Genomic DNA, 72,089 nt, shown 5'->3' with positions numbered 1-72,089 from the left:
TACCTCCATCACTGCACTGTAAACACTTGAAACCACTTTTATCACACTGTTTACACCGTAAATGCATTCTGGTATTTATGTATTTATGCACATTTTATTTCGTATCTGTACTTCTAACTTTTTTTTATCTAATGTTTTATTCTGTATAATTGTTAAATGTTGTAATTTGTTTGTTGCCTGCAGTGCCAACAGAGCACAGCACATTCTGAATACATTTAAATGTATTTGGTGGATAAAGTTGACCCTCAATCCTTGATAAGATCCGAGTTTTAATCTGCAGCTTGATAAGTTTACCATTAAAGTATACTTTGTCCATTATGTGCCGTGCTGTAAGATGTGGGTGATCTTTAAAGGATGCTTAGACATCGTTTAACCGAAGTATGAGGCTTCGAGGGATAATACTGAATAAAGATTCACAGCACTACAAAGCAATTCCCCACGTACAGACATGCATTCTCTGAAGTTCAATTAATGAATGATTTTGAATCATTAATGAATCATGTGTGTTGGTTACTTAGAAGTACAATGTGGAACAGGCCCTTCTGGTCCGAAAGGCCACAGTGCTCTGCAACTCACCTATTTAACACCATCCTAATCACTGGGCAATTTACAATGATCAATTACCCTACTAGACAGGTTTTTGAACTGTGCTCAGGGGGAGGACATGCAAACCCCTTTCGTATGGCACTGGAATTGAACTCTGAACTCCAGAATGCCCTGGGTTGCAATAGCATCACACTAACTGCTTTGCTACCGCGGTGACGTCTCAGGAGAGTGGGACTAGTTGTTTCATTGTCACTTTAACTTCGATATCGATATGTGTTAACTACAGGGCCGTGCACAATCCTGGTTTGATGGAGACAGACGTGGGAAGCACGGAGGAACACCTGGAGAAACTTCTGAAATGCCTGTTTCGCTGCCACTGCTACTGTGCGATCGAGAATCTCCGGAGACGAAGGCCCCAAATCCTCGGCTTTGCCTATTGCCTGTTGCTGGGACTGGGGTCGAAGTGCTCGGCAGAGATGCTGCTCGGTGCTCGGTGTCGGAGAGCTGGTCGGAGGCTCAAAGTTTTCGGACGGACTCGGAGTTGGACTGTGGTTGGATGCCCCCAGGATGCTGCATCGGCAAATTGGCGGCGCTGGAGGTTTACCGTCTGCGTGAGATGATGGGACTTTCAAGAGACTTTGAGACTTGTACCGTGCCATGGTCTGTTCTTATCAAATTACAGTATTTCTTTGCACTGTTGTAACTATATGTTATAATTATGTGGTTTTTGTCAGCTTTTCAGTCGGTTTGTCGTGTGTTTCTGTGATATCATTCTGGAGGAACGTTGTATCATTTCTTAATGCGTGCATTACTAAATGACAATAAAAGAGGACTGTGTGTCCTCATAATCTAATCTAATCTAATTGAGAACTTGGACCAAGATCTACTGAGGTGTTGTAACTTTGTAACTCTGCACTCCCCTCTCCACCTCAGCTCTCGTTTTAAGACAGCTTTTGTATTCTATGTGCATTGCAAATTCAAAATTCCATTTGTTTTTATGATAGGTAATGGTCACAGCTTCATCTCTCCTCTGGGGTGGGAGTTAATTGACTCCAAGGGAACAAGTTCTGAAATCAAAATAACGAGTGCCATTGCATCAAATTACCTGGTTACAAGGGGGAAGTATGTATTAAAGCAAGCTTCCCCTCCTTAAAAAAACTTTTTAAAAATTAATAAAGAATTGAGATTAACTACACCATTCTTTTCCAGTCAACTTCTAGGGATTTTCTTTTGGGATTTAATTTTTGTTCATTTTCTGCTGTGTAATAATTTTTCTTTTCTAATCTTTAATTCAGTTCTTTTCTCTCTAGGCTGCTTTAAATGTTAGCTTGTCCTGCAGTTTTATGAACTAATTGTGGGTGGGGAAAAAAGATATTTTTCGAACCAGACTGAACAACAAAACAAACGCTAATTATAATCTCTAGGGTGGTACTTCCTTTCTTTAGTAATATCTGCAATTATCTTTAACCATACTGGAATATCCTCCCAGAAAGAAACACAAGACTTGCCTATCATAAACGTTGATCAAGACATTCCAAAGCATTTGATATCCAATGTATAATTCCTGTTGTACTGCTAGAAATTTTGCAATTAATTTGCACCCATATCTATTAAATAGCCAGACAATCTGTTTTAGTGATTGCAGTGAAAACACAGAGAGGAGGAGGTACAGGAGAGAGTTAAATCAGATTCCTCTTTGGTGTATGCTAATATGTGTAGCACAAAATGGAAGTTACAATGGTTTTAGTCTGGTATGTAGGAATGTTCTAACAAAGCACAAGGGAACCAGTCCACAGACATGTTTTGAAAAGTTAAGTGAGCACCCAAGCTGCAGTCTGCAATAGATAACGGTGAAAAGCAAGTTTGTTTGGGGAAGTGTTGGAGCACAGGATCTTGAGGGGGTATAAGAAGGGGCAATTTCTTTGTGTAAGTGGGAATCTTAATTTAGGCTGGGTCATGATAAAGAGAGACAGACACAGACAGAGAGACAGAGAGAGAGGGAGACAGAGAGACAGACAGAGACAGAGACAGAGAGAGAGAAACAGAGAGAGAGAGAGAGAGAGAGAGAGAAAGAGAGAGAGAGAGAGAAAGAATGGAAAAGCTTGTTGGGGCCCTGTGGTTTCCTCCCAGCAGTATATTGTTTTCGTTTGTTGGGTATTTTATTCTTTACATCATAATTTATAGGCATCACAGTAGCGTAATGGTTAGCACAACACTTTACAGTACTAGCAACCCTGGTTCAATTCCCGTCGCTACCCGTAAGGAGTTTGTACGTTCTCCCCGTGACCACGTGGGTTTCAACTGGGGGCTCTGGTGTCTTCCCACAGTCCAAAGACATACTGGTTAGTAGTTTAATTGGTCGTTGTAAATTGTCCTGGGATTAGGCTGGGGTAAAATCAGGAGATTGATGGGCGGTGCAGCTCAAAGGGACGTAAGGGCCTATTCCATGATGTAGCTCAATAAATAAATAAATAAGTGACTCTAATAACAGTAATTTCTTATAACCTTTATGGATACCTCTTGCTGCTGAATCAGAAAATAGCAAAGAATAAATCTTAAACTATTTTCATGACAGTGAGAGGGCTAGTACAGCGTTGATGGGCTGAATAGGCTTGTTCTATGCTACAACAGTTCTGTGATTCTTGAATCAATGAGGCAGCACCAGCTGCTAATAGAATATAAAAGCTGTAGGAAATCTGGAGGAAGGTTAATTCTTCCTTGTCAGCGTTAATGCTGCCTTAGAATCCCAGCGTGGCAACAGCACAGAACAATGGCATTTGACCCTGCCAGCTGCTGGTAGAAAGGGGATACTGAACAGCCAAAACACACAACCACTAATCACAGCCACGACTTACTCTTGCCTACACTGCACCTGAATACATAGATCCTGGATCGGACTACAGCCACCTGAGGACCCACCAATGGACAATCCCTCAGGAAAACATCACGCTCAACTCCAGTGATCGCAGTCTATCAACACTCTTCCCCTGTTCCTTCTCCCACAGCCCTGCAAGTTATTCTCTCCTGCCGATCCAATTCCCTCTCTAAAGGGAACAATTAATTCTGACATTAATTCTGTTACCACCAGTCTTGCTGCATGACCTACAGATGTCTCAGCATTTACTTATTTCGACTATCAATGACTTTGACATTAACTTTTATGTTTATTGGCCATTTAAGGGTGATTTTCTGGGCACTGTAAAGATCTGGCGAATCCGTGTGTAGGTTCAGGAATAATCGGCCGTTGCTTCACTATGCTGGCTCCCAGACGGAGCACTCCCTTGCTATTTCTTTGAAAACCGCAGCTCTATTTTTTAATGTATCATTCACTCAAGATAAAGGATATTACTCTCATGAAATTAAACAGCACTTCTACCCAATATCAGCAAAGAATGATATATGGAAGTAAAATTTCCTTGATTTCTCGGGGTTAGCAGCCTGATGACATGTCAAAACTTCACAACCTTTTAAGAAAGTAGAGGCGCTGCTGTGCTTTCTCTGTAATGGCACTTACCTGCCAGACACAGGACAGATCCTCTGAAAAGGTAACACTGAGGAATTTAAATATGCCGACTCCCTCCACCTCTGGTCCCCGGACACAGCCCAGTCCATCACAGGTAAAGCCCTTCCCACCACTGAGCACGCCTACAAGGAGCGCTGATGCAAGAAAGCAGCGTCCATCAACAAGGACCCCACCATCCAGGCCGCGCTCTCTTCTCACCAAAGCCATCAGGGAGAAGGTACAGGAGCCTTAAGTCTCACGTCACCAGGTTCAGGAACAGTTATCGCCTTCCACCCATCAGGTTCTTGAACCAGTGTGTATAAAGTCACTCACCTGAACACTGAACTGTTTCTACAATCCATGGACTCACTTTCAAGGATTCTACAACTCCTGTTCTTCATATTTATTTATGTATATCTGTATGTGCATCGCCCTGGTTCATATTTTTTGCTGTTATTCTGTATGTTCTCTCTTCACCTCCTCTCGAACAAAAGCCCCAAGTCCAACCTTAGTGTCCCTCACCAGAGAAACCTCCCCTTAATCCGACCATCCTAATTGGATGGCACACATTTCTCCTCATCGCTTATCTTCAACAATAACCCAAACATAAGCTGGGAACAAGCAGCTCTCACAGAACAGCAGAAAATGAAATACATACAGCATAACAGTAAAAAATATGAACCAAGGCAATACATATGTATTATTATTATTATCATTCTTCTTCTTATTATTATTATTTTGGGTTTTTTTTGTGTTTATACAATTTGTTGCCTTCTGTACTTTGGTTATTTGTCCACGCAGACACGAGGAAATCTGCAGATGCTGGAATTTCAAGCAACACACATCAAAAAATGCTGGTGAACGCAGCAGGCCGGGCAGCATCTATAGGAAGAGGTACAGTCGACGTTTCGGGCCGAGACCCTTCGTCAGGACTAACTGAGATTCTTTCAGTTACTCCTGACGAAAGGTCTCGGCCCAAAACGTCGACTGTACCTCTTCCTAGAGATGCTGCCCGGCCTGCTGCGTTCACCAGCATTTTTTGCGTGGGTTATTTGTCCATCTTTGTTTGTGTGCAGTTTTTCATTGATTCCATTGTGTTTCTTTAAATTTACTGTGAATGCCCACAAAAAAATGAATCTCAGGGTTGTATACATGACATATATGTACTTTGATAATAAATTTACTTTGAACTTTTAAATCCAATCTCAGATCACCATAGATTAACTGCTGGAAGATTATGTACCTACTGTGCAAGTCATACTATGGATTTTCCTAGGTGAGCTATGAACTTGATGCTGAACTAGGAGTGAATTCTGCTGGGAGCCCAGTACCCAGTGAATTAGTAAAGCAAAGTTCAAAGTAAATTTATTATCAAAGTATATATATGTCACTATAATTAACCCTGAGATTCATTTTTGTAGGCATACTCAATAAATGCATAACAGAATCAATGAGAGACCGCACCAACTTGGACATTCAACCAGTTTACGAAAGATAACAAATTGTGCAAAAACAAAAAGAAAGAAATAATAATAAGTAAATAAATAAGCAAGCAATAAATATCGAGAACATGAGATGGAGAGTCCCGGAAAGTGAGTCCATAGGTTGTGGGAACATTTCAATGATGGGGCAAGTGAAGTTGAGTGAAGTTATCCCATAAGACCAGGTTCAAGAGCCTGATGTTATAATTTATTATCGAAGTAACTATGTGTCAATACCCTGAGATTAATTTTCTTGCAGGCATTTATAGCAGAACAGAGAAATACAATAGAATCAATGAAAAACTACACAAAAACAGATAATCAATGTGCACAAGAAGACAAACTGTGCAAATTGAAGTAAAAGCTAATAAGCAAGTAAATAAATAATACTGAGAACATGAATGAGAGTCTTAGAGAAGTACAGCATAGAAGCAGACCATTCAGTCCATTTAGTCCATGCTGAAACCTTTAAAAATCTGCCTACTCCCATCGACCTGCACGAGGACCATATCCCTACCATCCATATACCCATCTAACTTCTCTTTATGTTGAAATCGAGCTTGCATCCACCACTTGTGCTGGCAGCTCATTCCACACTCTGAAGACCCGCTGAGTGAAGAAGTTTCCCCCCATGTTCCCCTTAAACTTTTCGCCTTTCACCTTCAAGTAATACAGTTTGAACATATTTAATCTTTCTTTATAGCTCAGATTCTCCAAGCCCTTCCCTGTACTCTTTCAACCTTGCTAACGTCTTTCCTGTAGGTAGGTGACCAAAACTGCTCACAATACTCCAAATTTGGCCTCACCAATGTCTTATACAACTTCAACATAACATCCCATCTGCTGTACTCAGTACACTGATTTATGAAGGCCAAGGTGCCAAAAGCTTTCTTTATGAGGTACAGCTTCTATCCCTATTGAATAGTTCCCTCGTACAATAAAATGGACACTTGACCTCACAATTGACATTGTTATGATCTGGCACCTTATTGTCTATTGTCTACCTGCACTGCACTTTCTATGAAGCTGTTACACTTTATTGTTTCACCTCAATGCACTGTGTAATGAATTGGTCTGTAAGAACAGTATGCTTTTCACCGTATCGCTGTGACCGATTCCAGTTGCCGAGGTATTTCATACTGGCAGAGTGAAGGTAGTTTGTTCTGATGGCCTGCCAACTTTTGACCAAAGGATATTGTGCTCTCTTTTCATTTACTTTTACTTAGAGGTACAGTTCGGTAATGAGCCTTAGTGAACTCCCCACCCCGCCCCCGCCGTGCAATTACACCCGTGTGACCAATTAACCTACTAACCTGCACGACTTTGGAACATGGGAGGAGATCGGGGACCCCAGAGGAAGCCCACACAGTCACAGGGAGCAGATACAAACTCCTTACAGACAGCAGAGTAATAGTGTTACTGGCGGAGTAATAGTAATACCCTACTGGGTCTTTACAGCATCCAAACCATCTCGACACAGATTAAAAAATTAGAACTCAATATAATTAACATATAAAGCCAGACAATAGTAAGAGCATAACAATTACGAACATAGATGAACCATATAATCTGCTTCACCATTCAACAAGGGCTCTGGCTGGTTTTATTCTGGCCTCATTTCCACTGTCCTGCCCGAAACCCTATGATCAGTGATTCCCTTGTATAGTAAAACAGTCACTGAAAACATCTTGATGCCAATTACAACATCTGTCTACATTTATCATAATTATTACCAGATTTCCACTTGGACTACAGTGTGTGCTCACTGCAAGATCATTCCGGAATTTTTCACATCACTCAAAATTTACAGGCCTGCCTTATAAACTCCAACCCATTAACTGAGATTACACCAAATATAGCAGAAAGCGAATCAGGTTTACTATCACTGGCAGATGTCATGAAGTTTGTTGTTTTGGGGCAGCGGCACAAAGCAATACTTTAAAAAATCTATAAATGACAATAAGAAATATGCAGTATACACACACACACACACACACACACACACACACATATATATATGTACATACAGTAAATATATGTGTCACTTTAGTATCACTTTATGTACATACAATCAATCTGTGGATATAAGCCAATCTTATGTATTAATATTTATTGTGTTTTTAAATTATTTCTATAATTGTGTTCTTTATCTTAGTGTGTTTTTTTATTATATTGCATTGGATCCAGAGTAACAATTATTTCATTCTCGCTGGAAATGACATTAAACAATCTTGAACCTTATATATATATATATATATATATATGTGTTGGTTCATTGTTTTTTCAGAAATCTGATGGTGGAGAGGAGGAAGCTGTTCCTAAGACATTGAGTGTGTGTCTTCAGGCTCCTGTACTGTGCACCCTGGTGGTGGATGTTCTTAATGATGGATGTCACCGTTTTGCGATGTCCTCGATGGCGGGGAGGCTAGTACCCTTGATGGAGCAGGCCGAACTTGCAACCTTCTGCAGTTTTTTTCCGATCTTGTAAATGGCACCTCCATACCAGATGTTGATGCGACCAGTTAGAACGCTCTCCACGGTACATCTGTGGAAATTTGCTGGAGCCTTTGGTGACGCACAAAATCTCCTCAAGCTCCGAAAGGAATATAGCCAGTGATGTGCCTTCTTTTTAATTGCATCAGTGTTTTGGGTCCATGATAGATCTGATGAAGATCTACTTTTCCTGACAGCTTAAGAGTGAGAAAACAATTCTGACTGAGGTTAGAGATGGAATCGAATGCACTTCAACTCTGGCAGAGTTTGCAGGCCATTACTTCCTAAAAAGCAAAACTTAATATCCTGAATAGCTGTGATGTTTCACTTCCAGATGAGCTCAGCGCCTTTTATGCATGCTTTCAAAGGGAAAATAAAACTACTCTGCAGCATCTGGTGACACTGTGAGCTCTCTCTCGGAGGCCATCGTCAGAACATCTTTCAGGAGGGTGAACCCTTACAAAGCATCAAGCCCTGATGGTATACCTGGCAGGCCACTGGAAAGCTGTGCCCACCAACTGAGGGAGTATTCAAGAACACCTTCAAGGGGGAGGAGAAGATGGCGGTGCGACGAAGTGTGCGTGGCCACTCCGAATGATATCATATTTGTGAACTAGGATGCCGTGCACAATCCTGATTTGATGGAGACAGCAGTGGGAAGCACGGAGGAACATCTGGAATAACTTCTGAAATGCCTGCTTCGCTGCCGCTGCTACTGTGCGATTGAGAATCTCCGGAGACAAAGGCCCCAAATCCTCGGCTTTGCCTATTGCCTGTTGCCGGGGCCGGGGTCGAAGCGCTCGGCAGAGATGGTGCTCGGTGCTCGGCGTCGGAGAGCTGATCGGAGGCTCGAAGTTTTCGGACGACCCAGAGTCGGTCTGTGGTTGGGTGCTTCCAGGATGCTGCATCGGCAAGTTTGCGATGCTGGAAGCTCACGGCAGGGAAAGTTTCTCCTTTCTACCGACCGGGTAAGATGATGGGACTTTCGAGAGACTTTGAGACTTTTTTTACCGTGCCCATGGTCTGTTCTTCATCAAATTACGGTATTGCTTTGCACTGTTGTAACTATACGTTATAATTATGTGGTTTTTGTCAATTTTTTTAGTCTTAGTTTGTCTTGTGTTTCTGTGATATCATTCTGGAGGAACAAATTGTATCATTTCTTAATGCATGCATTACTAAATGACAATAAAAGAGGACTGTGTGTCCTCATAATCTAATCTAATTTAATCTCTCACTGCTGCAGTGGGAGGTTGCCACCTGCTTCCAAAGGGTGAAAATCATACCAATGCCCAGGGCAGCGTGAAATGCCCTCAACAGTTACCACCCAGGGCACTCAGATCTATCGTGACGAAGTGATTTGAGAGGTTGGTCACGGCTAGAAACAACTCCCCTTGACTCACTGCAATTTGCCTATCGTCACAATAGGTCTACAGCAGGTGCAATCTCATTGGTTCTCCTCTGGCGGAAGGAAGAGATAGCAGCGCGCCGCGTGTGCGCAGCCCTCTGGTGAAAATGATATCGTATCCATTAAATGGGGGCCGTGGACAATTCTGATTTGATGGAGACAGACGTGAAAGCACAGAGGAACATCTGGAGAAATTTCTGAAATGCAAGTTCGCTGCTGTTGTTACTGCGCGATCGAGAATCTTCCGGAGGGAAGGCCTCAAAATCCCTAGCTTTGCCTGCTGTTGGCAACCCAGATTGAGGTTGAATCGTTCGGATAGAGATGGCGCTCAGTACTCGGTGTCGGAGAGCTGATCGGAGGGTCGAAATTTTCGGACGACTCAGAGTCGGACTGTGGTCAGGCATGGCAAGGAGAGTTTTCTTCCTTCTCCCATCTGCGTGAGATGTGGGACATTTGAGAGACCTTGAACTTTTTACTGTGCTCATGGACTGTTCTTCATCAAGTTATGGTATTGTTGCACTGTTGTAACTATATGTTATAATTATGTGGTTTTGTTAGATTTTCAGTCTTGGTCTGTCCTGTGTTTTGTGATATCACACTGGAGGAAATATTGTATCATTTCTTAATGCATGCATTACTAAATGACAATAAAAGAGGACTGCGTGTCCTCATAATCTAATCTGCCTTGGATTATCTGAATAATAGCAGTATCTATGTCAGGCTGCTCTTTATGGTTGTGTTCAACACAATCATAGCCTTCTTCACTGGGGGACCCAGTCAATGTGGATTGAGAAAACATCACCTCCTCACTAACAATCAAGGATGCACGCTTAGCCCACCACTCTATTGTCTCTACACCCATGATTGTGTGGCTAGGCAAAGCTCAAATACCATCTACAAATTTACTGAAACATAACTATTATATGCAACATTTCAGACGGTGATGAGGAGGCGTACAGGACCGAGCGAGATCAGCTGGTTGAATGGTGTTGTGACTACAACCTTGCACTCAATGTCAGTTAGGCCGAGGAATTGATAGTACACTTCAGGAAGGGGAAGTCGAGGGAACACATGGCGACCCTCAGCAAGACATCAGCAGTGGAAAGTGTGAGCAGTTTCAAATTCCTGGGTATTAGCATCTCAGAGGCTCTCTCCTAGGCCCAACATATTGATGCAGTTACAAGAAAGCGTAACAGCGGATGTGTTTCATTAGGAGTTTGAGGAGATGTGGTATGTCACCAAAGACCACACACAAATTTCTACAGATGTACTGTGGAGAGTATTCTAACTGGTTGCATCACGATATGATATTGGGGGGGGGGTTACTGCACAGGATCGGATAAAAGGTGCAGAAAGATGTAAACATAGTCAACTCCATCATTTGCACTAGCCTCCCCATCACCCAGGATATCCGTCATTAGGGACTCCCATCACCCAGGACATGCCCTCTTCTCATTGCTACCGTCAGGGAGGGGGTACAGAAGCCTGAAGGCACACACTCAGTGATTCAGGAACAGCTTCTTCCCCTCTGCCATCCGATTTCTGAATGAACATTGAACCTGTGAACACTACCTCACTTTCAAAATATATATTATTTCTGTTTTTTGCACCATACATATACTGTAATTTCTTTGTTTGTTTGTTTGTTTATTTATTTATTTATTTCTTCTTCTTCTTCTTCTATAGTATGTATGGTATTGAACTGCTGCTACTAAGTTAACAAATTTCACAACATGTGCTGGTGATAATAAACCTGATTCTGATTGTGAATCACTTTAAATAGCTGTATATACAATCAGCTTTTTAATTATTATTGTATTCTTTATCTTATTGTTTTTTTTGTGCTTCATTGGATTCAGAGTAACAATTATTTCGTTCTCCTTTACACTTCTGTACTGGAAATGACTTCAAGAAATCCTGAACTTGAAACATCAACTGTTTGTCCAATTCCATAGATGCTGCCTGCCCTGCTGAGTTCCTCCAGCATTTTCTGTGTGTTTTATTAGGAGTTTGAGGAGATGTGGTAGGTCACCAACGACCACTCGCAAATTTCTACAGATGTACTGTGGAGAGCATTCTAGCTGGCTGCATCACCATATGATATGGGGGGGGGGAGGTCATTGCACAGAATCAGAAAAAAGATGCACAAGGACGTAAACATCGTCAACTCCGTCATTTGCATTAGCCTCCTCAGCATCCAGGATATCCGTCATTAAGGATCAGATTTCTGAATGGAAAATGAATCCATGAACATTTACTCAGCACTTTCCCCTCTTTTTTGCTCTACTTATTTAATTTAAATATATATATTTCTTATTGTAATTTACAGGTTTTATTATTATGTATTGCAATGCACCACTGCTGCATAACAACAAATTTCACAACAGATGCCAGTGATGTTAAACCTGACCTGATTCTCATCTCAGCGGGAAATGCTGGAAATCAAAAGTAAAGTCAGAAAATTCTGTGAATACTCAACAGTCAGGCAGCATCTGTGCATAAAGGAACAAACAGCATTTCAATTGTTTTACATTTTCTTATACCAATAGAGTCAATGAGGTTAGCTGTTAGTGCTTGTACAAAGTTAACCCTGTTACCCTGTGGATGCCGACTGAACTGATGGGTATTTCCAGCATTTTCTGAGCATTTTATTTCATAAAGGAAAAGCCACCGCGGCCCCTTCATCTTCAATTCCGTACAGACGAGCACTGCCCTCTGTGGCAGAATGGTCCAGGTAAACTCAGATCGAAATTGGCGGGGAAAAGGCTTGTGTTGAGCAAGAATGAAAACTCCGATCCGTTGGGCTGAATGTTCGGGTCGACATAAATCAATTTTATGCCTGAAGCTTCCTTGACAACTCACCCTCGCGACTGGAGAAAGTTACAGAGCAGTTGATACCCCGAGGGATATGAAAATGAGAGAGTGAAATGTCCGCGCCATTTCCATGAAGAATCTTTAAGCTGTCACCAAATACTCTGTAAGGGGAAGGCATATAGTACAGGAGCAAATCGCTCCGGGTGGGGGGCGCAATTCCTGAGCAAGGCGTGTGACAGAAACCCATCCGCTTCCCCGTAAACCCGGCATTGGGCAAGGTGTACGTCACGTCACGCTGATGTCAGTGCACAGACTCAGCCGGGGATCGGCGAGTTCGAGAGCTCCGGCCAGTGTGTGGATGTGCCTCCTCTGCGGAGCTTCCCTTCCCAGTGTTTCTGCGTGCACAGTGTTCTGCAGCGGGTAGACAGAAGTGAGTGTACTGGCAGTGAACACTGCATCGTAAGTGCAAGCAAATTGACTTTTTTTTTGTTCGGAAGCAAGCCTTGCTTAATAAGTTTTGCTTTAGGGGTTGGGTCCCGTGAAGGGGACCGGCCATGGTCTGGGATCTGTGTATGAGGGCGGTGAAGGGGAATACGTGTCCCGGACACCGGCTGCGCACCCGGGACCCGTGTGTAACAAAAAAAAATACACGGTGGAGTAACTCAGTGGGTCAGGCAGCATCTACTGGGCGCGCCTCCAGCACGTCCACTGAAAACGTGAAGGACTGCAAAACTTAATAGCTTCTAAGATAAATCTGCGAATGATATTCACGGTTCCGCCGGAGTTGGGAGGTTGGGAAGTGAATGGCCTCTCGTAAGCACGAGTCTGCGTCCGTGCGGGGAGTTTTCAAGCGAAGGCTTTGTGTCGTGGAAGCTGCCTACTTTCAACTGCTGTTGTCTGCCCATTGATGCTACCTCGGGCTCTCCTGGAACCGTGCCCGAGCTCCCTCTCCAAGCAAAGATTTTGAATCGTCCCAACTTTTCCCCGTCCCATTGTGTTCGCCGCGTCCCCTTCTGCTTCCCCACGCCTTTTCATTGCGGACCGGTGTCCGGTTTCCCCCGCCCGGGGAGTTAGAACCCTCGCTTTCAGAGCTTCTCTCTGGTGGATGGTTGGGGGGGGGGTTGTTTTTATTTATTTTCAGTGTTTCTCCCTTGAGTCTGAGGCTTTGGATTCTAATCTAGGGATACCACAGAACAAAGCGGAGGGTGATGGGTTTTTGATTAGTCAGGACGTCAAAGGTTACGGGGAAAGGCAGGAGAATGGGGTTGAGAGAATAATAAATCAACCATGATAGAATAATGGAGTAGACTCGATGGGCCGAATGGCTCCATTCTGTTCCAATGCCTTATCGTCTTAAAACTGGGCTATTACTGATCTGGTAGTCTGGCAGTGTCGGAGATGCTGCCTTTAAACTCCACCTGCCCCCTTCTTGCGCTGTAGAAGATCGATGGGCGCTGACGAAGTGAATCTTAAGGTAGTATGTAGTGACGATAATGTACTTTAATAATACATTTGCTTTATTTTGAACTTTGCTTTGAAACGCGTTGCCTTCTCCTCTCAAGTATTTAACATGGGTCGGAGTTTCAGTGAATAAACTGGTTATCCAGACAATGCTGTGTTACTGCGCGTGGAGTTTGCCACGTTTCCCACAACTTTGACCACACTTGAGGTCTGCCTCGCTGTAGTCTCTCATCGTCCAGAGATGATAAAAAGTAGCTATATTTTCTCCCTTTAACATCCCACTCGTATTATTGAAAGCTGTTTGATAAAAATGCCAATCCTTTATTTCATTTGGAGCGCAGAATTTGCTGAGTTCTGTAGAGATTGGAGAGGGTGCAGAACAGGTTTCCTGGGATACTGATACAGTCGACGTTTCGGGCGAGGCCCTTCCTCAGGACCAGCTGAAAGAAATCTTCTTTCAGGCAAACACGAGGAAATCTGCAGATGCTGGAATTTCAAGCAACACACATCAAAGTTGCTGGTGAACGCAGCAGGCCAGGCAGCATCTCTAGGAAGAGGTACAGTCGACGTTTCAGGCCGAGACCCTTCATCAGGACTAACTGAAAGAAGAGCTAGTAAGATTTGAAAGTGGGAGGGGGAGATCCGAAATGATAGGAGAAGACAGGAGGGGGAGGGATGGAGCCAAGAGCTGGACAGGTGATAGGCAAAAGGGATACGAGAGGATCATGGGACAGGAGGCCCAGGGAGAAGGAAAAGGGGAGGGGGGGAAGCCCAGAGGATGGGCAAGGGCTATAGTGAGAGGGACAGAGGGAGAAAAAGGAGAGAGAGAGAAAGAATGTGTGTATATAAATAAATAACGGATGGGGTGAGGGGGAGGTGGGGCATTAATGGAAGTTAGAGAAATCAATGTTCATGCCATCAGATTGGAGGCTACCCAGACGGAATATAAGGTGTTGTTCCTCCAACCTGAGTGTGGTTTCATCTTTATAGTAGAGGAGGCCATGGATAGACATGTCAGAATGGGAATGGGGTCTCAGCCCAAAACGTCGACTGTGCCTCTTCCTATAGATGCTGCCTGGCCTGCTGCGTTCAGCAGCTATTTTTATGTGTGTTGCTTGAAATCCCAGCATCTGCAGATTTCCTCGTGTTTGCGTTCCCAGGATACTCCCCGGATGAGAGGACATGTGCTATAGACAAATTTGGATTGTAGCAGAGGTAGGGGAGGTGACCTGAAAAGTTTATAAGATTTTGAGAAGCATAGACAGAGTAGACGGTCTGTACCACTCCCAGGGATTAAATGTCTAATAGTAGAGGGCCTGAACTCTATGGTGAGGGGGGTATGTTTTTTTTAGAGTAGTGGGTGCCAGGCGTCCTGGTGGAGGCAATCACAATCAGATCTTTAAGTAACTCTTGGATAGGTACATGGATATGCAGAGAATGGAGGAATTGTGCTTTGTATAGAAAAAAGGGACTAGTTTAGTTGGGCTTTAATTACTGGTTTAATTATTTTGGCATAGTATTGTGTTCCAAAGGTCCTGTTTCTTTCCTGTACTGTTCTCTGATAGACAAAGGTTACACTGGATGAGCTACCATGTGTTAAGACACAACGGTGTTGTTTGGGTACTGCATGGTAATTGGGTAACAAATAATGAGGGTGTAGATAGGGTAAGTACAGGCCTTTTTTCATTGAGGTTTAACGGGAACATGAGGGGGATCTTCTTCACTCAGAGGGTGGTGACAGCGTGGAATGAGCTACCAGCAGAGACATAGGATCGTGTCTCTCTACAGATTTGTTCCTCTATATCCTGCAGATTAGTTGGGTGATCTATAATAGTCATACTTTATTGATCCTGGGGGAAATTGGTTTTCGTTACAGTTGCTCCATAAATAATAAATAGTAATAGAACCATAAATAGTTAAATAGTAACATGTAAATTATGCCAGTAAATTATGAAATAAGTCCAGGACCAGCCTATTGGCTCAGGATGTCTGACCCTCCAAGGGAGGAGTTGTAAAGTTTAATGGCCACAGGCAGGAATGACTTCCTATGACGCTCTGTGCTGCATCTCAGTGGAATGAGTCTCTGGCTGAATGTACTCCTGTGCCCACCCAGTACATTATGTAGTGGATGGGAGACATTGACCAAGATGGCATGCAACTTGGACAGCATCCTCTTTTCAGACACCACCGTCAGAGAGTCCAGTTCCATCCCCACAACATCACTGGCCTTACGAATGAGTTTGTTGATTCTGTTGCTGTCTGCCACCCTCAGCCTGCTGCCCCAGCACACAACAGCAAACATGATAGCGCTGGCCACCACAGACTCGCAGAACATCCTCAGCATCGTCCGGCAGATGTTAAAGGACCTCAGTCTCCTCAGGAAATAGAAACGGCTCTGGAATAATGGGATAATATCATCCCATTAATGTGGTCAAAACTTCCTTATTCCTCAGTTCCACCCATAAAGCCTACAAGTTCTCTAGTCTGTCCTGGCTGAACACTGCTGTATCAATTTCCCTAACTAGTAATACCACCCTCTCCCTTGATCCCTCCCGTTCCATCACATCTAAAACAACGGAACCCTGGAACATTGAGCTGGCGGTCTTGCCTCCTGCAACCAAGTCTCACTAATGGCCAAGATGCCATACTTCTGTGTGTTGATCCATGCCCTGAGCTCACTAGCCTTTCGTACAATACTTCTTGCATTGAAATATACGCAGCCTGGAACATCAGTCGCACCATGCGCAAACTTTTGATTCCTGACTTTGTCTGAGGTCTTACAAACATCTGTCTACGCAACCCCTCCACTATCTGTTCTGGCAATCTGGTTCCCATCCCTTGCACCTCTAGTTGAATCTAGTCATGAAGTTTGTTGCTTTGTGGCAGCAGAACACTGCAATACACAAAATATACTATAATAAATGTATATTTTTAAAAATGAAGTAGTGCAAAAAGAGAGCATCTTCAGGTTCCTTGTTGGTAGCAATGAGAAGATGGCGTGTTCTAGGTGGTGAGGGTCTTTAATGATGGATGCCACCTTTTTCAGGCATCGACTTTTGAAGATGTGCTCAGTGGTGGGGAGGCTAGTGCCCGTGATGGAGGTGGCTGAGCTTACAACCCTCTGTCTCCTTTTCTGATCCCGTGCATTTGTCCCTCTGTAGCAGATGGTGATGCAGCCAGTTAGAACGCCGTCCACATCTGTAGAAGTTTGCTAGTCTTTGGTAACAAGCCAAATCTCCTCAAACTCCTAATGAAACGTAGCCACTAGCATGCCTCCTTTGTAATTGCATCAATGTGTTCAGGATAGAGATGCTGATACCCATAAGCTTGCAACTGCGCAATTGCAACTTCCCACTGCTGCCTCCTCAGTCATAAGGGTCCAGGGTGATTGTTCTTCTGAGTGAAACCTCCAAGAGGACAACAACCTTGTAGGGTCTGGGGACTTGTGTGCCTCAATGACCCGGGGAGCTATGTTGGTTGGAGTCAGTGTTGTGCTTTAGCGATGGTAGGGTCATCTAAACAAAACAGATCAAAGGGAGAAGGTTTACAAGGATGTTGCCGGGACTTGAGAAACTCAGTTACAGAGAAAGGTTGAATAGGTTAGGACTTTATTCCCTGGAGCGTAGAAGAATGAGGGGAGATTTGATAGAGGTATAAAAAATTATGATGGGTATAGATAGAGTGAATGCAAGCAGGCTTTTTCCACTGAGGCAAGGGGAGAAAAAAACCAGAGGACATGGGTTAAGGGTGAGGGAGGAAAAGTTTAAAGGGAACATTAGGGGGGGCTTCTTCACACAGAGAGTGGTGGGAGTATGGAATGAGCTGCCAGACGAGGTGGTAAATGCGGGTTCTTTTTTAACATTTAAAAATAAATTGGACAGATACATGGATGGGAGGTGTATGGAGGGATATGGTCCGTGTGCTGGTCAGTGGGACTAGGCAGAAAATGGTTCGGCACAGCCAAGAAGGGCCAAAAGGCCTGTTTCTGTGCTGTAGTTTTTCTATGGTTTCTATGGTAGAAACCAGACTAAGTGTTCACCAGTCCTCCAGGTTTGGCTGTTCAGCACAGGGCTAGCAATCGGGACAGGTTTTTAAAAAAATCTTCAGAAATAGCCATCTTCTTTACAGACAAACAGGGATGAAGGACCTTCACTGCTGCCTGAAATACTGGTGGTGTAACAGGCAGTAAGTTCATTCTGAGTGAATGGTGATCTCTCGCCTCTTGTACTGGACACTGAACAAGTTGCCCAGCTTAATTAGCACAGCTAAGCCTGGCCTGTTCATATTGCTCACACATGCATCAAATACCACAAAATCATAATGATTTCCAAATAGTGTCATGTGGACACTTGGAAATATCCCTCTCCCTCGATCCGAAACTGAGCTTGTATTCCTACTTGCCAATTTTGGGCAAATAAACTTTTCATTTAACCAGCTTTTACTTGTTGATCATATTTGGCACTTTCATGTTTTATCAGAGACACAAAACAAAACTGCTGTAGATGGGGTGGATGAAAGTGCAGCCTTCTGTGTAACCAGTTAGTAACACATTAAGTTTCTGTGATTAATTAGTAGCTGAAGAACAAAATGTTCACCAGTAGAATTCAACTGGCTTTTGCATTAGGACACCCATCAGTGTAATAAAGGTATATATCTATATTTAAAGGCTACTTTACCTGTACCTCCTGTACCTAATCATTTGTACCTTCTCAGTATGCTTTTCCGTCAGCTTGAACTGGTCTGGCCATTCTCTGTTAACGTCTCTTATTAACAAGGCATTTTCATCCACAGAACTGCTGCTCTCTGGATTCTTGTGTTGTTTTTCGCACCATTCTTTGTAAATTCTTTAAAAACTTGTGCATGAAAATCCCAAGAAATAAGCAGTTTCTGAGATACTCAAACGACTCCATCTGGCATCAATGTTCATTCCACTCTACTCTTGACCACATCTGCATCCTTCTGTGCGTTGAGTTGCTGCGACATGATTGGTTGATTTGATATTTGCCTTGATGAGCAGATGTGCCTAATAAAGTGGTCAAAGTCACTTAAATCACATTTCTTCCCTTTTGTTTTCTGATGTTTGGGCTGAACAACAACTGAGCCTCTTGACCACGTCTGCATGCTTTTATGCATTGAGTTGCTGCTGCATGATTGGCTGATTTGATATTTGCCTTAATGAGCTGGTGTGCCTAATAAAATGGCCACTAAGCGTATATCCAGCCAAGGCATACTTTTGTGGAACTAACATTATTTATTAAGCCTGTTGCCACAGTATCAGAATTTATTTTGCAGATTTCTGAATATTTTAAAAAAAGAAACAATTTGAACTTTTGCCTTGCAAATATATAATTAAAAGTTTTAGATACAAGACATTTGCAAATATAACATACTTTTATTAAAAGGCACCCCATCACCCAGGACATGACTTCTCATTACTGCCATCAGGAAGGAGGTACAGGAGTCTGAAGGCACAAACTTATTGTATTAGGAACAGCTTCTTCCCCTCTGCCATCAGATTTCTGAATGTACAATGAACACTACCTCATTGCTCTTTTTGCATTACTTGTTTAATTTGTTATTGTAATTTAGTTTTTTTTTTGTATTGCTGTGTACTGCTGCCACAAAAGAAGTTTCATACCGTATGTCAGTGATATTAAATCTGATTCTGAGGAACTGGCTGTCCAGGGTAAGTTTATAATCTTGGGGGATAGAGCAAAGAAATGTGGTTAGCACACCTGTGATGGGCCAAATAGCCTCCTTCAATGTTGAATGACTGAGTGGGCTTGATTTTGACCTGTGCAATAGTGTGAAACAGATGATTGTGACTTGCCGGTCTATCATTTCCTATTTGACTACTTCATGATATAAAGTAGATAGTCAGCTCTACACGCCCACTTTCTCACTGTGGGACAAAATCTACAGAGTCGACATGGTAGTATAGGTTAACGATACTACAGTACCAGTGACCCGGGTTCAATTCCTGCTGCTGTTTGTAAGGAGTTTGTACATTCTCCCTGTGACCATGTAGGTTTCCTCTAGGTGTTCTGATTTCCTCCCACGTTCCAACGAGATACAATTTAGTAGATTAATTGAGCAGCATAGGCTCATGGGGCCAGAAGGTCCTGTCATTGTCCTGTATCTCTAAATAATTTTTTAAAAGTCCTGTTTTCCTCAACAAACATTGACTCAGCATTTTGTATTTTAAACCAGTCTGACAGGGCAAAAGTTTGTGCCTCTGAGGTTGCAGCTGAATTATGAGCTGGCCACTTGGGAGAGGAATTACTTCATTTGCTGGATAACTGTAATTACAAACAACACAAGTTGACCATAAGATCTGACAAATCTCATTAGTCCAGTCTGTAAACATAAAACACATTCATTTCTCAATTCTTGTTTTTCCAAAATACTTATAATAAAAATCAAGGAACTGCAGATGTTCAGAATTCATAACAGAAAAATATTGGAAGGTCGGGCAGCATCTGTGGAGAGGTAAACTGTAACATTTGAGGTTGAAGACGAGTCATCAAAATTTCATCAGTTCTGATGAAAAGTCTTCAACCTAAAACAATAATTGATTCTTTATCCACAGATGCAGCCTGTCCTGCTGTGTAATTACAATGACTTTTTAAATTATTTCTGATTGTTTTACTTAAATAGAAAATACAGTGGATTCCAGTTAACTGGGGCACATCAGGGCTAGTACATTTTGGTCAAAATAAGTGTTTATCCCAATTTGCTGAGGTTTCATGGAAATAGTTAAAAAGGTATATTTTTTAAAAAAAACCCAAACTACCATTTCACTGTATAACTAAAGAATGTATTTAAATGAAATGCGTTCAGACCCTGCATAATGCTACCCTATATAGTACTGATTCGTTACAACGTGGTTCTTCAATTCTTTATTGAACCTTGACAAAAATTCATTCTAAACAACACTTACAACTTCTCGAGTAGCCGCCATTATAGTAAACATTCAGTCAGCCAATGGGAACACTTCACATGCGCACTGAGCCACTCCCAGCCAATCATATATTAGTTCACGCTCTGCCTCCCCCGCCAAGCGTTCTTGCTCCCTTGCCAATTTATTCCATTTTTTTCCCACCACCCGTAATGTCTGGAAAACGGCCTGCAACTTCCAGTGAGGGTAGTACATCTGAGATGTCGAGGAAAAGCATCAGCACGGATGTGAAACTGCAAGTGATACGGCATTAGGAAGCAGGTGAGCGTCAGGCTGATGTTAGGGCCTCTTTGAAATTAGCTGCATTGATAATCACAACCACCACCCGCTTCCCTCTGCCGCTGCTGCGATGTGTTGCTGTTCCACTGATATACAGGTTAGGCCTATTTGCGTGTGTGTTACTCCACGAATTGTTGTGTATACCTAAAATAATACATCATATATCTCTGGTTTGATTTTTTTTATTAAAAATCAGGTGCACATATCCATTTATGTAATGTTATCATAGCCCCACACAGAGCTGGTTTACATAAGGCTCCACCTCTGAGGAATGTATCCTCAGCAGTAAGTGGGGTCTGAGTGTACAGATCAGGTCAGAAAGCTATCAATACTACCACAGAGAACTATAAAACTGCATATTAGTTCCTTATAGTTATTGATGGAGGGATTGCCCTTTCGTGTTCTTTTGACTGACTCTAAATAAAATCATCCAAAACAAAATTGCAGACACCTATCGTAGATAATGGACTGCCTTCATACAATATTCAGCAATTGCATCCTCCAAAATCTTCATTTTCATTCTAACATTCAAGACGATTGTCGATACCTTCAAATTCTTTCTAGTTCCTAACTTCTTGAAGCAGTGAAATCATCTCGTTTTCACTCCCAGGTCTGGCATCTCCAAACCTGAATGCTTGAAACCGCAGTGAGCAAAACAGTTCTGAATTGCCTTTCTGCTTATTTCTCGCCAACTATCAGTGACAAAAAAAATCACTGAACACAAACACACGAAACTAAAGTCATTTCAAAGCTATTCTCTAAGCATAAGCAACACACACACACAGACAACATTGGAGTAACCCAGCAGGCCAGGCAGCATATATGGAAAAGAGTATAGTCGACATTTCGGGCTGAGATGCTTCATCTCTCTCTCTCTCCTCTGCAACCACAGTTTTGGTGTCTAATGGCCACTCAAATGTATTGTGTCTGACGCTAATTAGAAACTGTTCAGCAACAGCCTTCTGTCCCAATTAAGTGACGTGACGTCCCAAATAAAAAGAAGGGAATCCTGGCTATTTTCTCAACTAGTTACTCTTCTTTAAGATTTGTCCCAAATAAGGGGCTGCCCTGATTAACCAACAGCCTAGTTAACCGGAATTTACTGTAATTTGTGAAAGGACAGTGTATCCTCACAGAAACTAACTAGAGAATGGCAACAGGGTTTTGAGATTGAGCATTCCTTTTGCAGTGTACTTTCTATTTACGAAGTAATGTTGGTAAGTTATAGAAATCTAATAGTTTTGCATTGTCATAATTGTACCACTCTTGCAGTTTGAATGTCTCTAGAACCTCAGATTAACAGAAGATTCTGCAGATGCTGAAAATCCAGAATAAACAAAATGCTGGAGGAACTCAACAGGCTGGGCAGCTTCTCTGTAAAGGAATGAGCAGTCGATATAAAAGTGCCCAACCCTTTTTAAAATGCCATGGACCCCAGGTTGGGAACTCCTGATGTAAAGGGTCTGCTCGTCTCACTTCCCTCTAGTGCCTCTCCTCTTTCCCTTTCTGCCATGGCCCACCAGATTCCTTCCTCAGCCCTTCACTTCTCTACCTGTCACCTCTCAGCTTCTCACTTCATCCCCACCTATCCCCCTCACCTGTCTTCACTGTCATCTTCTAGCATGTACACCTTCCTATTTCCCCCTACCTTATTTTGGCTTCTTCCCCCCTCCCCCACCTTTTCCAGTCTGTCAACTGTCCATTTCTTTCCTCAGATTAATATTTGATCTACTCTGGCCACTTGATTGGGTCGGTGCCCATACAACAGTGGGGCATTTGATTTTGCTTTAGAAATGACTGAGCATTCTTGGGGGAAGTTGGCAAGGGGTGATGGTGGAGAGTAATATGCCTGGGGAATATATATATTTTTTAAAAATGAAAGGCTGGCAGTCTTATTCATTTAATAACTTAATTGGGTTCACATGGTCTTGAAACTGCTTGAATGGAGAAGTTCTTAGCAACGTGCTTTTATTTAAAAAACGTTACATGGCAAATTATTGTTTTAAAAAAGTATTCTTAGTGGTGAAAAATTGTTATCCTGAATTAGAAATTATATGCTTAATTTTAAAGTTGACCAAGTGCTTATTGTGGCTCTGAGGGCAGATATCCATTTTCTCCTCTCGTTGCTGTAGAATTAAATCAGTAGGTGTGTACCCAATAGCTGACTACAGCGTAATTTGATAGCTGACAGTCTGTGTTCTTCACTTTTCCAGGTACGAGACAAGTTCTGAGCTCTAGTCAAAGAACAGCCCAAGCTGGAGACGATGCTGATCTCGCCACTGTGTCTTCTGGTGGTTGCTCTTCTTGCAGTGTCTGCTGCCGCAGCGCCAGCGGGTTGCTCTGTCACCCTCGACCCCCTTTACTTCAACCTCTGTGATTTGTCGGCCGTCTGGGGGATCGTGCTGCAGGCAATAGCCAGTGCCGGCATTCTGAGTTGCTTCGTGCTCGAGCTCGTATTGGTAGCCAGCATACCCTTCATTCAAGACGGCAAGAAGAAAAGTGTGGTTGGCGTCCAGCTTTTTTTCATCTTTGGCACCTTTGGGCTTTTCTGCCTGGATTTTGATTTCATCGTCAGCGAGGACTTTGCAACCTGCGCCTCTAGAAGGTTCCTGTTTGGGGTACTTTTTGGCATCTGTTTTTCATGCTTGTTGGCACATGCTTTCCGACTTAATTTCCTTGTCAGGAAAAATGATGGTCCCAAAGCGTGGTATGTCTTTCTGTTGGCTCTTTCTCTTGCCCTTGTGGAAGTGATAATTAACACTGAGTGGTTAATAATTACCATTGTACGAAACAACAGCACCCACTCCGTGCCACTTGGAGATCCTTGCAATATTGCTGAAATGGACTTTGTCATGGCTTTAATTTATATCATGTTCCTAATCGTGGTCACCTTTGGCATGGCTGTGGCCTCTCAATGTGGTCATTTCAAACACTGGAAGAAACATGGCATTTTTATCCTAGTCACGATTAGTTTCTCCATCGCCATTTGGATTGCATGGATTGTGATGTATATTTACGGGAATGACAAAGTGGGAAGCCAGCGCTGGAATAACCCGACCATCTCCATTGCATTGGTTGCCAATGCCTGGGTGTTTGTCTTTCTTTACATCATCCCCGAGATCTGCCACCTGACCAAGGCTAGCATGGAGCAGAATTATGTCGAGGAGGTCTATCCTACAAGAGGCGTGGGCTATGAGACCATCTTGAAAGAGCAGCAAGCCCAGCACATGTACATAGAAAACAAGGCCTTCTCAATGGATGAACCCAACGCAGGTTAGGTCATTTCTTTTTTTCGGTATTTTGGTAACATAATTTGGTAGAAACTTGTCCTGGTACGTGTGGTAGCATGTTTGCAATGGCAGGTAATCCTGAAATATATTGATTCAGTGGTAGTAGATGTTTCAATGTACAGGTGACAAGTGAAGTTTAGAATTAGAAATTTTGGAGGTGGTACACGTACACTTGGTGCCAATTTTATTAGGTACAGGAGTGCACCCAGTAAAGTGGCCACAGCCGTGGTCTTCTGCTGCTGTAGCCCGTCCACTTCAAGGTTCAACATTTTATGCATTCAGAGATGCCCTTCTGCACGCCACTGTTGTAACAGATGGTTATTAGAGTTACCGTCACCTTCCGGACAGCCTGGTCATTCTCCTCACCTCTCATTAACAAGGCGTTTTCACTCAGAACTGCTGCTCACTAGATGTTTTCTCACTCTGTTCTCTGTGATGCTAGAGACTGTTATGTGTGAAAATCTGAGTTTATGAGATACTCAAACCACCCCATCTGGCACCAGTAATAATTTCAAAGTAACTTTGATTATATTTCTTCCCCAGTCTGGTGTTTGGTCTAACAAGCGACTGAACCTCTCGACCATGACTGCATACTTCGGTTGCTGCTACATAATTGGCTGATTAGATATTTGCATTAATGATTAGGTGTACGTAATAATGTGGCCACAATGTATATCATAAAGACAAGAGATTCTGCAGATGCTGGACATCTGGAAACACACAAACTGCTGGAGGAACTTGATTAGTCAGGCAGCGTTTGTGGAGCAGAATAAGCAGTCAACGTTTCATCAGGACTGGAAAGGAAAGGGAGCGGAAGAGAGAATACGAATGTGGGAGGGGGAGGAGTATGATCTGTCAGCAGATAAATGACCCCAGGTAAAAGGGGGAGGGGAGATGAAGTAATAAGCATGAAGGTGATGGGTGGAAGAAGTTAAGGGTTGAAGGAGGTATCTAATAGAAGATGAGAATGGACCATAGAAGAAAAGGAAGGAGGAGTGGCACCAGGGGGAGGTGATAGGCAGATGAGGTTAGAGCAGGGGAAGGGGAAAAGTTACTGGAAATTAGAGAAATTCGTGCCATCGGGTTGGAGGCTGCCTTAATACAATATGAGGTGTTACTCCTCCCACCTGATTTTGGATTCATCATTGCAGTACACCAGCAGGTATATTACTGCTCTCCACATTTGCCACAAGTGAAGAGAAACTTCTTTTTTCCTTTGATTAATTAAGTGGGTTTGAATTCCCTCTGCTGTAAAAATATATCAAATCACTTTTTTTTGAACTGCTAAAGTTTCATTCAGGTGTAGCATCCTGGTGGCCAACCATTTTAATTCCTGTCCCCAATTCTGTTTTGACGTGTCAGTCCATGGCCTCCGTCTTTGCTCGGGGTGGAGGAGCAATACGTCATATTCCCTTTAGGTAGCTGCAAACTTGATGGCGTGAACATTAATTTCTCCTTCCAGTAATTTTTCTTTTTGTTCTTTTCTCCTTCCTTCAACTTCTATTCCCCGCTCTGACCTCTTGCCTCTTCTCACCTGCCTTTCAACTTCCCTGTGGTGTCCCTCCTTCCCTTTCTCCCTTGCTCTTTTCTTCTCCAGCCCTTTATCTTTCCTGGCCTCACCCATTCCCCTTCTAGTTTGTCCTCCTCCCCCCCCCACCCCCACCCCGTTACTGTGGCGTCTTCACCCTTTCTTTCCAGTCCTGAAGGGTCTCAGCCCTGTATTCATTTCCATAGATGCCTCCTGACCTCCTGCGTTCCTCCAGCAGTTTGTATGTGTTGCTGATCGATGGGCAGTCATTGTTCCTCATTCCTTTCAATGAATTCAGTCATCATTGTAATCTAGAGACCCAGCACGGTAACAGCCCCACAATCCAGTGACACCCAATTACACCCATGTGACGAATTAATCTCCTGACTCGCACGTTTTGGACCTTGGGAGGAAACCAGAGCACCCAGCGGAAACCCACTGAATCACGGGGAGAATGTATAAACTCCTTACAGTCGGTGCTGAGAATTGAGCCTGGGTCCCTGCTCAACAGTGTTAAGGAAACAGCTATTCTACCATGCTGCCCACAAAAATTAGTCAGATAAAAATGAAAATTTAACACCATCCCAGATGGGATTTGAACCCACAATCCCTGGCTTAGGAGGCCAGTGCCTTAGCCATCTTCTTTCTCTGACTTTTAAATAAATTCTTTGATCATCCTTGCCATAGAGGGAGTACAAAGAAGGTTCACCAGATTGATTCCTGGGATGGCAGGTCTTTCATATGAAGAAAGACTGGATGAACTGGGCTTGTACTCGTTGGAATTTAGAAGATTGAGGGGGGATCTGATTGAAACATATAAGATCCTAAAGGGATTGGACAGGCTAGATGCGGGAAGATTGTTCCCGATGTTGGGGAGGTCTAGAACGAGGGGTCACAGTTTGAGGATAGAGGGGAAGCCTTTTAGGACCGAGGTTAGGAAAAACTTCTTCACACAGAGAGTGGTGAATCTGTGGAATTCTCTGCCACAGCAAACTGTTGAGGCCAGTTCATTAGCTATGTTTAAAAGGAAGTTAGATATGGCCCTTGTGGCTACAGGGGTCAGGGGGTATGGAGGGAAGGCTGGGTTCTGAGTTGGATGATCAGCCATGATCATAATAAATGGCGGTGCAGGCTCGAAGGGCCGAATGGCCTACTCCTGCACCTATTTTCTATGTTTCTATGTTTCTATCATTTAAAAGGGGCAGTACTGGTTGGAGGTGATGAGTCCAGCAGTGAGATGTCTGACTGGCGTTGAAAAATAGCAAGCTGTGTTGCAGAAGTTTCTATTTTTTTTTTAGAAGTTGTTTTAGTTGCACTGTTACCTTTGAACTTCCTCCATTGGCAGAAATGGTTCTCAGCTTGTGGCCGGAGCAACGTATGGCTGCAGCTGATATGAGACTGTGTTAAGACGGGTATGTGGAAGGGTGTGTGGGTGTGGCCCCCTAGACATGTTGAGAGATGCAAATCTGACCCACTAAGGTAAATGACTGAGAACAAATCATGGCCATTTTTTCCCCAGATATTAAAAATAATTATGATGTTTTGTTCATTTGTCTCTAGTTACCCTGAGCATATTTAAAGAGTGGCTTTATTTGTCCTATGTACATTAAAATGTACAGTGAAATGCGTTGTTTGCATCAGATCAGCAAGGACTTGATGGCCATGTCTTGGAGTCGCCAGGCTGTTAGAAATGCTTGAGTGGGACTGGTTTTGGCTGTTAAATAAAGTGGGACATCTGGTTCAGCACCTGGGCCTGATGGTTCAATCCCTCCTATATCGAGGTATTGTTGAGAAAGCGAACGGAGTTTCATCGCGCACAAGAGTTTCTGCAGATGCTGGAAATCCAGAGTAACGTGCACAAAAATGCTGGAGGAACTCAGTCAGACAGCATCGATGGAGAGGAGTAAAGAGCCAGTGTTCCAAGCCGAGACCCTTCATTGGGACTGGAAGGGAAGGGGGACAAAGCCAGAGTAAGAAAGTGGTGGGAGGGGAAGGAGTACAAGCTGGTAGATGATAGGTGAGAGTGGAGGTGTGAGGGTGGGGAGGGGTAAGTCAGAGTTTCACTCTGACTGCTTCCTCACAGTCGCCATGTCCTCCCCTTCCTCGGACTGAACGGAATGGGGAAGCAGGTTTACCTGATGTGAACAAGGGGGAAACTAATCAAAGCGGCCAGGATTAGGACTCCATGTTTGTGTGGTTGAGCAGTCGCTCAGCGCTGAAAATTCATCCACTTTAACAGTGAGACTGGGCAAAACTAACGGAAACAGGAGCAGAAGACTTGAAGCCTTGAAGAGTGGCCAACTGCAGAGGACTTGACATCTGTTCTCAATTTCTCACTGCTTCTTGGGCTCTCGGTGGGGGCTGGGGACCATGTTCAAGGAGCAGACGCCTCTCAGGCTTGAGTTACTGATACCAAAAATACCCAGTTACTCCCTGGTGTGGAGGTCCCGCCATGGGACTTAATTATTCCGTTCATGGGTCTAAAGCTGGACTAGTCAAGAGAATTAATTTGATTCCATTACAGAGGACATTAGTGAGATGTTATCTGGGGTGGTGTGTACTTTGTTAGTCTCCTTTTTAAGGATTTTAATGCATTGGAAACAGATTGGAGGTTTGCCATGCTTGTACTGGCAATGGGAGCTACAGTAGTATGCGGGACCAATTATAAGAGTTAAATTGTTGCAGAAGTCTATAAGGAGTCTGTCTATTCTCCCTGGGTTTCCTCCGGGTGCTCTGGTTTCTCTTCCCCCCCCCCCCCACGCATTCCAGAGACATTTGTTGGTAAGTTGTAGGCGTGCTGTGTTGGCCACACTTGCGGGCTCCCCTTGCACGGTCGGTGCAGATGACGCATTCTGCTGCGTGTTTCGATGTACGTGTGACAAATAATGCTAATCTTTTAAGTTGGACTTGCTGAGAAAGGTGAGCAGGGTAGGCTTATGTCTGTTGAAGATATAAGTGTGAGAGAGGACCAGACTGAAACACAAAGTTGTGAAAGATTTGGCAGTGTGGAGGTGGAGCGTTTTTTTTGTGTGGCAGAATCTAGCACTGGGTGGGAAGTCGGGTGTATGTCCCTCTTTTTTAAAAAAAAAAGCAGAGGGCTGTCCGTGTGAGACAGATTATGGAAGCTGTTTTCTCTAAGAGCCTTTGGAACTATCTTTCAGAGTATTTACATATTTGATAAGTAAAGGGTTGCAGGGTGACTGTAGAGTTTACAAACAAGTTGGTTATGATCTTGGCAAATGTTAGAGCAGGCAAGAGGGGCTTGAATGACATCCTACTCTTAACTAATTTATCTATATTAGGTGCAATCCCTGCATTTTTAATTTGGAATTTAAAATTTCACTGGTATGGAGATGGTGTAGCCAGAGAGCTTTTGCATTGTATAAACCAAAAACAAAAATAGTTGGTTTCCGTTCAGGTTTGGACAGCACAGTGGCGTAGCGGTGAAGTGGAACGTGATTATAGTCCCAGCAACCAGGGTTCATTTCCCGTCGTTGCCTACGTGGAGTTTGTGTGTTATCCCCGTGGTTTCCTCTGGGTGCTCCTATTTCCTACCACATTCCTAAAAGAACTACAGATTAGGGTTAGTGTTGGTGCCAGAAGCTTGGTGACGCTTGCAGGCTGCCCCCCAGTACACCCTCGATCTGTATTGGTCGTTGATGCAAAGAACGACACATTTAATTATATGTTTCAGTGCACATGTGACAATTGAAAAGCGGGAAATATGATCTGGCCTATGTGACTCCTGCCCCACCAACACGTTGGCTTCATAGCTCCCCATGAAGTTGCCCGGTTATACCCACTTCGCTGTTCACGGGGACGGTTCACGCCCCATGTTGCTCAGGAATGAGAAAGAAATGTAATCGGCGGGGGGGGTGGGGGGAGGAGGTGGGAGGGAAGAAACAACGTCCTTGATGATTGGCATTAAATGTGTACAAGAGGGCTGGCTGTTAGTTGTTCTCAGTTTTGTGCTTTGTAAGCTGATGTGTGTGGTGACCGTGTTCTGCAGCTAATTCTTTCGCACCATCTCCACTGTTAAAGTCTTGATTGGATGGTTCTTCGTCTGGAACCTTTCCCAGAGTGGCAGGGTCTTGTGAAAGCCATTGTGCCAGGTTGTGCCAATGCTCAGACGTGGAATCACCACCCACACCCACATTTACCTAGGCTGAATGTGGGTGCCTCTGTACTGACAAGCCCCCGCTGGGTGAACCTGAACATTCACTGGTCCGAGGGTAGTGCCGTGTTCTAAGGGGTTCTCCAGTGGTGGGTTGCCAGGTGGTTGTAGAGGCTGATCTGAGACCCACATTCTGGCAGGGAACTTAATCCTGGGTGTTAGGGTGGGTTTCCTTAATGGAGAACGCCTGTGCGTGGCATTGTTTAACGATGAATGGGCAGCCACCACACAGTCCTTGACAGATCTGGGTCAGGGTGCAGTCACATGGCTGGGGACTCCTCACTGCCATTCTGATGTGTCATCCTCTTCCGCCAGTTCCGCCATTGGATCGTTCTTTTTCTGGGACCTTCCCCTTGACCTTTAGTGCCGTGGGTGACCCAGTCAGGAGCTAACCACCAAATGGCTAAACTTCAGACATCGTCACTCTCGGGGTCTCAGGAATTCAAAAGTCTCTCCAGCACAAGATGATAATTGTCGGAGGGAGGCCCAAGTGTATCTTCATACAGAGACTCCTTTCTCCCTTCCTTCTCCCTGCTCATCCCTAATGTCATGGCAACCTGCCACAATCTAGCAAACCTGTACTGCTGGAGCTTTGCTGGCTGTAAGATACTTTAGGGCTTTAAATCTCTCTGCCTTTCAATGTTACTTAAAGACTGCTAAAAATCAATTGGGAGAAAAAGTCTGACTACAAACAACAGAACATTTCACGGGTGTAAAATCATTAAAGGACTAATCTTCCACTTTGCATCGTAATTCAGCTCAATAATTCCCATCTGGAATTCAAAAGTTCAACAGATGTATGTAGTATACGACCCTAAGATTCGTTTTCCCATAGACAGCCATGCAACAAAGTAAAAACCATGGAACCCGTTGAAAGAGAATCCCAACAAAAATGGGGTTATCCCATTTTTATCTCCCAGTGACAGAAAGCCATGATATATACGGCAATTTCTGTCATTCAGCACTTCCCAGCTTCCACACAGAAGGCTTGAATTTGCAACTCTCTGGTTATTTCTGAGCTCTGGCTGCCTGGCCGAGCCATGTACCACCAACTTCAGCAAACCTAATGAAGGGTTTAACACCTGAACTGTTTGCATCTACCGATGATGCCCAACCTGCTAAGGTTTTCCAACGTCTACTGTTTTTTGTGAAGAACTCCTTCCTCTACAGATGTTTTTTAAAAAAAAATTGAATTAATTGCTGATTAGCCATCTGAAACGGAACCCAAGCCGGTTTTCTCTCTCTTGAACACACAGAAGCCAATTCCAGATCACCTCTGACCCAGCCGAACTTGGCGCACATCTGGAATTAAACTTTGTGGAATGGTTGTGGTGAAATTACTTCAGGGATAGTTTTGCTGAGAGCCCTGTGAGTTTGGAAGTCAAGCTATTCGTTATTTTCTCAAGATAACATCAATTTCCCTTTACTTTCCCAGCAAACAAGTCCAAGTCTCCTTATAGTGGCTACTCTGGTTACAATGGGCAGCTGCACAACAGCGTTTATCAACCGACTGAGATGGCGCTAATGAACAAGCCCAGTGTAAGTTGTCTTAATTTGTTTACGGATAGCTACAAAGTTAATAACTATTTTGTAATAATAACCAAAGGGTGGCGGGGTGGAAAAATGTCTCTGCCAAAGGAGGTGTAAGGCGCTCCTTCCCTCCGCTGGCCCGCAGGTTGCCCTTGGGCAAGGTGTAGCACCTGCTTAGTCCCTGAACCGGGGTCAGATGAAGCCATGGGAGCAGGTGGAGGATGGTCGTTTGAGTAGCTGGTGCACGTCACAAGTCCTGGTTATGTGACCACTGACGCCAGGCAGACAATCTCTGAAGAGCATTGATAATGGCTGGGGTCACCCCTCTTGTAAAGACACTGATAGAAGGCGGCAATAACAAATCACCACTGTAGAAAAATTTGCTGAGACCCACCATGGGCAAGACCACGATCACCCACGTCATACAACATGGCAAATGATAATGAATAACTACAGAACCAGCAGGGTTTCTGTTTTAGACAGCTAGCCCTTAACTATATCTGGAGTTCAAAATCAAAAATGTTTGCAGTCATTAAAGAGGTCATGATTGGTTAATATAAATCATATTTTTATATGAGAAAGTCGTCTCTGAATTTACAGCTGATTTAGTCCACCTTTAACTAGCATTCAAGCTCTGAAAATGCAATTGTTAATTATTGAAGTTCCAAGAACGTGTATGTCACCATATACTTCCCTGAGATTCATTTTCTTGAGTGTGTTCACAGTGAATACAAAACGAAATGGTGTAATCAATGAATAGAAACATAGAAACATAGAAAATAGGAGCAGGAGTAGTCCATTTGGCCCTTCGAGCCTGCACCGCCATTCAGTATGATCATGGCTGATCATCCAACTCAGAACCCTGTACCAGCCTTCCCTCCATACCCCCTGATCCCTTTAGCCACAAGGGCCATATCTAACTCCCTCTTAAATATAGCCAATGAACTGGCCTCAACAGTTTCCTGTGGCAGAGAATTCCACAGATTCACCACTCTCTGTGAGAAGAAGTTTTTCCTCATCTCGGTCCTAAAAGGCTTCCCCTTTATCCTTAAACTGTGACCCCTCATTCAGGACTTCCCCAACATCGGGAACAATCGTCCTGAATCTAGCCTGTCCAATCCCTTTAGAATTTTATACGTTTCAATCAGATCCCCCCTCAATCTTCTAAATTCCAACGAGTATAAGCCTAGTCGATCCAGTCTTTCATCAAATGAAAGTCCTGCCATCCCAGGAATCAATCTGGTGAACCTTCTTTGTACCCCTTCTATGGCAAGAATGTCTTTCCTCAGATTAGGGGACCAAAACTGCACACAATACTCCAGGTGTGGTCTCACCAAGGCCTTGTACAACTGCAGTAGTACCTCCCTGCTCCTGTACTCGAGTCCTCTTGCTATAAATGCCAGCATTCCATTTGCTTTTTTCACCACCTGCTGTACCTGCATGCCCACTTTCAATGACTGGTGTACAATGACACCCAGGTCTCATTGCACCTCCCCTTTTCCTAATCGGCCACCATTCAGATAATAATCTGTTTTCCTGTTCTTGCCACCAAAGTGGATAACTTCACATTTATCTACATTAATTTGCATCTGCCATGAATTTGCCCACTCACCTAACCTATCCAAGTCACCCTGCATCCTCTTAGCATCCTCCTCACAGCTAACACTGCTGCCCAGCTTCGTGTCATCCGCAAACTTGGAGATGCTGCATTTAATTCCCTCGTCTAAGTCATTAATATATATTGTAAACAACTGGGGTCCCAGCACTGAGCGTTGCGGTACCCCACTCGTCACTGCCTGCCATTCTGAAAAGGTCCTGTTTATTCCCACTCTTTGCTTCCTGTCTGCCAACCAATTCTCTATCCACATCAATACCATACCTCCAAAACCGTGTACTTTAAGTTTGCACACTAATCTCCTGTGTGGGACCTTGTCAAAAGCCTTTTGAAAATCCAAATAAACTACACACAGACGGACACTGTGCAAACAAAGATAAACTGTGCAAATACAAAAATATAATAAGCAATTGGTAATATTGAGAACATTAGTCACTGAAAGTGAGTCCATAGGTTGTGGAATCAGTTCAGTGTTGAGGTAGGTGAAGTTCTCCAAGCTGGTTCAGGAGCCTGATGGTTGAAAGGTAATAACTATTTCATTTATTTATGGAGATACAGCAAGGAGCAGTCCCTTCTGGCCCACCGTGCTGCTCAGTGATCTGCCTATTCAATTGTAGTCTAATCACAAGACAATTTATAATGACCAATTAACCTACCAACGGGTATGGCTTTGGACTGTGGGAGGAAACTGGAGCACCCGGAGGAAACACACACAGTTCGTGGGGAGAACATACAAATTCCTTACAGGCGGCACCGGAATTGAACTCTGAACTCCAGAACGCCCTGAGCTATAATGTCGTCGCAGTAACCGTGAAGCTACCTGGTGGTGTGTGACTCGGGGTTCTCGTACTTCCTTCCCGATGGCAGCGGTAAGAAGAGAGCAGGTGGGGCCCACGAGAATATTATTTCCTGCAGGTCTGGACCATTTATTCCGGAGCAGACCTTTGTAGTCATTGAATGCAGTGCCTTGGGTTGGATGAATGTGTGAAAAGCACACTTTGTTTTTCACCAAAGGATCAGCAGAGATTGTTCTCCTGTCTCTCTGAATTTTGGGGGCTTTTGAGCCATAAAATGCAATAAGAATTATCAAAGGAAAAATGGTTTAAATGTGTATTTAGGTTTAAAATTTAGAATCATAGAACACCACAGCACAGAAACAGCCCCTACGGCCCATCTAGTGTGTGCCAATACTCTGCCTGGTCTCATTGATCTGCACCTATACCCTCCCATCCATGTACTTGTCCACCTTTCTCTTAAAAGTTGAAATCGAACCCACATCCACCAATTGCCCCGGCAGCTCATTCCATACTCTTGAGTGAAGTTCATCCTCATGTTTCCCTTAAATATTTCACCTTTCACCCTTAACCCATGACCTCCGGTTCTAGTCACACCCAACCACAGTGGAGAAATTCTGCTTGCACTTGCCCTGTCTATACACTATATAGATTAAAAATTTATATGTATTTCAACAGTTTAAATGTCATTGTATACTGGTAAATCACATAACACTCAGTACCTTTTCCAAGGAGGAGACTGTAGCTGAATAGTCATAGTCATAAAGAGCCCATTATATACTGCACTTGCATTGGCCAGGTGCCATTGCTGTAATACCTCAGCACGTGAAGAATGTGGTTCCATCGGCAATCTGCTAAACTCGTAGACAATTTGTACAATTTTATTTTTGTTTCTTTTCGTTATTTTTGATCCAGATTTGATTCTAATTTGAGAAAGACTATGATTTATATTTCAACATTCAGTCAGAATGTGCAAGATTTTGTGAAATCTCACATGTGCTTCACAAGAATGTGTTTCTCTAGACTTGCAGGAATTTCTGTGCTCTTTATCGTGGGCAATCGCCCACGGGGCAGGTCTCTCCTCCTCCAGTGTGTGACTGCTGTCTGTCTGTCAGCACTTGTCAGATACCTTTGGTGAAGTGTGACCGTGGGTTATTAAGTCTGATGCACTGTATGCAAAGATGCAATGTTGTTTTATCAGTTCTAAATCGGTGTTGGTGCATTACTGAGGAAGGGAATTGCAGTAATCACTTTCCTTAGCTTCTCTTTTTTAAGTTAGAAATCGTAAAACTCTTCCACCTCCAGATGCTCCAATTTCCTCCGACATTCCAAACAAGGAACGCTACATCACAGTACAAGCCAATCAGCCCACAATGTTGTGCCGATCTGTTAACCTGCCCTAATATCAATGTGACCCTTCCCTCCTACATTTTTCTATCATCCATGTGCCCATTTTTTTTAATGCCCCTAATGTATCTGACTGTATCACCACCCCTGGCAGGGTTGTTCCATGCACCCACCGCTTTGTTTAAAAGCAAAAAAAAACAAACTTGCCTTTGACACCCCCCCCCCACATATTTTCCTCCAGTCACCTTAAAATTATACCCCCTGGTATTACCTATCACCTATTTCTGGCCTGGGAAGAAGCCTCTGGTTGTTCACTCTTATCTATGCCTCCTCATCTTGTACAGTTCTGTCAAATTATCTCTCATCCTCCTTCACCCATAGCTCGCTCAACCTATCACAAGCCACATACTCTAATCCAGGCAGCATCTTGGTCAATCTCCTCTGCAAAGAACAAAGATGGAGCGTTAGGGAGTTGTGCACGTGTGACGTTGGCGCAGGAAGTGTAGCGACACGTGGGCTGCCCCCCCCAGCACAGTCCTCCCTGATTTGACACATTTCACAGGACGTTTCGATGTACTGTACTTGTGACAAATAAAGCTAATCTTTATTTTGTTTGCACTGGCACTCACACTAAGGGAACTAGAACTGCCGATCAATGACCTTCGACTTGTATGGGAGAAGGAGGAGGCGTTAGATGGGAGCTACGGGGAGGTCGTCACCGCTAAGTTGCAAGAGGCAGGTGGCTGGCTGACTGTCAGAAGAGGGTTTCCTCCGGGTGCTCCGGTTTCCTCCCACATTCCAAAGACTTTGTATGGGTTTGTGGGTTAATTGATCACGTGGGTTTAATGGACCGAACGAGCTCTTTGGGCTGGAAGGGATTGTCACTGTGCTGAATTTCTAAGTATAAAATAAATACATTGCTATCATTAAGATCCCTGAGCAGGTGCCTCTGGGTTCATGAAATTTGAGCCTAGTGATTTGGGCATAATGGTATTGCTGTTGTACATTAGTCTTCTGAGAACGCAGTGCAGTTGCCTGGTAAATCAGCGTTAGTTTAAAACAAATGCAATCAATGGAAAAATATTTGCAAATAGTTCTTTAAGTTTTCAGTGGGAGGTTAACATGGGAACCCATTTGTAAGCCACACTAATACTGCAGACTTGATGTGGGAATCCTTTCTGAAGAGTGCCTTTCGTTGGATTGCGGTTAATGTGGGAGCGCATTTATAACTGGTGTAGGATATACTGTATAATCATTATATAAGGTTGCAATGCTGAGAGTTTATGAGGCACTGGTAAGACTTCACTTGGAGTATTGTGAAGAGTTTTGGGGCCCCCTTAAGGATGATCTGGCATTGGAGAGGGTCCAGAGGAGGTTCACAAGAATTATTCTGGTAATGAAAGGGTTAATGTATGAGAAGAGTTTGATGGCTTTGGGCCTGTACTCGCTGGAGTTTAGAAGAATGAGGGAGATCTCATAGAAACCTATTGAATACTGAAAGGCTTAGATAGTGGATGTGGGGAGGATGTATCTAATAGTGGGGGAGTCTAGCACCAGAGGGCACAGATTCAGAATAGAAGGATGTCCCTTTAGAACAGAGATAAGCAGGAATTTCTTCAGCTGAAGGGTGGTGAATCTGTGGAATTCATTGCTACGGGTGGCTGTGGAGGCCAAGTCTTGGGTATCTTTAAAACAGATTGATAGGTTCTTGCTTAGTAAAGATGTCCAAGGTTAAGGGGAGAAGGGAGGAGAAGGATAATAAATCAGCCATGATGGAATGATGAAGGAGACACGACGGGCTGAATGGCTAATTCTCCTCTTGTGTAGGTGCTCTGGGTTATAGAGTCAGGGGAGTGCATAGTTACATTGTCTACCTGACCAACATAGTCTGCCCCAGCAAGTGTGATCTATTTATACAATGAGGAAAGCCTAATTTAATTATTTACTTTGGCATTTTGGTCTCTGCAAACAACACTGCCCTTCAAGGGTGGCTGTGAAACTGTGCGATGTGTTCTGAAACAGTGCAGCCTTTTGTCCTGCGCAGCAGGGTCAAGCCATAGACATATGCCGCAATAAACTTGACAAAGCAGCAAACGGGCATAATGAGGAAAGACGCTGTCAACACGTGGGCTCGGCCAGAAGGTCTGTTTGTTTTCTCCAACAGCGGAAAATCAGATCACAGTGTAATGATGACAGACTCTGAACGCTTCCTTTTCACCCCCACCCCAACTGTAAATGCTGTTTCTTTCTCTGCTTGTTTGCCCTTCACCCTCTTAATGGCCCCGGCCAAAATCTGCTGGCAGAAAACAAAGAGAGACTGTGAAAGGAGAGTGAAAACAGGCTCTGAGATTTTTGTGTCTGGTGGCCAATTTCAACATAAAGGCATTTTTCATTTTGTAAGCCGGAGCCGGTCCTGTATGGCTCTCTGCTGCTGGCTTTAGCCCTGCTGCTATTATCTGGGGGTGGGGGGTGGGGGCTGAGTGGCCAGCTCCTATGTGGCTGCGTCCCTGGGCGACTTCACCCACCCTGCTGCCCGATTGGCCCTTGCCTTTGCTTTCAGTCAGAAGGTGCACTGGCCATTGCTTGCCGATCCAGGCAGGTAAACTGCTCCCTCAGGCAGCTGGAATCTCCCAGCAGGGGCAGATCTCTGTCATTCAGCCTTGCCAGTATACGATACAGGAGCAGAATTTGGCCCATCAAGTCTGCTCTGCCTTCAATCATTCCTGATCCTATTTCCCCTCTTCAGCCCCACTCTCTGGTCTTCCCCCCGTAACCTTTGATGCCATGTCCAATCAACAACCTATCAATCTCTGCCTTAAATACACCCAACGATCTGGCTTCCACAGCTGCCTGTGGTAACAAATTTCATAAATTCACCACCCTCTGGCTAAAGAAATTTCTCCATGTCTCTGTTTTAAATGGACGCACCTCTCTCTTGAGGCTATGCTCTCTTGTCCTAGACTCCCCCGCCATGGGAAATGTCCTTTCCACATCTACTCTGTCGAGGCCTTCCAATGTTTGAAAGGTTTCAATGAGATCTCCCCTCAATCCTTCCAGATTCCAGTGAGTACAGACCCAGAGCCATCAAATGTTCCTTATATGATAATCCTTTCATTTCTGGAATCATCCTTGTGAACCTCCTCTGAACCCTCTCCAACACCAACACATCTGTTCTTAAATGAGGAGCCCAAGCCTTATAAAGCCTCTGTATCACATCCCTGCTGTTATATTCCAGACCTCTTGAAATGAATGCTGACATTGCATTTGCCTTCCACACCACCAACTCGACCTGCAAGTTAGCCTTTAGGGTGTTCTGTGCAAGGACTCCGAAGACCCTTTGTATCTCAGATTTTTGGATTTTCTCCCCGTTTAGAAAATCGTCGGCTCATTTATTTCTACTACCAAAGTGCATGACCATGCATTTTCCAAATATTGTATTTCATTTGCCACTCTCTTGCCCATTCTCCTAATCTGCCTGAGTCCTTCTGCAGCCTAACTGTTTCCTCAAGACTACTGGCTGCTCCACCAATCTTCGTGTCATCTGCAAACTTGGCAACAGTGAAGGTTTTGCTTTAGTAGCCCTACAACACTTTCCAGAGGGAGTTTTTGGAAAAGGTAGTTTGCAGGGTAGGTAGTGTGTGCAGTGATTTTTTTTTCCACCTACCAAGCTCTGCATGTACAAGAGTTTTGACAGATAAAGCCATTTCAGATCCATATCCATGATTGCTAATATGAAAACGTTCTGAATTTCCATGTGCAATTGTTTGCGTAGATGTTTTACAGTTGAATCAATTGGACATTATATTGTACATTACAGTCGCTAGCACTGTAGCCTTGGTTTCTGTTAGTTTTGTTGCTTTCTCACTCATTTTCTTCTCTCTCTCTCTCTCTCTCTCACTTGTCAAGCCATTGGAAAATCCCTATGATCATTACATCCCGAGGGTCACCATCAGTCAGTCGGCATTTTCCAGTAATGCTTCCACTCTCCGCGCCGAGGATGCGTTTACAGATGAGAATCATCAGACAGCCCAGCAAGAGGGCAGCAGTGGACAGACGTTTTAAAGTCTGCGCGCCTGGCCACAGAGAGATCGGCAAAAAGTATACAACTTTCTGTGTGTGTGTGTGTGTGTGTCTGTCTGTCTGTCTATAACCAAGGATCAGCAAGCAAAATGCTGGAGCAGCTCAGCAGATCAGGCCATGTCCATGGAGGGAAACAGACAGTCATTGTCTCGGGGCAACCACCTACTTCCCTCTGCAGACCCGGCTCGACCAGCTGAGTCCCTTCGTTTTCTGTATTGCTCCAGATTGCAGTATCTGCCGTCTCTTGTGTCCGCTGTACCAAGGTACCCCTTGCGACAGATAACTGAAGGTGCTTGTTGAGCCCAGCTGATTGACGCAGAGAACAGTTAAGCTGCTGTGATCAGAGGTGTCAGCACAGTTTTTTCTTCGACTAGAACTTGCTGCTGGGTCTCCCCTGCGTTTTGAGATATCGAGCGTCCTTGGCTGCCTTTCCCTTTTATAGGTTGAGCTGTTTTTTGGACACTGTTCCAAAGATAATAAAACCATGGAACCATGACTCTCCTCCCTAGCAACTCTTCAACTTTACAAGCTTAATAAAATCTAAGCTAAATGTCAACTAATCTCACTATTTACTCTTGTAATCTTATTAGCCTGGGTGACAATGGGAATGAAACCCGAATGAAAAATGGGTGCTGTTTCCCAGGGCCCACCAGTTGCCTTTTTGAGACCTTCTCAAATATAAGAATTGGCTTCCCGTGACCAGACCATGTCCTGCGGGTGGGGAGTGGAAGAGGGAGTCTATATGCCAAAGCAAAAATGCAAAGGTTCCATATCGTACCATGAGATGCCTCAACCTCTTATTACCTGTAACAATTACACAGACAGGCTTGGTTTGATCCTGAGAATTTCTCCACGTCAGAAATATTCAAATTTCATAGATTTTCATATTGTATCTCTCTATGTACATGAAATATTCATCCTAACACCACCCATAATTGAATGATTTATATCTATAGTCTTTCCATCAATTAATGACCGCCATAAATCTCATTGTTGTTATTATTGCTATCTTAAAATATTTTAAAAATGTTTTGAAGAATTTGTGAGAAGTCAGATTCAGTATATCAGGTTATCCATAACTTGTAAGCCCTTGTATTGGGGGGTCTGCAGTAGGTCTGAAGGTTTCCCACACATTCTGGTGGGCTTCCCAGCCTGCTCCATGTTGCGCTTGAGAGATTTGCGTCAACCTCGCATGCACGCGTGTCCTGCCTGTTTGCCCAGCATGGCCGCACCTATATAATCACTGGTGCTCCCACACCAACCAACTTGTTCAGCAGACCAGAAGCAGGAGCCAGGCATCGTGAGAAGAGGGGTCTGGACAGGTTGCACAGTTCAATCTCAATACCAGTCTTTGTCCTTGAGAGTTCCTTTTAAATTCCTGAATTGGTCCTTAAATTCTGCATGTGTTTCCTAGTAGTGTGCTGGACATTGAACTTAGGCTACTGCTGAGAACAACATGCTCTTGTGAGCTTGACAGGTGTTTCGAAACAATATTTATTTTAGGCTTAATAAAGGGATTTGTTAACGTTTTGTGATGTTGTAGTAGTATCTTTCCCAATGTGCCTAAATTTGTCTTGGTTTGTCTTTCAACTGAGCCAATCTGATCCAAAATGTGCATTCAAAGTCCACCTCTGATTTATCCAGTCAAACATTTAACCATAAAGCAAAGACTTGTTAAATACAATGGTGCTTCCCAATATTTGTGCAGAGGCTTGCAACTTATTCCCAGGGCCTAGTGGCTTCTACTGCGGAGACGTGTGCCTGGTAAAATATCTCCTTGATCCCAGAATGCCTTTTGAAAATGTGCTCACCAAACCATTTTTCCAGCTAAGCCTGAGAAGTAGATGTGAGCTGGGCAGGTGGAAATATCATTGGATGTTCTTGTGCAGGTTGAAAAGCATTGACAGGTTAGCCTTTTGGTGTCTAATTGTCAGAGTGAGAGAATTGGTTGGGACTGGACGGCTGCAGATGCTGGAAATCTGAAGTGAAACAAGGAGCACTTGGCAGGTTAGACTGTATCTGTGGAGTGAAATCTCACTCGCTCCTCCTGAAGTGGATTGGAGAACTTTTAAGTTCTTTGTTATCTGTCACTATACATCCAGTGGATGCATAGTGACAGTTAAGAACTTAAGGTCAAAATTAAGATACCATTTTAATTGTAGTTGTTATCAAGACTAAGAACACTACCGTGTAGAAGCAGGCCTTTCAGCCCAACTAGTCTATGCTGATCTGTTATTCTGCCTTGTCCCCTCGACTCCCTACCTGGAGCAAGCCCTCAATACCTCCCTCATCCATGTACTTCACCAAACCTCTCTTAAATGTTGTAATCAAACCAGTATCGAGCACTTCCGGCCGCTCATTCCACACACTCGTCACCCTCTTGAGTGAAGAAGTTGCCCCTCGGGTCCCCCTTAAATATTTCACCTTTTACTCTATATGACCTCTACTTCTAGTCTCACCCAGCCTGCTTGCATTTACCCTATCTATACTCTTCCTAATTCTATAAACCTCTGTCAAATCTCTCCTCATTTCCAGGGATGAGAATCCTAGCCTATTCAACCTTTCCCTATGAACTCAGGTCCTCAAGTCCCAGCAAAATCCTTGTAATTTTTCTCTGTACTCCTTAGATCTTATTAAAAACATTCCCTGTAGGTAGCTGACCAGAGTTGCATACAATACTCCAAAACGGGCCTCACCAATATCTGATACAACAATTCCCAACTCCTGTATTCAATACTCTGATGTAAGAAGGCCAACATGCCAAACGCTCTCTTTACAACACCATGTATCTGTGTCATAATTTTCAAAGAATTAATATAGGGTCCTTAACTTTGATCTATTTTGGAGAATCTGCTTGTGTAAGAGAGTCTGATTTCTTTTTGTCCCCCGCACCCCAGACTGTCATTGGAGATGATGTTTCTGCCATTCTGAAGGTTCAGATGGGGCGGGTTTAAGAAACCTGTCCAGATGAGTTCATAAAACATCTTTTCTCTTGGTGTACACAGGTCAACTTGCGATCTGGAAAATCTGTGGTGAAAGGAGTCTCTCAGTTGACCCCTTGTGACAAGAACCAAACACTGAAGCTTCAGGCCTTTCCTGATTACCTTTCTTTTAATGCTGTACTGGCAACTATTGGACAGAATCTAACCTGAAGATCAAGTTGATTGGCTGATGGGAACCCATGAGCAGCATGGCTTTGACTTCCCTTAAAAACTTAGTAAGTTAATTCCCATAGATTGACAAGTGGATGGAACTTTTGCTGTGTGTTCCCTCTTCAAGACACTATATGGATTCAGTTCGGGGAGCTTCCAAATCCAACCTACCTGTCAATAGAACACCAGCATCTCCACTGGGAGCTCATTTAGTAGACTACTTGATTCTGAAACAATGTGTGCTCAAGTCTCACTCCAGACTCTAGTCTGACACTCTGTGGAAAGCTTCACCATCTGTGAGTTGCTGAGACTTTCTGACTCGTTTAACTTCTCAAGTGCTGTGAAGTATCTCAAGGCACTGTCTCAGAGAAGAACATGAGAGCGACTTCTGGGTGCTCCGCCCAATTCCTCAATCAGAGCACCTGGAAAAGCTGGTCACCTGATCAACAATGGTGGGAGCTTGCTGTGCCCAGTGTTTTATACCTTACTACACTCCAAAGGATAATTGTTGGCTGTAGAACACTTTGGATTCTGTTGGGGCTTTTAAGAAGGTGCTATATAGATGTACATCTTTCTTGCATTTCCTGGTTTCTTTCATTTCGGTTTCATAACTGTGCAACTCGCTACATCATGACACTGGCCAGCAGGAGACTGTGTGGTTTGAGAAGGAATTCCAACTCTTGGGGGTTTCTGTGAGCAGGGATAATAAATGTGTCCTCCAAAAAATGTTCAAGTGAAGTGAAGGGCATTGGCCAAGAGGGTGACTTTTACTTGCCAGGCACTACACCTTGTCTATTTGCTGAAGGCAGCAATTCATTATGCCCTCCAGCTGGGTAACAGTGTGAAGATATTCAACCAAAGAGCACTGGAAAAGCATTGCAAGCGACTAAACCAGTTAAACCTAAATCGGCAATGGGAAGCACAAAGGCTGGATACACACAATTTGTTTGGTATCTTAAAAAGATTATGATAAGCTACTTTATCAGAATGTACTGTAGCAGGTTAAGAGTTCTCTCACATTGCTTACAAGATAAAATGATGTATACTGAGTCATCCTAAAGATACTGGCCAAGGGGCATTTTTTTTGGAACATCGCACATGTTGTAAAGTGTCATATGAGTGGGAGGTTGATCTGTGTTGAAGTCATGTTGGTATGCTGCACCTTTGAGCAAGTACACGATTTGATACCTTTTACAGGTGGGACTAAAGCACAACCATTCACAATATCTAAATATACTGTTGCACAATGAGTTGAAATCAAAATTAATCCATGTTCCTTTTTCCAGAGTGTTTACTGGAAAAGGCAACATTTAATTCTGTTGGCAAAAAAAAGACAAAGCATCTTTCCATTACAGGGACGAATGTTGATCTAGTGAACCAAGCCACATATAAGGTCTGCCTACAACTGCTGGGCCTGCAGAATCTAAAATCTCATTAAAGGCTGTAATTATGGTGTTCCTTGAAGCTATTTTTCTCCCCACCTGTACAGTAAATTGCTAAGCTTTGTACCCCTGTTGTGAAGAGATTACAAAGGGTTGTTCTGTGTTTTTTTTTTGGCTCCCTCAATGCATGTGTTTGCAACAGGCCGGAGAGGGTAACCTGTGACTTGGGTTCCTCTCGAGTTGGCCGCTGGCTCGTAGATGCATGAGCTACATTTTTACGCAGATGCGTTTCAGAATATCCTAACACCAGCCTTGGATGGACCAGATGTCTGTCTTTGGCCCTCCTGGGTTTGTGATCAGAGCACAATGGGGTTTACTCATGAATTACTGAAGTGTGGCTGTGAAACCCGACACCTCCGGCCTTGTGTTCAGATTATTAGCCATGTCTAGGTTTCAGTCTCACCACCTGCTTGAGTAGAGATAAATAAGAGCATGGAATGTAAAATATAGAATAGAGCACAGTACAGGCCCTTCAGCCCGCTATGTTGTGCTGACCTTTTAACCTACTCTAGGATCAGCCCTTCCCTCTTGCTCAGCCCTCTATTTTTCCATGTGCCTATCTGAGAATCTCTTAAATGTCCTTAATGTATGTACAACCACCCCTGGCTGGGGGTGGGGGCATGCACCCACAATTCTGCTTTTTTTTAAAAAAAAAACAACTTGCATCTGACATCCTCTCCCTATATTTTCCTCCAATCACCTTAAAATTATGTCTTTGGATGTCCACTCAATCTTTTCTTTAAGTCTCTGGATGTCCAATGGATCCAAGCATCTGGTTTTGCCCTAAAGAGCTGTCTTCCATGTAGAGGACTGTTGGCATGGAAGTGTTATTGGACTCTTAAATAATTCTCTGTTGGTGATTGACCCTTTACCATTGAATCCTCCACGGTATTATCATTTTTTTGGTTCATTATCACATCAAGGAAAGCAATAGAGCATTCATTAATTTTAGAAATTGCTGCTCTTATGTCACTGTCAATCCTATAAAATGTCTAACGTATTTTCATCTCCATGTGTAATTGCTGTTCAGATTGTTTAACATTTATCAGACTTTATCTAAACTCTTTATTCTGGAACCCAAATGTTGATCGTCAGCCTGCCAAAGTGACTGTTCTGTCAGTTTATGGTCTTGCCTCCCTGACCTACTCAGGAGTGTACGTTTGGCCTCCATTTTCCGAGCACCGCAATGATCTTCCGACCAGGCAACCTTTCACTCGGGTCTCTAGCAGAAAGTTAGTACCTGGTGATTGACCACGTACGTCAAGAGGATAATTGTCCTACCCCGTTGTCATGGGGGTGGGGGGGGATGGGGAGAGATTCATCCAGTTGCGTTTGACTCCGGGGGGGGGGGGTGATTTAAGCAAGGATTAATATTTAAGGAATATGTAAGTGGCACCAGGAGAGGTGTGTTGTGAACAGCCTCTTGTTTTTATCCCCAGCATCACGTTGAGGAACAGAATTGTACAGCTGTTGTCATAATTTTAACATGATTAAAGTGGGGGGGAAAGGACATCAGAGACAAGTTCTTTACAAGAAGAGTACTAAGTGCCTTGCCAGAGATGGTGAGAGAGGCAGATACATTAGGGAGATTTTAAAAAAAACTTTCAGATAGCCCTCCATGTTTCTATCATGAATGTGGCCAGGTAGGAGGAAAGGTTGGCACAGCGTTATGGCCTGAGGAGTTTGTACTGTGCTGTAGTGTTCTGTGTTGTAATTTAGATTTACCATTTTCTGCAAAGAAGGAGAATACCCGGTAATTTTTCTTTAAAGCCTGGAGTTTGCCAATTACTTCTCGTTTTTCTTTTCCATAAACTCCGAAGTTGGTCTAGTAATTGGACGCTGTAAGAGCTTCAGTAATTAATTCCTCTGCTCGCCAAAGACTGGACCCTCGAAGCAGATGAATTGCATATTACGTATTTTGAAGATGTTTTATCCTTAGTGCAATGTCACTATTTTTGACAACAAATTTAGTTGTAAATCAGCATATATAATGTCAATATCGAAATAGCAGCTGTGTGTCTTGTGTATGTTTGTTTAAATCAGACCAATTTGTATCTTTCTCAGATGCATGAATAGTTGACTTGAACCAGACAGCTCATTGCTACTCTTCTGCATTTATTTTGCAAGTGTTATCACACACAAGTTTGACTTCAAGTGGGATTGATCTGACCAGGAGACTGCAGTTCTGAAAATAAAATATTGCAGATGCTGGAAATCAGAAACAAGGTCAAGAAGTGCTCAGTGTAAAGGGGTAGGGGAAATGAGGTAACGTTTCAGGTAATGGACTGAATCAGCTAAGCTGGGCTTGCCCCAGTCCTGTTGAGAGGCTGTGGACTTGAAATATGGACTGTCTCTTTCCACCCAGATACTTCCTGACCTGAGTTCTTGAAGCATTTTCTGCTTTTGTTTCTGCAGTTCTAATTTTCTGTTCAGCTGGTGATAGTGGTGGTGGGGGGGCGGGGGGGGGGCTTTCATTTTTACAACATGAACAGTGGACCATTGTACTGACAGAAACAGGCTGTAATATGAATTCACCGGTCTATACACTGAGCTTGTTTGGAGGGGGATGACACTGTCACCAGGGCCCTTCTCTTTCAACTCCTTTTAAGGAAAACCAAATCAAAGTAGTTCTCCACCCCCCAACCCATAGCCATGATGATGTTGGGCGGGGGGGGGGTTGGTGGTGGACTGCATACTGGAAGAACAGCAGACTGGAATCCATTTTGTGTCTTGCAACCACACAAAATGGTGGAGGAGTTCACCAGGTCAGGCAGCATCTATGGAGGGGAACAAACATTTGACCTTTGGGCTGAGACCCTTCATCAGGACTGGATGGGAAGGAGGAAGAAGCCAGAATAAGAATTGGGGGGGGGGGCAGGGTGGAGCGTAGGGGAATGAGTACAAGCTGGAAAGTGAGGCCTGTTGACAGAGAAGATGGGTCTGTTGTAATATTTGGATCTTTCAAGAAGCCCAGTCCTGTTCTCCCAATCAAGGCTCCACTTACCTAGTAGTCCTGCATTAAGGAGTTGCTTTCTAATCAAGATTGTTGAAAGTACCAATTGTCCATTTTCTGGAAGTATTTCTGTCTGGATTTGCTGAACCTGAACTGGTACATCACAGTAACACACAGAGATTCACGCAGGCACTCAGCAGGTTAGGCAAAACAAACAGCCGATGTTTCAGGCTGAGACCCTTCATCACTTGAACAAGCAACTGTTCATTCCTCTCCATACAGTAGACGCTGCCTGACCTACTGAGTTCCTCCAGCATTTTGTGTGTGTGATTCTCATCACATCCGCAGAATCTCTTGTACATCATATGCCTGTGAACACAAGTACTATTTCTGCTTATCCCATGCGCAGTGATATTCAGACTTGTTATTTATTTAACCATATGATCCATAGAATTTTTTTTATTTATGATGTTACTACACTGAATATCAACATTAGATTTTTATTTCATCTATTATGTTCTATGCTTCTTAAAGGAAGTTACTACACAAATGACTGAAAATAAATGTTATGAAAGGAATTGGTGAGATGTAATGGAACGATATCTATACGTAAAGCTTAATAATTAAAGGCAAGATATTTACTCTGGCTCTGTTCATTGTACAGGAGGCGTTCCTGTGTTATAGCTACAATTTTGTTAAATAAAGCTTTGCTTGCACATCATTCTCCAGATTGCTGCTTCTGCAGAGCCCTCTGGCAATGCAACACTCACTTGTTAGAGGCTCATGAATCTGTGGAATTTATTCCCACAGGGCTGTGTAGGCCAAGTCATCGGGTGTGTTTTGGGGAGTGGTTTATAGATTCCTGACTTGGTAAGGGAGTTAAGGTATGGGGAGAAGGTGGGGGAATGGGGTTGGAGTTGGGAATTTGGGGTCCTGTCATCAGCTGATACCGAAGACCAAAGCTTCAGTACTGGGAGACCAGCAGGCTGGAATCTGTTTGCTTCCTGCAGCGTGCACAAAATGGTGGAGGAGCTCAGCAGGTCAGGCAGCATCAGATGAAGGGGACTAAACAATTGAGACTCGGCTCGAAGCTTTGGCCATTGGGCTTCAACTTCCGAACTTCTGATCAACCTATGGAAGTTCGGATGCGCGTCCTGGAGTTGGGGGACTATCAGTGAGTGGGTAGGTGGGAGGAAGGAAAGGAGCTTGTTTTGCTGTTGGTTGTTTTGTTGCTGCTTGTGTTCTGTGTTGTTCTGCCAAGCCTTGTGGGCACGCTTTGTTGATACTGCAATGTGTGGCCCCAGCAGATCCCAAGGTGTGTTGGTCGTTAACACAAAATGATATATTTCACGCTATGTTTAGTTAGATGTGTGTGGTGAGTGGCCAAGTGGTTAGGGTGTTGGGCTCACGATCTGAAGGTCATGGATTCGAGTCTCGGCCAAGGCAGCGTGTTGTGTCTTTGAGCAAGGCACTTAACCACACACTGCTCCAGTCCACCCAGCTGAAAATGGGTACCGGCAAATGCTGGGGGTTAACCTCGTGATAGACAGGCATCCTATCCGGGGAGGAAGTCTCATACTCTCAGTCGCTTCGCACCACAGAAACCGGCATAAGCACAAGGCTCGGGACAGACTTTAACTTAGTTAGATATACAGATAAATAAATCTGAATCTTGCAAAAACCATGATTGAATGGCGGGACGGACCCAATGGGCTAAGTGGCCTAATTCTGCTCCTGTGGTCCTGTTGTTATTGTTCCTCTCCACGTAGCAACCTTGCCGTTTCTTTAGCATTGGTCTGTTTTTTTTTTACGAGACTTGAGTTACTAGCTCAATTCTCAGCCCAGCGTGAATGGAAAGTGTGCAAGCAGTGGGCAGGATTTGAACCCAGGACCATTTGCTTCGAAGTCTAGTGCGGATGCCCTACACCACCGGCTGGCACTCCTATAGTCTTATTTCTGTATCATTCATGGGCACTGAGATACATTCCAGCCGCTAAGACACAAGTGATGTCACCTGGGCTCATCAGGTGTTTTGGATCTTTCAACATCTGGCACCCTCACCCAAGTGACCCAGCCAGGGTTGATCAGGCCTCAATTTATATCACACCATAGTCATCCGGACACCATTGCTCCATAGCTATCTGGAGGCTCACTCAGCAGCCTCTGTGATGGTCCTGATGGCTCTCCTTTGCAGCCCCCGTAATGCCAAGGAGAGAGTAGGCCAGTAAAACCCCTACACCCCAACTCGATGGGCTCACATTGTGCCCTCCACCCCAGTCTCTGGCGCTGCTCTACCTGCTCCTGGTATTTGGCTTTCTTATGGTCAAACATCTCCTGGCCCTCCCAAGACACTGTCAGACCTTATTTAACAAGGCAGGTGCCAAGAACGATTGCCATCAAAAAGGGGAGGATGGGGCATGATGGAGAGAGCTATGTGGTTCAAAGTAAATGTATTATTAAATTACTTGTAAGTCAACATATACACCCCTGAAATTCAATTTCTTGTGGGCATTCAGAGTAAGTCCCTACAGGACGGACGAACAACCTGTGAGCAATCAGGAGAGCAGACAGGGTAAGTGAAGGGGAAACTACAGTCTGTGGAGCAGCGATTGGGAACCAGGCAAGCCGTCTTGGAGAAATTGTGTGGTGAGGAGTGATCAATACTGCCGGGAGCCAGCCACCACCGCGAACAGCAAGCTGGGATTCACTCAGCCCTTGTCCTTTGCAATCTTAGGGTCATTCAAAATGGATGCCCATACCCATGCTGAGTTCCATCTCAACAATTCTGTTTTTTCCTCACTCTTTTAACCTCTCTCTGTTTCCCCAGAAAGATGGATTGATTTATTTACTTGATGAAATGCAGCACAGAATTGGCCCTTCAAGGCATACCGCCCAGAGGCCTCCGATTTAACCCTAGCCTAATCATGGGACAACTTACAATGACCAATTAATGTACCAACTGGTACGTCTTTAGACAGTAGAGGAAACCCACGCGGTCACGGGGAGAACGTACAAACTCCTTACGGGCAACGGCGGGAATTGAACCCGGGTCACCTGTACCATAACGCATTGTGCTAACCACTACGCTTCTTGCATCAGTTGGATTCTTGGGTCATTGACTCTCGTGCAAGTCGTTTAGTGAATCTCTGAGATCTGTGGAGGATGTTACCAATCATGAACAGATGCTGGAAATCCAGAGCAAAACACTCAAGGTGCTGAAGGAAATCGGCAGGTCAGGCAGCATCTGTGCAGCGGAATAAAGAGTCAATGCTTCAGGTTGAGGCCCTTCAGCAGGACGGAGATTTTTGGACTCAGGATGTGGGCAGGTTTTATTTCCAAGTCTGAAAAACTCAGTCCTGATGAAAGGTCTCGGCCCAAAACGTCAACTGTTTATTCCTCTCCATGAGTTCTTCCAGCATGGTTATTCCTGCCACTTAATGCACAGTTCAGAGCAGATCTGCGCTGTCACCTAACCTTCTGGCTAGTTGTGTATGATGAAGAGTGTAAACCTGAATGGTCAACTTTTATCCCCCTCTATGTATACTGCCTGAATATCTCCAACATTCTGTGTGTATGTGTTATCTCCCCACCAACTCTACTCACTGTCTCCTTCCTCTTCCCCAACTCCCAATCCAGGTCTCATCCAATGTGAATCCTCACTGACCCTTCTCAGTGCCCACGTAGACACTATCAATCAACGTTCCTCCACCTTATCAGTCACTGCCTTCAAAAAATTTAGCAACCTCACTAGACATTAGTGACTTTTGACAATCCAGGTGGAAGTGTCAGGCTTTGATCGGCTGGCCTCATATTTCCTTCTGAATTAGAAGTCTGGAACGTTCAAGCCCTGATTGTGTAATTTGAACTCTTACTCTAAGATTCAAGATCCAAGTTTATTTGTCGCACGTACATGGAAACATTGTGTTAGCAACTAACACAGCATGGGAGTGCTGGGCACGGCCCGCAACTGTCACCACACATTCCAGTGCCAACGTAGCCCACCCACCATGCTTGGCAGAACAACACAGGACACAAGAAAACAGAAGGGCAACAACAAAAATAAGCCCTGTTCCTCCCTCCCACCCACACACGTACAGTTTTTCAACCGCGGCCTCCAGCAGACATGGACTTGGGCCTGTGGACGCTAGGCTTTGACTTTCCCGTCGGCCTCACAGACTTGGCTCCGGCCAGTGGACCTCAACCTCTGATTCATCCCAGGGCATACTGATCACCGAACACCAGGCCTCGGACTCTGGACTTGGCCAGTTAGGGGGATCCCGAACACTAAGCCTCTACGCTGCTACAGCAGTGCAGTACAAGGTGATGGCAGTACTGTTGGAAGCGAAACAACTCCCAGCCACTTTGGGATGTGGATATGAAAGGATACCGTGGATTCTTTTCCTACAAGGGTGGGGCAACTTTCAGGAGTTCATTAGACCATACGATACAAGAACAGAATTAGGCCATTTGGCTCATCGATTCTACCCTGACATTCCATCATGGGTGGCTTATTTTCCCTCTCAACCTTATTCTCCTGCCAGCTCCCTGTAACCTTTGATGTCCTTACTAATTAGGAACCTATCATCCTCTGCTTTAAATAGACCCAATAACGTGGTCTCCACAGCCATCTGTGGCAATGAATTCCATAGATTCACCATCTACTGACTCCAGCATTTCCTCCTCATCTCTATTCTGAAGGGACACCTCTTTATTCTGAGGCTGTGCCCTCCAGTCCTCGACTCCTGCACTATAGCAAACATCCTCTCCACATCCACTCTATCAATATTTGATAGATTTCAATGAGATCTCCCCTCTTTCTTCTAAATGGCAGTGAGTACTGTATCAGAGCCATCAAACACACCTCATACATTAACCCATTCATTCTGTGAACCTCCTCTGGACCCTGTCCAATGTCAGCAGATCCTTTCTTAGATAAGGGGCCCAAAAATGCTCACAATACTCCAAGTGTGGTCTGACCAATGCTTTCTAAAGCCTCAGCTTTACATCCTCACTTTTACATTCCAGTCCTTTCAAAATGAATGCTAACAATGCAGTCTTGACCAATTCCTTAGCAACACCTAAAATTGGCCAATTATTTAATTATTGTTATTAGCATCTTGCTGTGTGCAAGTTGACTGTTACCTTTGCTCACATCAGTGGCAATTCCCTTAAAACCACCGCCTTAACCTCAAAGCATTTTGAGAAGCTCGTGGACTGGGAAAGTTGCTGGAGCAGGGCAAGACCTTTGACGTTGAAGCTAATTGGAAGACCAATGTGGATGAACAAAGTGACAACTCGAGGCCTCGGAATGATGAAGAGGATGTTCTGAGAAATGTCAAAATGATAGTCTTGCTGTTAATGTGGCGACAAATTACTATGATGGAATATTAATAATACAGTCCCTACTAAAATCAGAATCAAGTTTATTATCACTGGTATATCTTCTGAAATTTGTTGTTTTGTGGCACCAGTGCAGTGCAAAGCAAAAAAGATACTATAAATTATAATACAAAATATAAATTAGTGGCCACGTAAACTTGAAGCTGCCCATCATTTCCAATGCTGATCCTTCAATGAGGACTGGTGTGTGTTTTCCCAACTTCCCCTTCCCGAACTCCACAATCAATTCTTTGGAATTTCTGAGGCTGAGAGCGAGGGTGTGGCTGCGATACCACTCAACCTTCTCACTCCTGTACACCTTCCTCATCACTATCTCAGATTCTGCTGACAACGGTTGAGTCATCAGCAAATTAGTCAAATAAACCTTCACTGAGTTACTGTCATTATATTAACATCTTTTCCTTTAGCTTGGGAGTGCTTCTGCATGGATCATAAAAGGTTAGTTTGCAAGTGCAACAGGTTACCAAGAAGGCAAAAGGAACTTGACTAAAGGAATTTAATTTAACAGCAGCTGTACAGGGTATGGATGAGGTCACAGCTGGAGTACTGCATGCAGTTCTGGTCTCCATACAACTTTCAAGATTCAAAGTAAATTTTATTATCAGAGTGCATGCTGTGTTTGTCACCATATACGACCATAAGACATAGGAGAAAAACTAGGCCATTCAGCCCATCGAGTCTTTTCCACTATTCCATCATGGCTGATCCTGGATTCCACTCAACTCCGTACATCTGCCTTCTCGCCATATCTTTTGATGCTCTGAAACGATCAACTTCAGTCTTAAATTTACCCAGGGACTTGGCCTCTGCTGCAGTCTGTAGCAGAGCATTCCACAGATTCACTACTCTGGCTAAAAAAATTCCTCCTTACCTCTGTTCTGAAAGGTTACCTCTCAATTTTGAGCCCGTATCCTCTAGTTCTGGACACCCCCACCATAGGAAACATCCTCTCCACATCCACCCTATCTAATCCTTTCAACGTTCAGTAGTTTTCAATGAGATCCCCATACATTCCTCTAAATTCCAATGAGTATAGGCTCAAAGCTGCCAAACACTCCTCATATGTTAACTCTTTCATTCCCGGAATCATCCTTGTGAACCTCCTCTGGTCTCTCTCCAATGACAACATATCCTTTCTGAGATATAGGGCCCAAATACTCCAAGTACGGCCTGACTAGTACGGCCTGACATCCATACCCTGTACAGCTGCTGCTTATAAAGGCTCAGCATTAACTCCTTGCATTTATATTCTATTTCCCTTGAAATAATTGCCAATATTCCATATAGCAAGTCTGACAAGATGTTATCTCTCTGTGTAATGTGTCCACAATAAGCAACTTTTAACTTCATGATCTTCTCCAGCAGTATCTGTGGTCTATCAACTTCGGACAAAACCCTCTCATTTGAAACTTTCTCTACCCAGCTGATCTTCAACATTCATCAATAGCACCACATTAATTCGTTTCATGTCATCCTTCTTCAGATTTCATGTTTCTGATCCATACCTCAGCACTCACCATACGTAACACTCGAGGAAGTGGGTTCTACTTTGGATGTCTACTTTCCAATTGCATAGTAGGTCTTTTAGCTTCATAAACTGGGTCTTAGCCATACCTATTCTCCTTCTGATCTCAACTTCACATCTCCCATCATCTTTCTTTCTTTTTAAATCTTTTTATTAAGTAAGTATACAAAAAAGGTAAGCCATATAAACATTAATACAATGTTAAAGTATAATAAAATTCCAAAAGGTATCAATACCAAAAAAAATACTACAATGTAATTTAAACATAAGAAACCAAGATAACATAATAATATACTAAATTTTATATATATCAATGGAAAAAAAGAAAAAAAAAACCCCCCAAAAAAACCCACCGTGCAACTAACTAAAAGCAAGGCAAAGCAATGGGCTAACTTGAAACCAAACAGAGTTAAACTTAAAATCACGTCCTCAATCCCGACCTCCATTAAAAACAGTGAAAAAAAAACAAGAAGGGTAAATATTACATTAAATGAAAATATCGAATAAAAGGTCCCCAAATCTGTTCAAATTTAAGTGAAGAATCATAAAGGTTACTTCTAATTTTCTCCAAATTCAAACATAAAATCGTCTGAGAAAACCAAAAAAAGGTAGTTGGAGCATTAAACTCTTTCCAATGTTGTAAAATACATCTTTTCGCCATTAAAGTAAGAAATGCAATCATTCTACGGGCTGAAGGGGAAAGATTACTAGAAATTTTAGGTAGTCCAAAGATAGCAGTAATACATCTCCCATCATCTGTCAGACAACTGCCAAAATAATCAAACTTTCGCACCTGTTCAATGTCTTGTCCATTATCATACGTCTCCCAAAACTGTATTCCATCTGCCTCATTTTGCCCATTCTTCCAATTTGTCTAAATCCTACTGCAATCGCATTGCTTCCTCAACACTACCTACCTTGCCACTGTCTTCATATCATCAGCAAACTTTGCCACAAATCCATCAATTCCATTATCTAAGTCACTGACAAACAATGTGAAAAGTAGCAGTCTCAGTACTGACCCCTGAGGAACACCACTAGCAACCCGTAGCCAACCAGAGAAGGCCCCCTTTATTACCATTTGTTGCCTCCTTGCCGTCAGCCATTCCGCTATCCATGCCAGTATCTTTGCTGTAATGCCACAGAATTTTATCTTGCTAAGTAGCCTTGTTTGTGGCACCTTATCAAATGCCTTCTGAAAATCCAAGTAAATGACATTGACTGCTTGTTACTTCATTGAAGAACATAGAACATAGAACATAGAATAGTACAGCACAGTACAGGCCCTTCGGCCCACAATGTTGTGCCGACCCTCAAACCCTGCCTCCCCTATAAGCCCCCACCTTAGATTCCTCCATATACCTGCCTAGTAGTCTCTTAAACTTCACTAGTGTATCTGCCTCCACCACTGACTCAGGCAGTGCATTCCACGCACCAACCACTCTCTGAGTAAAAAACCTTCCTCTAATATCTCCCTTGAACTTCCCACCCCTTACCTTAAAGCCATGTCCTCTTGTATTGAGCAGTAGTGCCCTGGGGAAGAGGCACTGGCTATCCACTCTATCTATTCCTCTTATTATCTTGTACACCTCTATCATGTCTCCTCTCATCCTCCTTCTCTCCAAAGAGTAAAGCCCTAGCTCCCTTAATCTCTGATCATAATGCATACTTTCTAAACCAGGCAGCATCCTGATAAATCTCTTCTGTACCCTTTCCAATGCTTCCACATCCTTCCTGTAGTGAGGTGACCAGAACTGGACACAATACTCCAAGTGTGGCCTAACCAGAGTTTTATAGAGTTGCATCATTACATCGCGACTCTTAAACTCTATCCCTCGACTTATGAAAGCTAACACCCCATAAGCTTTCTTAACTACCTTATCCACCTGTGAGGCAACTTTCAGGGATCTGTGGACATGTACCCAGAGATCCCTCTGCTCCTCCACGCTACCAAGTATCCTGCCATTTACTTTGTACTCTGTCTTGGAGTTTGTCCTTCCAAAGTGTACCACCTCACACTTCTCTGGGTTGAACTCCATCTGCCACTTCTCAGCCCACTTCTGCATCCTATCAATGTCTCTCTGCAATCTTTGACAATCCTCTACACTATCTACAACACCACCAACCTTTGTGTCGTCTGCAAACTTGCCAACCCACCCTTCTACCCCAATATCCAGGTCGTTAATAAAAATCACGAAAAGTAGAGGTCCCAGAACAGATCCTTGTGGGACACCACTAGTCACAATCCTCCAATCTGAATGTACTCCCTCCACCACCACCCTCTGCCTTCTGCAGGCAAGCCAATTCTGAATCCACCTGGCCAAACTTCGCTGGATCTCACGCCTTCTAACTTTCTGAATAAGCCTACCGTGTGGAACCTTGTCAAATGCCTTACTAAAATCCATATAGATCACATCCACTGCACTACCCTCATCTATATGCCTGGTCACCTCCTCAAAGAACTCTATCAGGCTTGTTAGACACGATCTGCCCTTCACAAAGTAATGCTGACTGTCCCTGATCAGACCATGATTCTCTAAATGCCTATAGATCCTATCTCTAAAAATCTTTTCCAACAGCTTTCCCATCACAGACGTAAGGCTCATTGGTCTATAATTACCCGGACTATCCCTACTACCTTTTTTGAACAAGGTAACAACATTTGCCTCCCTCCAATCCTCCGGTACCATTCCCGTGGACAACGAGGACATAAAGATCCTAGCCAGAGGCTCAGCAATCTCTTCTCTCGCCTCATGGAGCAGCCTGGGAAATATTCCATCAGGCCCCGGGGACTTATCTGTCCTAATGTATTTTAACAACTCCAACACCTCCTCTCCCTTAATATCAGCATGCTCCAGAACATCAACCACATTCATATTGTCCTCACCATCATCAAGTTCCCTCTCATTGGTGAATACCGAAGAGAAGTATTCATTGAGGACCTCGCTCACTTCCACAGCCTCCAGGCACATCTTCCCACCTTTATCTCTAATCGGTCCCACCTTCACTCCTGTCATCCTTTTTTTCTTCACATAATTGAAGAATGCCTTGGGGTTTTCCTTTACCCTACTCGCCAAGGCCTTCTCATGCCCCCTTCTTACTCTTCTCAGCCCCTGCTTAAGCTCCTTTCTTGCTTCCCTATATTCCTCAATAGACCCAGCTGATCCTTACTTCCTAAACCTCATGTATGCTGCCTTCTTCCTCCTGACTAGATTTTCCACCTCACTTGTCACCCATGGTTCCTTCACCCTACCATTCTTTATCTTCCTCACCGGGACAAATTTATCCCTAACATCGTGCAAGAGATCTCTAAACATCGACCACATGTCCATAGTACATTTCCCTGCAAAAACATCATCCCAATTCACACCCGCAAGTTCTAGCCTTATAGTCTCATAATTTGCCTTTCCCCAATTAAAAATTTTCCTGTCCTCTTTGATACTATCCTTTTCCATGATATTTATAAAGGCCAGGGAGCGGTGGTCACTGTCCCCCAGATGCTCACCCACTGAGAGATCTGTGACCTGACCCAGTTCATTACCTAGTACTAGATCTAGTATGGCATTCCCCCCGGTCGGCCTGTACACATACTGTGACAGGAATCCATCCTGGACACACTTAACAAATTCTGCCCATCTAAACCCTTGGAACTAATCAGGTGCCAATCAATATTAGGGAAGTTAAAGTCACCCATGATAACAACCCTGTTATTTTTGCACCTTTCCAAAATCTGCCTCCCAATCTGCTCCTCTGTATCTCTGCTGCTACCAGGGTAAATCTGCTCTAACAGATTTGTCAGCCAAAACTTCCTTTTACGGAAACCATGCTGACTTTGACTTATTTTATCATTGGTCTCCAAGTACCTCGAAACCTCATCCTTAATATTAGGCCCCAACAATTTCCAACCACTGAGGTTAGGCTAACTGGCTTAGAATTTCCTTCCTTTTGCCTTCCTCCCTTCTTAAAGAGTGAGGTGACATTTGCAATCTTCCAGTTCTCTGGGACCATGGCAGAATCAAGTGATTCTTGAAAGATCATGACCAATGCATCTGTTATCTCTTCAGCAACCGCTCTCAGGACTCTGGGATGTAGTCCATCTGGTCCAAGTGACTTATCTACCTTAAGACCTTTTTGTTTGCCTAGCACTTTTTCCTTTGTAATAGCAATGGCACTCACTCCTGATCCCTGATACACACGGACCTCTGGCACACTCCCAGTGTCTTCCACAGTGAAGACAGATGCAAAGTACCCATTAAGTTCATCTGCCATTTCTTTGTCCCCCATTACTACCTCACCAGCATCGTTTTCCAGTGGTTCAATATCAACTCTCATCTCCCTTTTACTCTTTATATGACTGGAAAAACTTCTGGTATCTTGCTTTATATTATTGGCTAAATTGCCCTCATATTTCATCTTTTCCCTTCTTATAGCTTTTTTAGTTGACTTTTGTTGGATTTTAAAAGCTTCCCAATTATCTAACTTCCCACTCACATTTGCTACCTTATATGCCCTTTCCTTGGCTTTTATGCGGTCCTTAACTTCCTTTGTCAGCCACGGTTACCTACCCCTGCCATCTGAGAACTTCTTCCTTGGTGGGACAAATTTATCCTGTGCCTTGTGAAATATTCCCAGAAACTTCAGTCATCTCTGCTCTGCCGTCGTCCCTGCCAGTATCCTCCTCCAATCCATCTGGGCAAGTTCCTTCTTTCATGCCTCTGTAATTCCCTTTATTCCATTGCGATACTGATACATGTGAGTTATGCTTCTCCCTCTCAAATTGCAGTATGAATTCAATCACATTATGATCACTGCCTCCTCAGGTTTCCTTTACATTAAGCTCCCTAATAAGGGTTATTACACAACACCCAATCTAAGATAGCCTTTCCCTGTGTAGGCTCAAACACAAGATGCTCTAAAAAGTCAGGCCGTATGCATTCAACAGATACTCTCTCGCGATTCGACACCAATCTGTCCCAGTCCCCTTGCATACTGAAGTTCCCCAATACAATGGTGTCATTAATCTTATTACATGCCTTTTCCAGCTCCCTTTGCAATCTCAACCCCTATCTTGACTACTATTTGGAGGCCTATATATGATTCCCATAATGGCTTTTTCTACCCTTGCAGTTTCTTAACTCCATCCACAAAGATTCGACATTCTCGTACCCTGCATTGGCTTGTCCTTCCTTACATCCGTCATTTACTTGTAAACCTGCTGGCTCATCCTCAGCTCTATCACACTGGTTCCCATACCCCTGCCATATTAGTTTAAACCACTTCCAACAGTTCTAGTAAACCTGGCCCCAGCATACTGGTCCCCCTCAGATTCAAGAGCAACCTATCCTTGAGATTCAAGTACAACCCTGAGATTCATTTTCCTGCGGGCATACTCAGCAAATCTATAGAACAGTAACCATAACAGGATCAATGAAAGACCAACCAGAGTGCAGAAGACAATGAATTGTGCAAATGCAAATTAAAATAAATAGCAATAAATAACAAGAGCATGAAATAACAAAATAATGGGTCCATAAAGGGAGATAATTGGTTGTGGGAACATCTCAATGGATGGGCAAGTTAGTGTAGTTATCCCCTTCTGTTCTTGAACCTGGCGGTGTGAGTCCTGAGGCTCTTGTACCTTCTACTTGATGGTGACAAAGGAGCATGGCCTGGGTGGTGAGGATCTCTGATAATGGATGCTGCTTTCCTATGACAGCGTTTCACATGGATGTGCCCAATGGTTGGGAGGGCTTTACCCATGATGCACTGGGCCAAATCCACTACCTTTTGTAGGATTTTCCATTCAAAGGCATTGGTGTTTCCATACAAGGCCATGATGCAAGCAGTCTCTACTACACATCTATAGAAGTTTGCCGAAGTTTTTGATGACATGCTGAATCACCGCAGACTCCTAAGAAAGTAGAGGCTTTCTTCGCAATTGTATTTGCATGCTTGGCCTTGAGGAGCAATATACTGATTTTGGAGGAGGTTCACCAGATCTACTCTGGAGATGAAGGATTAGCCTTGGAGGAGAGATTGAGTTGCCTGGGGCTATACTTACTGGAATTCAGAAGAACATGACGGGATCTTACAGAAACACATAGAATTATGAAAGGGATAGATAAGATAGAAGCACTAGGCCCAAAACGCCCAACGCTTATTCGTTTCCATGGATTCTGCCTGACCTGCTGAGTTCCTCCAGCAATTTGTGTGCGTTGCTAGGGGCAGGAAAGTTGTTTCCTAGAACTAGAGGACATAACTTCATGATTTGGGAAAATACTGTAGATTTAGGATATAGATGAGGAGAAACTGTTTTTCCTAGAGAGTAGTGAATCTGTGGAATTCTCTGCCCATGGAAGCAGTAGAGGTTACCTCACTAAGTATATTTAAGACACAGTTAGATACATTTTTGCCTAGTGGAGGAATTAATGGGAGAGGCAGGTGGTGGAGATGAGTCCACAGAGCAGCCATGGGTTTATTAAATGGCGGAGCAGGCTCAGTGGGCCAGATGGCTGACTCCTGCTTCTATTTCTAATGCTATGATCTTATAAGGAGACCAGTACTGTACGGAATACTCCAGGTGAGGTTATACTGATTTATTTTATTTTATTTCATTTAGACATGAGGTAACAGGCGTTTCTGGCCCCAATGAGATTGTGCCGACCATTTACCCCTATGTGACCAATTAACCTAGCAGCCTTCGGAATGTGGCAGGAAACGGGAGCAGCCAAAGGAAACTCGTGCAATAAAAGGGAGAACGTACAAACTCTCGACACACAGCAGCAGGAATTGAACCAAGTGAATATTCTATTAATTGAGTCATATCCCCGCTAATTTCATATTTAGAATCAGGTTTAATATCATTAGCGTATGTCGTGAAATTTGTTGTTATGTGGCAGCAGTACATTACAATAGTCAATAATAAAAACAGTAAACTACAGTATGTACTGTATATATACTTAATAAGTCAAATTAATTAAATGGTGCAAAAAGTGAAAAAGGAAGTAGAGAGGTAGTGTTCATGGGTTCAATGTCCATTCAGAAATCTGATGGCAGAGTGGAAGAAGCTATTCCTGAATTGTTGAGTGTGTGCCTTCAGGCTCCTGTACTTCCTCCTTGACGGTAGCAATACAAAGAGGGCATGTTCTGGGTGATGGAGGTCCTTAACGATGGATGCCCTGGATGCTGGGGAGGCTAGTGGCCATGATGGAGTTGATTGAGTTTACAACCTCCGGAAGCTTATTTCAATCCTGTGTAGTGTCCCCCCCACCCCGCCCCAGTAAAATGGCAGCCAGTTAGAATGCTCTCCATGGTACATCTGTAGAAACTTGCAAGCGTCTTTGGTGACATATCGAATCTCCTCAAGCTCCTAATGAAATATAGCCGCTGTTATTCCTTTGTAACTGGGTCGATACGCTGGGCAAGATAGATCTCCAAAGATGTCGACACCCAGGAACTTAAAATTGCTCACCCTTTCCATTTTTGATCCCTCGATGAGGACCCCCTGCTGGACTTGACCTTCTTGCTCGTGGAGGTTGTGTGCTTGGCAGCTGCTGTCATGGCCAAGTTGGGTGAGCAATTGCAGTGTATTTTGTAGATCGTACAGACTACAGCCATTGTGTACTGGTTTTGGAGCGAGTGAGATTTTGGTTGGTGGATGGGGTGTCAATCAAGATGGCTATTTTGACTTGGATGACTGTTAGGGCGTATTCTGGAAATTATATTGATTTCAACAGCAACCAGATTTCAGATCTGAATGTGGATTGCAGTTTAGAGCAGTGGTGTTCTTGGAGCTGCAGACTGGGATCTGGGCAAACCAAGAAACACTCATTGACTTGAGAGTTTTGCATATACGTGAAAGCAGCTCAGAGACAATGGTGATTAGCATTCATTTCTGGTGTCTGGAGTGCTGGGGTGAAAATCTAGATTGTTGAAAAATTATATGTAATTCAAAGGAAGCATAACAGGTACGTTGTAACTATAGAATTGTCTTGCCATCACTTTTGATCTTTAGCATATAAAAATGTTATGTAATATTGGATCAGGGAGCCCCTGCTTATAAGAGTGTCTCCACTATGATGCTTGCTTGTTTTGCTGAATAAAGATTTCTATATCCACCAATGCCTCTCCCCGGTGACTTCGTTTGATCACAACAGATGGTGTCAAGCTTCTTGAGAGTTGTGTGAGCTGCATTCGACCCAGACCGATTTGGAAATATAAATACAAGGCATCCTGCAGATGCTGGAGGAACTCGCCAGGTCAGGCAGCATTGATGGAAGGGAATAAACAGTTGAACTTCCAAACCAAGACTCTTCGTCGGGACTGGAAAGGAAGGGGCCAGAATAAGGAGGAGTACAAACTGTCAGGCGATAGGTGAGACCAGGTGGGGGGGGGGGAGGGAGGTAGGTGGGTGGGGGAGGGGGATGGAGTGAGAATCTGGGAGGTGATAGGTGGAAGAGTGAAAGGGCTGAAGATGGAACTCGATAGCAGAGGAGTGGACCATGAGAGAAAGGGAAGGAGGTGATGGGCAGGTGAGGAGAAGAGAAGCAGTAAGAGGGAAGCCAAAACCGAATGGCATGAATCTCAATTTCCCTAATCTCTGATCATTTTCCTCCCCCCTCCCATTTCTCACCTTTCCCATTCCCTGTTCTGCCACAGCGCAGTACATTACAAACATGAAAGCAAAAATTGCATAAACTTAAATAGTATAAATTATACAGGACTTATATGAATAAGTAAAAAATAAATATATCATTATTAGTCCAAGCTGAGGTAAATATAGTCTGAGGTAAGTATAATTAGGGTTTTTATCCAGGTCAGTTCAAGTCCTGATAGCAGTGGGACCGAATAGTTATTGAATCTGTCCAACTACGGTGATGTCACGGCATCAATAGCTTGACTTCCTCAGGAAGCTACAGAAATTCAGCGTGTCCCCATCGCCTCTTACCAATTGTTATCGATGCACCATAGAAAACGCTCTGTCTGGATGTACAACGGCGTTGTATAACAATTGATCTGCCGGTGACTACGAGAATCTGCACAGCCCAGCACATCACAGGAACCTGTCTCGTCTTTCTCGCTGCCTCAGTAAAGCAGCCAGCATAGTCAGAGACTATGTCCTGAATAGTTGGAAGTTCACATCTGCAGATCTGCTGGGCTGTCCGCCCCACTCTCTGCAGAGTCCTGCAACTGAGGGAGGTACGGTTCTCATACCAGGCAGTGATGCAGCCAGTCAGGATGCTCTCAATTGTGCCCCTGTAGAAAGTTCTTAGGATCTGGGGGCCCACAGCAAACTTCTTCAACTGTCTGAGGTGAAAGAGGCACTGTTGTGCCTTTTTCACCACACAGCCGGTATGTACAGACCACGTGAGATCTTCGGTGATGTTTATGCCGAGGAATTTACAGCTGTTCACCCTCTCAACCCCAGATCCATTGATGTCAATAGGGTTAGCCTGTCTCCATTCCCCCTGTAGTCCACAAACAGCTCCTTTGTTTTTGCAACATTGGGGGAGAAGTTGTTTTCTTGATACCACTGCGTCAGGGTGATGACTTCCTCTCTGAAGGCTGCCTCATTATTATTTGAGATTAGGCCAATCAGTGTAGAGTGGTCAGAAGATTGGAGCTGTGGGTGGCAACACAGTCAAGGGTATACAGAGAATAAAGGAGGGGGCTTAGTACACAGCCTGAGGGGCTCCTACGTTGAGGGTCAGAGGGGCAGAGGTAAGGGAGCCCATTCTTAACAAATTTCACGTCACATGCTAAGTTAACAAATTTCACGTCACATGCCGGTGATAATAAACCTGATTCTGATCTGATTCTTACCACCTGCCGGCAATCTGACAGGAAGTCTAGGATCCAGTTACACAAGGCAGGGTGAAGGCCGAGGTCTCTGAGCTTCTTGTCAAGCCTGGAGGGAATTACGGTGTTGAATGCTGAACTGTAGTCCAAGAACAGCATTCTCACATAAGCATCCTTCTTCTCCAGATGTGTAAGGATGGTATGTAGAGTAGTGGCTATTGCGTCAGCTGTTGGTCGGCTGTGTCGGTAAGCGAATTGTTTCATTTTACCCTATTCTAGCTGAATGGACTGTGTAATGTCATATGATCGGCAACAGCGAACATATCGAGTCAAGATTTATAAACAAAGAAACATTTATTAAACCCTAATAAACAATGGAAAAAAAAAACTAAAACATTCAGCGGAAGTAAACGGTTATGCGCCCGTTCATTAAACCGCTACTCAGTACTAGCTCTTAAAGCGATAAATACGAAACCAGTTCTTAAAGCGATAAATTCAAACACAGTTCCTCAAATGGTAAATTTTAAAGTCCAAGAGATTTATATATTTATAGGAGAGATTTTCATGAAGTAACGAATTCCTCGAAATCACGACGTCACTGCCACTCCCAGCCGGATCCTGCCTTGTCCACAGGATTCACGACGACGGAAATAAAATGGTTTTAAAGGCACTGACCTTTCCCTCCATAGAATAGATCCTGCATAGGCTTTTCTACCCCTTTTAGCAGAGACTATCTCATGCAGGTCACTCTTTCTTGAACGAATTCGATAATGGTCGATCCTTTCCAAACTCATCGAATGTCTCCTTCAGGGTCCCGTCTTCACTCTCCAATGTTACTGAAAAGACACATTAACAAACCTGGCAGCAATTGGTCAAACTGCCGGTCCAGACTTCTGTACCTTACAATAGAACATAAAACTCCGTTTAACATCAAACCTGCGTCATAATGCAAATATGCAGCGGAGCGGGGTATCTCATGGACGTTCTAACTGGAAAACTAACTGCATCACCAGGAGTCTTCCCTTTTATACCCATGGTGAACATGTCATCACGTGACCTCACATCAGAGGGAAAATTACATCAGGTGACCTCCAAAAGACCATTACATCATTCTCACAAGAAAATCACAAGATCTCCATGAGGTATGTAACAGTAATGATTTGATCTGTATGAATTGTATGCAAGAAAGTCTCTACACTGTATCTTGGTACACATCGCAATAATAAACTATAGCAATACCTTGTGGTGTAGGACTTCAGATTCCTGTACCTGCATGGCTCGGATGGTGGGGCTCCCTAATGATGGATGTCTCCCTCTTGAGACATTATCCCTTGTAGATAACCCTGACAGTGAGAAGAGCTATCCCGTGATGGAATTGGCGGAGCCCACCACCCTCTGTAGCCTTTTCTGTTCCTGTGCATTGGAGTTCCCATACCAGGTTATGATGCAACCAGTCAGAATGCTTCACGCTGTGCTACTGTAAAGGTAAATATAGGTGAACAAGTAGAAATATGCAAGAGTTGGTCTAGGGGAGGAGAACAAACACTGGCCTTGCCAGGATTTTCAGATCCGGAGAATTATCCAGTGAAATGATCCAGATGCTCATATATGGAAGAGATTCTGCAGATGCTGGAAATCTTGACCAACATGCACAAAACACTGGGAAATTCATCAGGTCGGGCCGTATCTAAGGACGGGAATTAACAGTCAATATTTTGGGCCGAGACCCTTCCTCAGGCTGTCGTTGCTTTGACAACACCATTTGCAACCCCCCCCCCAATGCATTCTGGAATATGCTGTTGCCCCCCTTTAACCTTGGTGTCGGAGGATTCATTAACGTAGCTAGTGATTTGATAAAGGAAATTCTCCAGCGTTTCTGAGAGTGTTGCAGGCTGTGAGAACAACCCTGTTGCGTTTTTCAATCACAAGCAAGAGAATATCTGCAGATGCTAGAAATCTGATCAACATGCACAAAATGCTGGAGGAACTCAGCAGGCCAGGCAGCATAGATGGGAAAGAGTATAGTTGACGTTTCAGGCCGAGACCCTTCAGCAGGGCTGGAGAGAAAAAGATGACATCGAAGTTAAAAGGTGGGGGAGGGGGAGGAGAAACTCAAGGTGATAGGTCAAACTGAGAGGGGAAGGGGTGAAGTAAAGAGCTGGGAAGTTGGTTGGTGAAAGAGACACAGGGCTGGAGAAGGGGATATATCTAATAGGAGAGGACAGAAGGCCATGGAAGAAAGAAAAGGGGGAAGAGCATCAGAGGGTTGTGTTTTTGCTTGGAAGCTAATGGTAAGGAATTTCTGGCATTTCCTGAAGGAGAGAAAAAGTATCGTTTTTCTGGAGAGGTCAGGCAGACTAGATAACATCGGTCTATAAATAGTCAGAGCTGTGCAGGATCAATTCTTGGCCAAGGAGGGAATGACATGACTTTACCCCACAGCTGATGATTACAATCTAGACTTCTAAAACTTCACAGAAAGTGGCTACCTATCCCTGATATCTCAGCATTTGCACAGCATGCGATAACAATCTACTGTTGGTCCCTGGTCCGAATGAACCACCTCAATCCACTGTACCTCTCCCCTGGGAATGGTTTCCCACTTCTAATCACAAGTCTGAGACTCTTGTTGGTAAGTACACAGACATAGATGTGTGTGTGTGTGTGTGTGTGTGTGTGTGTGTGTGTGTGTGCACGCATGAAGAAGAAATAAACTTCTTAATAAACTTGGGAACAGAAGTAACAAGCCTGGGTGTATCCTAGATTCAGATTTGAACTTTAAATCCCCCATAAAGGAAATGACCAGAGCAGCATTTCTACACTGAAGAAATATTGCAAAGGCATGTCCGTTTCTGCTTTGTAATGATGCTGATAAACTAATTCACGCCTTTATATTGAATAGACTGGATTACTGCAATGTATATTTTTAACTGGCTTTCCAAAGCAATTTACTGACAAACTTCAAATCGTTCAGAATGCTACTGCTAGACTTTTAACTAAAACCAGGATGAGGGAGCATATTGCTCCTGTCCTTGCTACTCTGCATTGGCTTCCTGTATTTTTAGAAATTATTTTAAAGTTCTCTTGCTTGTTCTTAAAACTCCTAATGGTCTGGGACCGGAATACATCACAGAATCATTTTTGTTTAATAATCCTGCTCGAGCTGTCAGGTCTTAGAAAACCGAAACATAGAAAACCTACAGCACAATACAGGCCCTTCGGCCTACAAAGCTGTGCCGAACCTTAGAAATTACTGAGGCTTACCCATAGCCCTCTATTTTCCTAAGTTTTAAAACACATGAGAGGGAGTAATAAAAATCCTGCTGCTGGTCTCTTAAATTTAAACAACCTCCCTCAAAAGATAATTGTCAGATCAGCTTTTGTGAACTATGGTCCTAAACTGGGATTCAATACCAGAAACTATAAGGGATGCAGGCTCAAATGAAATTTTAAAATGCCAGCTCAAAACCTATTTATTTGCTTCTAAATAACATTATTTTGTCTTCCATTTTCATGTTTGGTTTATTTTTTATTTTATTTTCATGTTTGCATTTTATCCCATTGTAAAGCACTTTTAACTACATCATCGTATAAAAAGTGCTCTCTAGGTAAGTGACTATTGTTGTGCACTGTACTTTGATCCATGTAAATGCACATGTGACTTTGTATCTCTGTGCACAGTTCGCAGAAAGGTGTGAGTATGAATTTGCACACATGTATATACATATATGTTATGTGTTTTGCACAAGCTGATAGAAACATAGAAAATAGGTGCAGGAGTAGGCCATTCGGCCCTTCGAGCCTGCACCGCCATTTATTATGATCATGGCTGATCATCCAACTCAGAACCCCGGCCCAGCCTTCCCTCCATACCCCCTGACCCCCGTAGCCACAAGGGCCATATCTAACTCCCTCTTAAATATAGCCAATGAACTGGCCTCAACTGTTTCCTGTGGCAGAGAATTCCACAGATTCACCACTCTCTGTGTGAAGAAGTTTTTCCTAATCTCGGTCCTAAAAGGCTTCCCCTTTATCCTCAAACTATGACCCCTCGTTCTGGACTTCCCCAACATCGGGAACAATCTTCCTGCATCTAGCCTGTCCAATCCCTTTAGGATCTTATACATTTCAATCAGATCCCCCCTCAATCTTCTAAATTCCAATGAGTACAAGCCCAGTTCATCCAGTCTTTCTTCATATGAAAGACCTGCCATCCCAGGAATCAATCTGGTGAACCTTCTTTGTACTCCCTCTATGGCAAGGATGTCTTTCCTCAGATTAGGGGACCAAAACTGCACACAATACTCCAGGTGTGGTCTCACCAAGGCCTTGTACAACTGCAGTAGTACCTCCCTGCTCCTGTACTCGAATCCTCTCGCTATAAATGCCAGCATACCATTCGCCTTTTTCACCGCCTGCTTGCTGTACCTGCACGCCCACTTTCAATGACTGGTGTATAATGACGCCCAGGTCTCGTTGCACCTCCCCTTTTCCTAATCGGCCACCATTCAGATAATAATCTGTTTTCCTGTTCTTGCCACCAAAGTGGATAACTTCACATTTATCCACATTAAATTGCATCTGCCATGAATTTGCCCACTCACCCAACCTATCCAAGTCACCCTGCATCCTCTTAGCATCCTCCTCACTGCTAACACTGCCACCCAGCTTCGTGTCATCCACAAACTTGGAGATGCTGCATTTAATTCCCTCATCCAAGTCATTAATATATATTGTAAACAACTGGGGTCCCAGCACTGAGCCTTGCGGTACCCCACTAGTCACCGCCTGCCATTCTGAAAAGGTCCCGTTTATTCCCATTCTTTGCTTCCTGTCTGCTAACCAATTCTCCACCCACACCAATACCTTACCCCCAATACCGTGTGCTTTAAGTTTGCACACTAATCTCCTGTGTGGGACCTTGTCAAAAGCCTTTTGAAAATCCAAATATACCACATCCACTGGTTCTCCCCTATCCACTCTACTGGTTACATCCTCAAAAAATTCTATGAGATTCGTCAGACATGATTTTCCTTTCACAAATCCATGCTGACTTTGTCCGATGATTTCACCGCTTTCCAAATGTGCTGTTATCACATCCTTGATAACTGACTCCAGCAGTTTCCCCACCACCGACGTTAGGCTAACCGGTCTATAATTCCCCGGTTTCTCTCTCCCTCCTTTTTTAAAAAGTGGAGTTACATTAGCCACCCTCCAATCCTCAGGAACTAGTCCAGAATCTAACGAGTTTTGAAAAATTATCACTAATGCATCCACTATTTCTTGGGCTACTTCCTTAAGCACTCTAGGATGCAGACCATCTGGCACTGGGGATTTATCTGCCTTCAATCCCTTCAATTTACCTAACACCACTTCCCTACTAACATGTATTTCGCTCAGTTTCTCCATCTCACTGGACCCTCTGTCCCTTACTATTTCTGGAAGATTATTTATGTCCTCCTTAGTGAAGACAAAACCAAAGTAATTATTCAATTGGTCTGCCATGTCCTTGCTCCCCATAATCAATTCACCTGTTTCTGTCTGCAGGGGACCTACATTTGTCTTTACCAGTCTTTTCCTTTTTACATATCTATAAAAGCTTTTACAGTCCGTTTTTATGTTCCCTGCCAGTTTTCTCTCATAATCTTTTTTCCCCTTCCTAATTAAGCCCTTTGTCCTCCTCTGCTGAACTCCTGAATTTCTCCCAGTCCTCAGGTGAGCCACTTTCTCTGGCTAATTTGTATGCTTCTTCTTTGGAATTGATACTATCCCTAATTTCTCTTGTCAGCCACGGGTGCACTACTTTCCTTGATTTATTCTTTTGCCAAACTGGGATGAACAATTGTTGTAGTTCATCCATGCAACCTTTAAATGCTTGCCATTGCATATCCACCGTCAATCCTTTAAGTGTCATTTGCCAGTCTATCTTAGCTAATTCACGTCTCATACCTTCAAAGTTACCCCTCTTTAAGTTCAGAACCTTTGTTTCTGAATTAACTATGTCACTCTCCATCTTAATGAAGAATTCCACCATATTATGGTCACTCTTACCCAAGGGGCCTCTCACGACAAGATCGCTAATTAACCCTTCCTCATTGCTCAAAACCCAGTCCAGAATAGCCTGCTCTCTAGTTGGTTCCTCGACATGTTGGTTCAAAAAACTATCCCGCCTACATTCCAAGAAATCCTCTTCCTCAGCACCTTTACCAATTTGGTTCACCCAATCTACATGTAGATTGAAGTCACCCATTATAACTGCTGTTCCTTTATTGCACACATTTCTAATTTCCTGTTTAATACCATTTCCGACCTCACTACTACTGTTAGGTGGCCTGTACACAACTCCCACCAGCGTCTTCTGCCCCTTAGTGTTACGCAGCTCTACCCATATCGATTCCACATCTTCCCGGCTTATGTCCTTCCTTTCTATTGCGTTAATCTCTTCTTTAACCAGCAACGCCACCCCACCTCCCCTTCCTTCATGTCTATCCCTCCTGAATATTGAATATCCCTGAACATTGAGCTCCCATCCCTGGTCACCCTGGAGCCATGTCTCTGTGATCCCAACTATATCATAATCATTAATAACAATCTGCACTTTCAATTCATCCACCTTATTACAAATGCTCCTTGCATTGACACACAAAGCCTTCAGGCGCTCTTTTACAACTTTCTTAGCCCTTATACAATTATGTTGAAAAGTGGCCCTTTTTAATGCTTGCCCTGGATTTGTTGGCCTGCCACTTTTACTTTTCTCCTTAGTACTTTTTGCTTCTACCCTCACTTTACACCCCTCTGTCTCTCTGCACTGGTTCCCATCCCCCTGTTGTGAACTAACCTCCTCACGCCTAGCCTCTTTAATTTGATTCCCACCCCCCAACCATTCTAGTTTAAAGTCACCTCAGTAGCCCCCGCTAATCTCCCTGCCAGGATGTTGGTCCCCCTAGGATTCAAGTGTAACCCGTCCTTTTTGTACAGATCACGCCTGCGCCAAAAGAGGTCCCAATGATCCAAAAACTTGAATCCCTGCCCCCTGCTCCAATCCCTCAGCCACGCATTTATCCTCCACCTCATCGCATTCCTTCTCTCACTGTCGCGTGGCACAGGCAGTAATCCCGAGATTACTACCTTTGCGGTCCTTTTTCTCAACTCCCTTCCTAGCTCCCTATATTCTCCTTTCAGGACCTCATCCCTTTTCCTACCTATGTCATTGGTACCTATATGTACCACGACCTCTGGCTCCTCACCCTCCCACTTCAGGATATCTTGGACACGATCAGAAATATCCCGGACCCTGGCACCAGGGAGGCAAACTACCATCCGGGTCTCTGGACTGCGTCCACAGAATCGCCTATCTGACCCCCTTACTATCGAGTCCCCTATCACAACTGCCCTCCTCTTCCTTTCCCTACCCTTGTGAGCTACAGGGTCAGACTCTGTGCCGGAGGCACAGCCACTGTCCCTTCCCCCGGGTAAGCTGTCCCCCCAACAGTACTCAAACAGGAGTACCTATTGTTAAGGGGCACAGCCACCGGGGTACTCCCTATTACCTGACTTTTCCCCTTCCCCCTCCTAACCGTGACCCAATTGTCTGCCTCCCGTGGCCCCGGCATGACCACCTGCCTGCAACTCCTCCCTATCACCTCCTCACTCTCCCTGACCAGACGAAGGTCATCGAGCTGCAGCTCCAGTTCCGTAACGCGGTCCCTTAGGAGCTGCATCTCGATGCACTTGGCGCAGATGTAGACGTCCGGGAGGCTTGGAGACTCCAGGGCCTCCCACATCCGACACCGAGAACAGCAAACTGCCCTCACACTCATACTGCCCCTCTCCTCAAATAGCAACAGAAAATGAATGTCAAACCTTCCTCGCCTCGCCCGTTTCCGCCTAAGCCCGTTGAGCCGAAGCCCTTAAGTCTTCACTCTGAGCCGAAGCCCTTAAGTCTTCACTCCGCAGCCCGCAAACTACGCTGCCCGCTCTATGAGCCTTTGTTCCTTTTAAATCTGCCGCCCTGCACTGCCCGACGTCACACGCCTGCGCAGTCCCGCCTCTCAGAACGCCGTTGGAGAAAAAAAATAACGAAAATTTCAAAAATGTCTTTCTCTGCACTCCCACTCAGACTCTCAGACTCCTTCTTCGAATATATGTAACTGTGTGCATATAGACACACATGCCTATATCACTGTGGATATGTAGACAATAGCAGTAATGTGAATATGTAGATACACACGAGTCCATGTATGGATATGCATTCTGCACGCTGTTTATTAAAGGTGTTAGCCATACAGAGAAAGAACCTAATTCAGTCTGTTTGTTTGTTGCGAGGGCTCCCATCCTGAGAATGGCTCCCTTGTCTGAGTACTGTTCTTCATTGCTTGTGAAGAGAGACAGAGACTTTGTCCAACAAAACTTGCTGGCTTTGTTACTGTGGTCATTTATTCCAAACTGATATCCACAGACTAAATTTGCAAGGCAGCTTTTATGCAACGTTGCTGGAAAGAATTGCAAGAAAATCTAAG

General features: G+C 43.9%; 1 protein-coding gene across 2 annotated transcripts; it reads left to right on the top strand.

Moving 5' to 3' along the window:
* The first annotated feature begins 12,296 nt into the window (after window positions 1–12,296).
* Window positions 12,297–45,176, top strand: gprc5c (G protein-coupled receptor, class C, group 5, member C). Of its 2 annotated transcripts, none has more exons than XM_063030521.1 (5): window positions 12,297–12,674; window positions 23,156–24,215; window positions 31,370–31,473; window positions 39,127–39,318; window positions 42,306–45,176. In XM_063030521.1, the coding sequence occupies exons 2-4, from the start codon at window positions 23,207–23,209 to the stop codon at window positions 39,280–39,282; spliced, it is 1,269 nt and encodes a 422-aa protein (XP_062886591.1). In that variant the 5' UTR covers window positions 12,297–12,674; window positions 23,156–23,206; the 3' UTR covers window positions 39,283–39,318; window positions 42,306–45,176. The 2 variants fall into 2 exon arrangements, with proteins under 2 accessions (XP_062886591.1, XP_062886590.1); XM_063030520.1 differs by having other exon boundaries at window positions 12,299–12,703.
* Window positions 45,177–72,089: the final 26,913 nt, after the last annotated feature.

Source organism: Mobula hypostoma, chromosome 22 (assembly GCF_963921235.1).
Source record: "Mobula hypostoma chromosome 22, sMobHyp1.1, whole genome shotgun sequence".
NCBI classification, from domain to species: Eukaryota; Metazoa; Chordata; class Chondrichthyes; order Myliobatiformes; family Myliobatidae; genus Mobula; species Mobula hypostoma.
Note: the sequence above shows the minus strand (reverse complement) of the source record. Positions and strands in the feature narration are given on the sequence as shown.

Coding starts and splice junctions, on each gene's coding strand:
- gprc5c (XM_063030521.1), top strand. CDS start 23,207: ATGCTGATCTCGCCACTGTGTCTTCTGGTGGTTGCTCTTCTTGCAGTG. Junction 24,216..31,369: donor AATGGATGAACCCAACGCAG/GTTAGGTCATTT, acceptor TTACTTTCCCAG/CAAACAAGTCCAAGTCTCCT. Junction 31,474..39,126: donor CGCTAATGAACAAGCCCAGT/GTAAGTTGTCTT, acceptor TCACTTGTCAAG/CCATTGGAAAATCCCTATGA.